Source organism: Scomber japonicus, chromosome 17 (genome assembly GCF_027409825.1).
Source record: "Scomber japonicus isolate fScoJap1 chromosome 17, fScoJap1.pri, whole genome shotgun sequence".
Taxonomy (NCBI): domain Eukaryota; kingdom Metazoa; phylum Chordata; class Actinopteri; order Scombriformes; family Scombridae; genus Scomber; species Scomber japonicus.
This window is the reverse complement of record NC_070594.1, coordinates 6,915,137-6,987,225: the sequence shown is the minus strand read 5'-3', so window position 1 is coordinate 6,987,225 and position 72,089 is coordinate 6,915,137. Positions and strand designations below refer to the sequence as shown.

Sequence of the window (72,089 nt, the reverse complement as noted above, 5' to 3'; positions counted from 1 at the left end):
CCATCAAGTAAAAAAATACCTCAGAGGACATAATTCTGCCAAAACTGGCAACCTGCGCTATGTGGCACCTCATGTAACGACGTCAAGCTTCTCAGAAAATAAGCAGGTCCGGTTTTCTGTCTTTCAGGATTTTTTGACACATGATAATCTCGCCTGGAGTCAAAGTGGGCAGCTGACGTCACAAATCATCCTTAACCTGCCATGAGTTGAGCTTGACGGCTCATCTTGATCACATTTGTACACGTGAACCTGAACGTAACCTCGGGACAGATCTGTGCAAGGCTGAGCAACGTGATCATGTTTTCAATATGAAGAACTGTGTGACAGATGACGGACAGTGACCATGCATATCCCTTAACAAGAGGAAAACAGTTTTATCTTCTGTCCAGAGATGGTGAGGTGACTTAAAGTGTAGATCTGAAGCGTTTCTGAGCTTTAACCTATTTTTATGAACCATATGAACTTTCCTTACAGCCTCTACAGATCCTGGCTCAACCTCTTTTTCCCCCAAACAGGCCTCATGGTAACTGTTTTTCTTGTCAGCTCCGACTAATGACCTAACTGAAATTAATATTCACATAAAGCTGCAACAACTTTTGCTTGAATGTATAATGTGTAACTTCCCTGCATTAAAATGTCTAAAAACAACTTAGGTTATATATTTTTGGTGGAGTTGTGTACTTACATAATCCCAAATGTTTCCAACAATGTTCAAACCCAGAGAAAATCAATCTTTTCAATCAAGGTATTCATTTGTTCTGCAGTCAGTGGCGTCTTATTGCCTTTGCACATCAGCCAGCGTTGTGGTTTTCAACTAGAAGCCGTCATGAATTTATTTTTTACAATACAGTTTTTAGATCTTGGTTGTTTTTAACCCTCCTTTTGTCCTCGAGTCAAGGAAGGAAGAGAGGAAGAAGGATGGGAGGAAGAATAAAGGAAAGGAAAGGAGCGAAGAAGGAAGGGAGGAAAGGAAATAAGGAAGGAAAGGAAAGAAGAAAGGTAGGAGGGAGGGAGGAAAGAAGGAAGGAGGTAGAAAAGAGGAAGGGAGGAAGGAAGAAAAGAAGGACAGGACAGAAGGAAGGTAATGGGGAGGAAAGAAGGAGAAAAGGAGGAAGGAAGGAAGGAATGACAGAAGGAAGGAAGGACGGAAAGAAGGAAGGTAGGAGGGAGGGAGGAAAGAAGGAAGGAGGTAGGGAGAGAGAAAGGAAAAGAGGAAGAGAGGAAGGAAGAAAAGAAGGACAGAGGAAAGAAGGAGACAGGGAGGGAGGGAGGAAGGAAGGAATGAATGACAGAAAGAAGGAGGTAGGAAGGACTGACAGAAGGAAGGAGGGAAGGAAGGTAGGTAAGAAGGAAGGAAAGAAGGAACAGTCGAAACAGACGGGGTCAATTTGACCCGGGAGGACAACCCGAACGTTAACTAAATCTTTCAATTAAATGAAGAATTTGAGTTGTTAGACGTCTAGATCTTATCAGAGAAACGGAGCAAACATTAGCAGCTGTTCCTGAGCCATAAGTCTTTCAACCTTAATTCCTGCGGTTCCTTCTGAGGTTGTAGATCACAGTAAATGACACAAAATGGCGTTGTAACTTCCTAAAACAGCTGGGCACAGTTGTTTTTTAAAGGGTCTTTCACACCGTGGCGTAGTAACTCACCACATCCAGTCATTCCTATGAGGAGAAGGTGTTGATCGTGGCAGTTAGTGGTATGAAGCGGTTGCCGTCCACGTTAACACAAACAGTATGTAAGAGACAAATGTTTCTCATTTAGATGAATGAGAAGGTATGTTTAACCCTCCTGTTGTCCTTGAGTCAAGGGAGGAAGGAAGGAAGGAAGGAAGGGAGTTAGGGGGAGGAAAGAAAGAGAGAAGGAGGGAGGAAGGAAGAGATAGAGGGAGGAAGAAGGAAGGAAGGAAGGACAGAGGAAAGAAGGAAGGTAGGGGGAGGAAAGAAAAAGAGAAGGAGGGAGGAAAGAAGAGATAGAGGGAGGAAAAAAGGAAGGAAGGAAGGAAAGAAGGACAGAGGAGGGAAGGAAGGAGGAAAGAAGGACAGCGGAAAGAAGGAAGGAAGGAGGGACGGACAGAGGAAAGAAGGAAGGGAGGAAGGTATGGGGAGAAAAGAAAAAGAAGAAGGGACAGAAGGAAGGAAGGAACAGTACAGGAACAAACAGGGTCAATTTGACCCGGGAGGACGACAGGAGGGTTAAACCTTCTCTGGAGTTGTCTGTGCTTTCTGGTCTCACAGGTAATCTGGGCCTGGAGACGTCCGGATGACAGATTCCAGTCCCGGACCTTCTAGCTTCACTGTTGATTTTCATTGTGCTTCTCTCCTCTATCCATCCTCTCTCTCCTCCTCTTCCTTTCTCTCCTCTCTTCCCCAACCGGCCGAGGCAGATGTCCGCCCACTTCTGAGTCTGGTTCTGAGGGTTCTTCCTGTTAAAAGGGAGTTTTTTCTCTCCACTGTGTCTCATGTGGGAATGTTGGGTCTCTTTAAGTTAAAACCTGAAGAGTTCGGTTTAGAACCTGCTCTATGTGTAAAGAGCCTTGAGATGACTCTGTTGTGATTTGGCGCTATACAAATAAAGATTGATTGATGATTGAAACCTTTGGCTGCTACAGTACTGTTCATGGTAATGAAGGACTATGCCACCCACTGGAGCGGTGTGGCTCGTTGACGGGCTTTAATAGCTTCAACGACGGAGGTCTCATGGAACAGGCTTCGGAGACACGCAATACTTGTTAGGAAATTAGTGGTTTTTGGTATATTTAAATAAAACTGAGCGTATATATGGAAAACAGGAGCTTAATTTTCAGTCTTGTATGACAGAGGGCAGCACTTAAATCCACTTGACCGCCTTTACCTGCTTTCCGTTCATGTCCACACGTCATCAATGTGAGGTTTATGTAGTCCTCCGTTGGCTGGAGGGTTGACCATGTGGCGACAGCTCAGCCTTGTTTCTCAGATCGCTGCTGATGGACAAAAAACATGGATGTGCAGAGAGAGGTGGAAAATGATCCTTCCACACAGCAGCAGCACCCATGTGTTTTTAAAATTACACAACTGGCATTTTCTAGCTCAGTTTCGTGGCTCCGGTGGTCATGAAGCGGTGGAATTGAAGTTGTAGTTTCTCTCCAGCTGCTTTCAGATTAAAAAGATCAAGACAGACGATGAGAGTGTAAGCATCTTTAAAAGGATGGGAGGAAAGGAAAGGAAAGGAAAGGAAAGAAGGACGGTAGGAGGGAGGAAAGGAGAAAGGAAGAACAGAGGAAAGAAGGAAGGTAATGGGGAGGAAAGAAGGAGGGAGGGAGGAAGGAGAGAAGGAAGGAATGACAGAAGGAAAGAAGAAAGAGAGAAGGACAGATGGAAGGAAGGGAGGGAGGAAAGGAAAGAAGGAAGGTAATGGGGAGGAAAGAAGGAGACAAGGAGGGAGGGGGGAAGGAAGGAAAGAAGAAAGAGAGGAGGGAGGAAGGAAGGAAAGGAAAGAAGGTGGGAGGGAGGAAAGAAGAAAGGAGGTAGGGAGAGAGAAAGGAAGAACAGAGGAAAGAAGGAAGGTAATGGGGAGGAAAGAAGGAAGGAAGGAATGACAGAAGGAAAGAAGAAAGAGAAGGAGGGAGGGAGGAAGGACGGAAGGAAGGAAAGAAGGAACAGTCAAAACAGACAGGGTCAATTTGACCCGGGAGGACGACAGGAAGATTATTTCAATCTTTCAATTAAATGAGAATCTTAGTTGTTAGATGTCTCGATATGCAGAGAGAGAGACAGACATTTCTCAAGGAGGTGGAAAATGATCCTTCCACACAGCAGCACCCATGTGTTTTTAAAATTACACAACTGGCATTTTCTAGCTGAGTTTCGTGGCTCCGGTGGTCATGAAGCTCACTCAGCACATCGACGGGTCTGATCATTCTTAAATTGAAGTTGTAGTTTCTCTCCAGCTGCTTTCAGATTTAAAATGATCAAGACGATGAGAGTAAGCATCTTTAAAAAGAAGGGAGGAAGGCAGGAAGGAAGGGAAAGGAAAGGAAAGGAAAGAAGGAAGGTAGGAGGGAGTGAGGAAAGAAGGTAGGGAGAGAGGAAGGAAGGACAGAGGAAAGGAGGGAGGGAGGGAGGGAGGAAGGAAAGGAAAGGAAGAAGGTAGGAGGGAGGGAGAAAGGAAGAACAGATGAAAGAAGGGAGGTAATGGGGAGGAAAGAAGGAGAGAGGGAGGGAGGAAAGGAAAGGAGGAAGGTAGGAGGGCAGATGAAAGAAGGAACGTAATGGGGAGGAAAGAAGGAGACAAGGAGGGAGGGAAGAAGGAAGGAAAGGAGGAAGGTAGGGAGGAAAGGTAGGAGGGAGGAAGAAAGGAAGAACAGAGATGAGAAGGAAGGTAATAAGGAGGAAAGAAGGAGAGGGAGGAAAGGAAAGGAAAGGAGGAAGGTAGGAGGGAGGGAGAAAGGAAGAACAGAGGAAAGAAGGAAAGTAATGGGGAGGAAAGGAGGAGACAAGGAGGAAGGGAGGAAAGGAAAGGAAAGAAGGAAGGTAGGAGGGAGGGAGAAAGGAAGAAAAGAAGGACAGAGGAAAGAAGGAAGGTAATGGGGAGGAAAGAAGGAGACAAGGAGGGAGGGAGGGAGGAAGGAATGACAAAAGGAAAGAAGGAAGAGAGAAGGAGGCATCTGGCATTTTGCTAGCTGAGTTTCGTGGCTCCGGTGGTCATGAAGCTCACTCAGCACATCGACGGGTCTGATCATTCTTAAATTGAAGTTGTAGTTTCTCTCCAGCTGCTTTCAGATTAAAAAAGATCAAGACAGACGACGAGAATGTAAGCATCTTTTAAAAAAAAAAAAAAAAAAAAAAAAGTGATGAGCTAACCAGATACTTTGAAATGGACACTGCCTATTAACATCACTGCATTAGCATGTCTTCTTCAGTCTGCTCTTATCCTTTTGATGCCCGACGTCTTCGCTAATGTAAATGTGGTAAACTTCATCTACAGCTACACTTTACAGTTTTGAGGTTTTCTTCCTGGAGTGTTTCCATGTGGGGGAGACTTCCTGATTTTCCTCGTCTGTCAGAGAAGGAGTATGTAATGTTTAAGCCACGCTAGCATGTTAGTTAATGGATGGGTTGCCAATGACTTTTGCTGATCCTACAACTTTTTCACATCTAGCCACCGTGAGGGTTGACGTGTTTTGGTTGAAAGATTAAATGAAGCTTAGCAAAAAAACTTCAGACAGGAAGACTATCTTTTTTTTTTTTTTGCATGCTCACGTCTATAGTTTTATTTCTCGTCGCTCTCTCATTCTGATCCATCTCACAGCTCATCATTTCATCGTCATCAATTAAGACATCAACTGGTCACATCACTTGGCCACCGATAGCACACTTTCTTCATATTGCAGCTGTCTTGTTAAATTAGTTTTCTCCGTCTCTTCTTTAGTGCTTTCTTGATGCTGTTTTGCATGACATCACCGCCTCTCCATCACCACCCAGTCTCAGATTCATCAGTGCATTACTTCATCAACCACCAACACTACCAGGGTCTAGACTCCATAGGAGGAGGAGGGGGGGGGTGGGTGGGTTGTCTATCATATGGCTGCGCAGCTGCTCAGGACTGAAGTTCTTTAATTAAAAATCTCCCTGGCTGCAGAATCCAAGCACCAAAGACTTTTAATAAAATACCTAATCATCTGTATAATAAACAACTCTTTTTGATTGATTATCTGCTCTCTCCTGATTGAAATGATTTTATCCAATCCAGGTTAGGTCAGTGGAAGCCTCTCTCTGAACTGGCTCCACTGGAGAAAGACACTAGGGCTAAATTGGCCTAAAAGGTGTCAAAACATGAAGGACACCGACAGAGAAATCATCTTTAATATTTAATAATAGTTTTTTGGATAGGGACAGTGCATATTGATGAACATCGATATTAGACATCTCTGTAAATATGCCGGATTATAGCAAAATGGCTAATTTGCATTTGTAGTCCCTAATGAGTAAAATAAATAGTCAAAGAGACCGCAAATAAATAGATAAGATACAAATAAAAACACACACAGCACAATACAATACACAATCAAGAGGATGTCAGATCCAGACAACGTGGTATGGAGTTCTCCTTAATACACCAATGATGCTTACTGTATGTTAGCAGCTCTAAGCACTGCTGTGGCTAATGCTACCTTTAGACAAATATCAACTCAAAGTCGTGGTGGTGTTTAGCTCAGTGAGTAGAGCACCCGCCCCATGTGTTGAGGAGCACCCGCCCCATGTGTTGAGGAGCACCCGCCCCATGTGTTGAGGCTACAGTCCTCGTCCTGCAGGCGACCCCGGTTTAAATCCTGCACCAAGCGGTCCTATCATGCGTGTCATTCCCCCCTCTCTGCCTCCTGTTTCCTGTCTCTCTCTACTAAACCTGTACATTAAAAAAGGCAAAAAGCCCCAAAAAATATACTTAAATAAAAAAATTAAAAAAAAACTCTTCAGCCACCATTAATTTGAATGGTGTGTGTGTGTGTGTGTGTGTGTGTGTGTGTGTGTGTGTGTGTGTGTGTGTGTGTGTGTGTGTGTGTGTGTGTGTGTGTGTGTGTGTGTGTGTGTGTGTGTGTGTAGCTCAGCAAAACAGTTGAAAAAAGTGGACTCAACTTCTGGCACAATGTGATATCATCCGGTAAGTCACTGCTTTCACCCATCAAGTACATGCAAGCTCACATTCATGGTGGATGAATCTGCTGCGAGTTCCTGTCTGTGAGTATCAAACATCACTGCAGTGTTCTGGTGTCTGATAAATCTTTACATGCATTAATCTGTAGCTCCATCTGACTTCCTGGATTATATTTCATTGTTAACCCTTGTGTCGTTTCCTCCCGGGTCAAATTGACCCCGTCTTATTCTTCCTTCCTTCCTTCCTTCCATCTGTACTTCCTCCATCCCCCTTTCTTTCTTTCCTCTGTCGTTCTTTCCTACCTTTCTTCCTGCCTCCCCCCCCCCCTTCCTCCCTCCCTCCTTTCATTTCCTTCCTTCCTCCTTTCATTTCCTCCCTCCCTCCCTCCCTCCCTCATTTCATTTCCTTTCCTTTCCTTTCCTCGCTTCCTTGACTCGAGGACAACAGGAGGGTTAATCACATTTTATCATTTAGTTCCTGGTTAGTTTGCAGATGCTCTTTTTACATTCAACATAAAAGTACAGATGCTGTCAGGTAAAAATCTTTCTTTAAAAATCAGCTTTTTGGTAAAAATCATTCTAAGACATGATTTTGTTCTTTCTTTCCTCTTTCCCCTCCTTGTATCTCTCTTTTATATGTCTATACCTCTTCCTGTACATCCTTTACTTATTATCTTCTTTTGCTATAATTATTATTACCTTCATATGTTTCTTTCTTTAATCTATCTGTCTGTCTTTCCTCTTTCTGGATTTCCCTGCTTTTCCTTTTACTCATTCCTTCCTGTTTACTCATCCTTTTTCTTTCCTTTCGTGCATTCTTCTTATCCGTCCTCTGATCTGACATAAAATTGAACAGATTTCTTTTAACTATACTACTTTTAACTTTTCTTTTTTTTTTTTTACTTTCACAAAACAAACTACAGGCTGATTACTTTTATCTGGTTACTGCTCTGCGTGATACAAATACTTGAGTAAGACATTTGACTTCTTTTTCAACCTCTTCTTCTTCATGCCCCCAAAAAACTAAAACAACGAAACATGTGTCGGGCTTATTGATACCATTCGCGGGACGGCACTGTTTCAATTACAGTTTTTAAAAGGTCAGACATACCCAATGAAGGGTAATTGGTCTTACAGCATGTTTGTTCAAATGGAGGAGCTCATTCCCACAATGCAATATTTATTTTGCAGAATAATCATTGCCTGAGGTTCATCATTCAGTTTGCACACTGAATAAGACCAAATTTCAGCTTTTGGCAGGAAACAACAGTCAGGAGGTCATGAATCTAAAGTTACCTGAAAGAATATAATTAAAACTGCTTCATATGCAACAATACTGTATGTGAATACTAACAGAATTTGATGTTTATTTATTTAACCTTTACTTAACCAGGAAAAATCTGATTGAGGTTAAAAATCTCTTTTACGAGAGCCTGGCGAAGACTGGCAGCACAAACCACATCACTGATTACTTTGAAAGAACAAATTTGTGTTTATGTCGTTAGATATGGGTATTTTATGAGGGGCATCTGTTTAAAAGCCCCCCAAAAAGCTGGTGCTGTGAAATGCACTGATTATGTCATTACTTTCATGTTCTGTGATGACATTATCGTGTTAATGCCTGATTGTTATAACTCATTTAAACACAAGCACTCTTCTTAAAAAGGTACAATGTGTAAGAGTTGGACGCCTGAGCCAAACAAATAGGGGGCAGCATATCCCCATCTGCCCCAACCCCTTCCCCTGAAACACATCGTACCCCCAGCATTATCACTCACTGACAATAGCGTAAAGCTTCCTGTTGACCGTTAATCTCTGCTATGGTTTTGTCAAAATGCTACAGAGAGAGGCGGTGTTTAGCTCAGTGGGTAGAGCACCCGCCCCATGTGTCGAGGCCACAGTCCTCACTGCAGGCGACCCTGGTTCGAATCTCTTCCCCCTCTCTGCCTCCAGCTTCCTGTCTCTCTCTACTAACCTGTACATTAAAGGCAAAAAGCCCCAAAAATATAATTATATATAAAAAACATTTTCTGCTACAGAGAAATTAGAGACAGTGGTAAATTACAAAAGAGCTCCACAGATCAGAAAGCAACAGATGAACACGCAGATAAGTTACCAGTTATAGTTATATTGATCTAGTTTACCATGATGTGCTCTCAGTTCAATTCAGTTGCTTTTATTGTCCCCTAAGGGGAGACAAGGGAAACTTGACTTGCAGACAGGTTAAAACAGACATAAAAAACAATCACATGTAAAAAAACAAGACAGACAAATCACAGACAACAATCAAGTCTGGCTGATTTAAAACCACTAAAAAGAGAATTTAAGACTGTGAATCAATATTGTGTAAATTTAGCAGGGTTATCACTCTCTATCGAACTCTAAATCTCTGGCCCGAGGGGAGAGTCTCAAAGTTGTAGTGGAGGGGGCGACTTACGCTTATACTCTTGCCAGTTTTCACATAGCTCAGTGCAGCTCAGTGCGGTTCATCAGATCAGCTGACTTGGGCAAACATGACGCTATAGTGACTCACCATCGCCCCTTAAGTACAAAGTGGTATTACAAGGCAGGACAGCATGGATGGACTGGGGCTAGCTCGTTAGCATGCTAACCTCAGTGGATATCTCTGCCACACAATACATAAATACCTTTGACATAACATAACTCAGATTTATCAGGTCACCATTTGGAGGAGCCTAACCCTTAAAGCGATGGTTAGGCGTAATTTCGACCAAGCGTCATATGCACCATGAGGTCTATCTAATCACCACCTCAGCCCTTTTTTTTCATTTGGTCGCAAAACAGTGGAGTTAGGGCCATCAACCGAATGTCTTAGTACAGGCGCTAACAGGACCACCAGTGTATCTGGTAAATGACCCCACTAATAATGCCTGGATCATTATCAAACTTCTACAGTAGTACAAATAAGGTCTTTACTCATAAATCGATGCATTGGAAAGTTTGTAAGTACACCAGGAGTTTATTAAAATATCACTTACCTGATGGCTTTAACATCTCGCAAGATCCCGCACAGATCTCTAGATGTGCTGTGCGTGTAACGGCTGGTGAGTGTGGACCCAGTTGCAGGAAGGGGAAGCGAGGCAGAGGTACAAAGTCCAGTAAGGCAAGCTCTTTAATCCAAAGAGGAGGCAGGTGGTCATACACGAAAAGGCTAGCAGGAATCAGGCCACCAAAACCAGGCAGAAAAGCTAAGGTCAAAAAACAAACCGGTCTTACACAAAGAAACAACAGGAATAATGTGAGAAAGCAAGTACACAGGGTAACAAAGACAATCTGGCAAAGAAGACATGGTGGTGGGGGGCGGGGTTATATAGACACACAGGGAGGCAAGACACAGGTGAAACAAATAGGTAATCAACTAAGGCGGGAAAAAGAACAAAGAGGGGAAGTAAAACTGACAGCACAGGGGAAGACTAGACTTTTCAAAATAAAACAGGAAGTGTACAACACAACATAAAACACAGAGTCTGACAGTGTGGGTTTACAGCTTTAGCAGTAGCAGCAGAGTCCCGTTAGCGCCTGAAACAAACTCCACCCTCAGAAAGCAACATCAATAAAATGCTGATTCATCAATATTGATAATGTACTTTATTAAAGTGACATGGGTTGATATTCTGCAAAATGCATGCTTTTACTTTTACTTTAACTAAAAGTAGCTGATGATACTTCTGTATTGTGTTCACCTTTACTTTCTTACACTGTCTTCTTGTGATTTTATTGTGTTAATAACTCTATGCTCCCATTTTGCAACATTTCCTGAACTGCACTGTACAACTAACGGAGTACTTTTACATGTGATTGAGTATTTTACATTGTGTTACTGAGTGCTTCTTTCACCACTGCATAACTCTAACCCTAACATTGAAAACAACATAAAAGCTAAAGTCTCTCTCTCTTCATATAAATGTGTTTTATGTACAGTAATGATAGTTTAATCATGAAGATGCAGGTGAGCAGCCATTTAAGCTGTTTGACCTTTTTTTTTTTTAGCAGCATTTGGATAAAAGCGTCTGCTAAATTAAATTGGCAGCGTTCACACACAGCTCCAGATATTCAGACCAGCAGCTGCCCAGTACAAGACGCCCTCCACTCAGGACTGTTCCACCAGATCAACTTAGAAACAGTTTCATTTATATACTACTAAAGTGTTGTGCCAAATACCTTTTTTGAAAGGAAACATAATAGCTCTCTGGATGATGTTCACAGGCATGTTTTTCCCATCTGTGCGGCGCTACCTTCTCACACCGCACAGAAGCTGTTGGACAGAGGTTGATCTCACAAAGCTCGGGACGTTCAGACCAGGGTTCGTGTCCTGAGTTCAGCTGCTCGGTGGTTTAGAACGAATATGAGAGAGTAAACATGTCCTCTCTAATGCCTTCAATATTTAACCCTTGTGTCGTCCTCCCGGGTCAAATTGACCCTGTCTGTTCCTTCCTTCCTCCCTTCCTTCTTTCCTTCCTTCCTCCCTTCCATCCTCCCTCCTTTCCTTCTTTCTTCCTCCTTCCATTCTTCCTTCCTCCTTTCCATCCTTCCTTCCTCCTTTCCTTCTTTCTTCTTCCCCCCTTTCTTCCTTCCTTGACTCAGGTCAGATTGACCCTGTCTGTTCCTTCCTTCCTCCCTTCCTTCTTTCCTTCCTTCCTTCCTCCCTCCTTTCCTTCCTCCTTTCCTTCTTTCTTCCTCCTTTCCTTCTTCTTCCCTTCCATCCTTCCTTCCTCCTTTCCTTCTTCTTCCCTTCCATCCTTCCTTCCTCCTTTCCTTCTTTCTTCTTCCCCCCTTTCTTCCTTCCTTGACTCAGGTCAGATTGACCCTGTCTGTTCCTTCCTTCCTCCCTTCCTTCTTTCCTTCCTTCCTTCCTCCCTCCTTTCCTTCTTTCTTCTTCCCTTCCTTCCTTCCTCCCTCCTTTCCTTCCACCTTCCTCCTTTCCATCCTTCCTTCATCCTTTCCTTCTTCTTTCTCCTTTCCTTCTTTCTTCCTCCTTCCATTCTTCCTTCCTCCTTTCCTTCCTTCTTCCCCCCTTTCTTCCCTCCTTCTTTCCTTGACTCGAGGACAACAGGAGGGTTAACAAAGACCACCACCTTATATCCCTAATATTAAAAGACTAGTTTGACATTTTAGAAAATATGCTTATTTGCTCTCTTAATAAGTTACATGAGAAGGTTGACACCACTCTAATGTCGGGCTGGATATCATTAAAAAGATTATTATACTAGTACCAATCCAAGTACCCTTAACCCTCCTGTTGTCTTCCCGGGTCAAATTGACCCAATCTCTTTTGACTGTTCCTTCTTTCTTTAATTTTTCCTTCGTTCTTCCCCTCCTTCCCTCTTTCTTTGCTCCTTCTTTCCTTCCTTCCTTCCTTCCTTCCTCTTTTCCTCCATCCCTCCTTACTTCTTTCTTTCTCCCTTCCTCTTTTCCTCCATCCCTCCTTACTCCTTTCCTTCCTTCCTTCCTTCCTCCTTTCCTTCTACCCTTCCTCATTCCTTCCTTCCTTCCTTCTTTCCTCCCTTCCTTGACCTGAGGACAACAGGAGGGTTAAAGTGATACCGATACCAACTGAGTATTCAATACCCATTATGTAAATAGAAACAAATAGAATCTATCTATCTATCATATTGTCAACGAACCTTGTTTTGAGAGTAGATATAGCTTTGATAGTTTCTTTTGAGTAGTAAGGGTGGACTGCCAGTTTTGTTAATCTTGTTTTCTCTTGTTTAATTAGTTAGGGAAGTAAGTTTTTGTTATTTGTTTTCTTAGGGCATTTTCTTACTTTCTAGATAGGATTGTTTTATTTGTTATTTTGGCCTTAGTCCACCCTGAAGATTAATAACTCAGTCTTATACTTTATTTATATCTGTAGGTTCATTTATATATTTGTGTAAATACATTTCCCTTATATAGACACCAATCTTGCTCATGGCTACTTGGGATTTGGGGAAGATGGGGCCTATTCACGTTGCATCCTAGGCACCTCTAGACTGGGCCATTACAACAATTAATATGAAGATGCAGCCATCGAAGGGTTAGCTTAGTTTAGCATTCAGACTGTGAACAGGAGGACACAGTTTGATAGCTATCTGTATCTAGATGATAACCAAATCCATCCACCTGGCACTACAACAGTTTGGGTTTGACCAGAGAACAAATGGCGGCAGTGACGGAGATTGTGAGCTACCGTAAAATTTGCTGTAAGACTGTTTAATATGTCACTTTATTAAGTGTTAATCCTTCTTCAGGTGAGAAAGGAACCATTTAGATTCTCAAGATGTGGTCAATTTATCCCAATAACATCTATTTGGACATTTGCTCCAATGTTTTCGGAGCTGCTGGCCATCTCCAGTCATCTCAGCTGCTACACATCTGTCCTAATCCCCGGCCACAGACAGACTGGACACATGAGAAACCCTGGTGGGCCGGTCGCTATGTGGGCCTCTTGAACAGCCCATTAAAAAAACCAAGAGCCTCTTTCCCTCTGTTGATCTCACCAAGCATAAAACCTCTTGTTTAAACAGGCTTTTTAACTTTATTTGGAAAAATTAGCCACACGAGGTAAAGAAAAAAATAAAAGGAGGTTATGTCTGTCTCTAACAGAGGGAAGTCTAAACGTTTTGGACGTTTCCACATTCACCCGTATTATCAAAATGAACTGGATCGAAAGATTTATATAAAAGATCCAGATAGCGTGAGGAATATTATCCCAAACGTTCTGTTTAAATAAAGTGGGTGGTCTTAAATTTTTATGTGCCCTTATACTGTCGGTAAACTTCCTATAAAACTCTAAAACTTTCATATGCAAGCTCATATGTGTTGGCCCCGTCCAATATATAAGTAATAATATTCCCCTCACAGATTTTTATGGATTCATTTCAATAGAACAAACAGAAACAAATAATCTTTTAACATTTAATATTTAACTTGTAAAATAGCTATTTAACTGTATTCATGTTGAGATTTTATAGAGAAATATTGTGTTCCTGTCTCTGAAAGTGAGCATAGGACTGTAATTAATGCAACTGGCACTACACTTTATAGTATAGTGACAAATGGCCAAAAAGGGCTTTAGTTTTCTAGATACCCCAACCAGAGGTACAACTAAGGTCTCCCATTAATGAAATGGATTCTTGGATAAAAAATATTTAATTGCCAAGATGGTTAAATTTAAAGATATATAAAGATGTCCAAAACTAAAAAAGCTCTAAAATACAGCTTGTCTGTCTTGAATGGGGGTTAACACACATAAACTGATTAATAACACAAGCTCTGGGGGCTTTGAGAATAGACATGTATGTAGTCAGGATGTTGCTGTGCCTGCTAATATAACTAACACAATGCTTATTATGTATATTCATAAGAAAGAAGACAAAGGCTCTTTTTGTTTTAGGCTCAGTTTTAGTTGGATATTAAAATTATTTTGATAAGCATTTTACTTAACCCTCCTGTTGTCCTCAGGTCAAGGAAGGAAGGAAGGAAGGAAAGGAGTAAGGAGGGAGGAAGGAAAAGGAAGGGAGGAGGGAAGGAAGGAAGGAAAGGAGTAAGGAGGGAGGAAGGAAAAGGAAGGAAAGGAGTAAGGAGGGAGGGAGGAAGGAAGTAATGAGAGAAGGAGGGAAGGAAGGAAGGAAAGGAGTAAGGAGGGAGGGAGGGAGGAAAGAAGGAAGGGAGGAAGGAAGGAAGGAAGGGATGGAGGGAAGAAAGATATGATGGACCGACAGAATGATGGATGGAAGAAAGGGAGGAAGGACAGAAGTAAGGAAAGATGGAAGGAAGGATAAAAGGAACGAAAGGAAGACAGGAAGGAAAGAAAGGGAGGAAGGAAATATGGAAGGAAGGAGGGAGGGATGAAAAGAAGGAAGGAAGGAAAGAAGCAAGGAAGGTGGGCCGGAATGGACCCCTCGGCGGACCGGTTCTGTTTATGTTTGACATCCCTGATCTAAGCATACCTAATCCAACATGTCATACATACACAGTGCAGCCATATATTAGGGTTAGATCTAGTCTATATACATAATGTTCAAACATGAGTGGTACAAAAAGGGTCTTCCCCCAAAATAACCCTAACCCAGCTAAATGTGATACGGGCGACATTACGTTCCCATAATTACATATTTCCAACAGCAAATACACAATTAGTGGCGTGTAAATGTAGTTTCTGGGACATGGGGTTATGCTATTATGATTGTCTCGTAGGTCTTTTTGATCATGAGGTCATGGAGTTCACCACCGTCTTGGCCGTCTGATACTCTCCGTCTGATGTTCGATCAAGTCTCCAGAAAACGGGTCTGTAAAAATGTGCTGATGATAGATCAAACTGTTTGTCCTTGAAATTACTCAGTTATGATTATTATAACTATATAACTGCAACAGCAAATACACACTGCTGGAAACACAATGCTGGCTGCAATATGATGTGAAAATGTTGCAAGATGGTGCAAAAAAAAAAAAAAAAAAAAAGTTCAGAGACTTTGTTTTTTTTTCTCCCACTAAACTATCCAATCTTGGAATATGATATCTGTTGGTAGAAAGTTATGTATGTGTTTAGACTCAGAGAAAGATTGTGGTCTGCAGTGATTTGAAGCGCAACATGTTAGTATTTAACCCTCCTGTTGTCCTCGAGTCAAGGAAGAACGGGAGGAAGAAGGAAGGAAAGGAGGGAGGGAGGGAGGAAGGAAGGTAGGAGGGAGGGAGGAAAGAAGGTAGGAGGGAGGGAGAAAGGAAAAGAGGAAGGGAGGAAGGTAGGGTGAGGAAAGAAAGGGAGAAGGAGGGAGGAAGGAAGGGAGGAAAGAAAGGAAGGAAAGAAGGTAGGAGGGAGGAAAGAAGGACGGAAGGCGGAAAGAAGGTAGGAGGGAGGGAGAAAGGAAAAGAGGAATGGAGGAAGGTAGGGGGAGGAAAGAAAGAGATGGAGGGAGGAAGGAGGAAGGAAGGGAGGAAAGGAGGGAGGAAGGAAGGGAGGAAAGAAGGACAGAAGGAAGGAAGAAAGGGGGTTTAACTGTCCTGTTGTCCTCAGGTCAAGGAAGGGAGGAGGAAGGGTGGAAGGAAAGGACTGAGGAGGAAGGAAGGGAGGAAGAAGAAAAGAAGGGAGGAGGAAGGATGGAAGGAAAGGACTGAGGAGGAAGGAAGGGAGGAAGAAGAAAGGAAAGGAGGAAGGAAGGAAAGGAGGAGGGAATGAAGGAAAGGAGTAAGGAGGAAAAGAGGAAGGAAGGAAAGGAGTATGGAAGGAGGAGGGAGCAAAGAAAGAGGGAAGGAGGGGAAGAACGAAGGAAAAAATAAAAAAAAAAGAAAGGAAGGAAGGAAGGAAGGAAGAAACAGTCAAAACAGACAGGGTCAATTTGACCCGGGAGGACGACAGGAAGGTTTAATAAAACAAACAGCAGTGAGTGGGAGCATTTTTTTTTTCTTTTCATTTTTTTAGCCTTTTTCTACATCATGGGACTATTTTCCTCTTCCAGGCACATCGAATATAATTTACTGCTTTCAGTTTATGTGAGTATCAATACCTGGAGAATCAAACCAAGCGCTGTACTTTCACTTTGCTTTTAAAAATGCCTCTCTGGATTAAAGAGCCGAGCATGAGACGCTCATAATCGATGGAAGCATTTATCTTTTAATACCGCTTCTAGGAAACCGGTAACTAATATTTTGTCACATTGGCAAAAATTTCGGATTCTTCTGATCCTCGTACGTCTGTAGCCGTCCAACTTGCATCGGTGTTGAATCTCCCCGGGCAACAACTGCATTTTGTCTTCAGGCATTATGACACCGAACTCTTCGAGATGAGCTTAATTCAACAGATTTTTTTGGGTTGCCATTCACTTTTTCCACGTTTGTCCATTCGTCTTCACACTCACATGTCCGCCGGTGACACGTGACTTTGAAAATAAACATCCCTGCCTGCTTCTCATTACTCTAATTGGTGATTTAGTAAGTCTATGGCAGCTGACTACATATAAACCCATGCTGGGCTCAGGCTGAATATAAATGCCAGCTCTTCCGCTAATAGGAATTTGGCTTTAACTGTGGCTCTCCAGCAGTTTCCGTTGTCTGGCAGCGAGCAGGGATTGTGACGAATAGGAGAGATAATCGGTTTTGAAGTAATGTCATAAACACAGTTCTGCCTTTCACCGATGCACAGGATCTCTGTAACCTTTGTCCTCTTTAAAAAAAAAAAAAAGGAATGAAGAGTTGAGAGAAGTTTGATGGAAATTGGTGCATTTTTACGATTCAAACCCAGAGTGCGGGTTGTACTTTTGAAAACAGTCAACAAATGCTCAGACACTCGGGTCATATCCTGATGTTTACTTACGTTCTTTCTTTCTTTCTTTTCCTATATTTAACCAAAAGTAAAAGTCTCATTGAGAGTCGGAATGATTTCGCCAAAAAAAGGCATAATAAATAGTGAACTGTGCTCCTGAATCATCTCATACGTGGTCACATAGTTTAGTATTTACAACAACAGTTACATAACAGCGTTTCTCGTACTGCAATGTGTGTCACAGAGAAAACATGATGCTACTTCTGCTAAAAAGAAACTTGGAAAAGAAGCCGAAGAGCCCCATAAACCCGACGTCTCCTTCATAAAACAGCAGAATATTGCGTTATAGCCGACCAGTTCGATGTGTGTAGAGATGTGTGTAGAGATGTGTGTGGTTATTCTGTGGCAGCTTGGTGTCATCGGACCACTAAAACTATTGCATTATAACCTATAAATGATATCTCATGCATATAATACATATTATAGCTTTACTATAATAAACCATCTAAGTGTATACTGGTAAGATATACTGATCAAATGTGTCAAAGGAAACATTTGTCAAGTCAATTATCAAGAAGATCAGAAGCCTTGACTCAGTCACAGTCTGTTCTGCTCTTCTCCTGCTGCTGGTAACTTCATTCACCACACCCCTCCTGCTCTACTCCTGCTAATCAGCCACACCCACCTCATCAGTTAACTCTGTTCACCTGGGCTTCATCAGTAATCACCTGGACTCTCAGCTGCACCTCATCTGTAATCAAGCCAGCGTATACTCTTGTTGTCCACTCACTCATTGCCAGATCCGTCATTTTGCATTTGCTTCATGTCAGATCTTCCAGCACTTAGTCACAGACTGTTTTCCTGGTTTCGACCTTGCTTGTCTTGGACCTCCTCTCCTCGTGTCTACCCCGGTCAACGCACCAGCCTTCTGTCCCTGACCTCGAATATTGCCTGTTCCTGTTTGCCTGTGTCATCAATGAACCTGAGCCCTGCTTGAGTTACCTTGAGGAATAAAATAAAGATAATTTCAAACTGCTCACTGGTGTTCTGTGCTGCAACTGGGTCCTACCACCTCCACCCGTTACATTGACTGTGAATAGAAAGTGAGAATATCTGTGTTTTTATTGAGAAACTGGAATTACTTCTCTACAATTCTGACACATTCCACAGTCATCCAATGGGATAGAAAACAACAACTTGGCTGCTCCTCATGTCATTTAAATCCTGTCCAGAGTATCATTGTTGTATTTTAAAGTGAATCTCTGAAGGAAAAGCTACTCGTGTTTCTCCTACAAACATGTTTTGTGAATATGATCGATTGAATCGTACTAATAATGACATATAGGCCTGTTTGGGGACCAATATGATATGACAGGGAAAAAGCTTGACCTCATAAAAGCTCATCAAATGTGCTGTTGTAATGACAGCTACAGTCAGCTACTGTTATTCTCATTTGAGTCCCATTTTTAGAAAGAAACTTGGCCAACTGTCTCTATTAAGCAGCTCCTGTTTGCAGTGTAACCATGGATGTACAGACAACTGTCACTGGACGACTTTAACACTGAGGAAATGTTATGAAGCCTCTTTATTCTAGTTTTCCAAGTGGATCCATGAAGGCTTATTGGCATCAGAGATAATCAGTGTTTCTTGCCTGTGTGTTCATATTTGACTTGAGTGATACAATGAACAATTTTTAACACATGTGGATGCATCAGCAGACGAAACTCAAGCCTTTTTTTTTATCAGATGCACTCCTGCAGAGACACCACACTTAGATTTCCACAGCTCCTTTGACCGCTGAGCTTTAATGACGGTGCTTTTTGTCTCCTCAGACCTAGAAAAAGTTCCCGAGAGGGCTTCGCGGTAAAGACCACAGTCTATCCGTATGCATCTCAGAGGAGGAAGATGGCTTATAGACTGTCTGCTCTGTCTGTGAATCATCAACATTGACAGGAACCCAAACAGTCTGACCTTTCACCGTTTTCTCCTCGCACCATTTTTCTCTCTGAAGCCGCTGGTGGTTTGATCTTGCTGTAGATCAGGGGTGTCAAACTCCTTTTCATTCAAGGGCCACATACTGCCCAATTTAATCTCACGTGGGACAGATCATTAAAAAAATGGAAGGAAGGAAGGAAGGAAGAAAGGGAGGAAGGAAGGAAGGGAGGAAGGACAGATAGAAGGAAGAAAGGGAGGAAGGAAGGAAGGGAGGAAGGACAGATAGAAGGAAGAAAGGAAGGAAGAGTAGACAGGAATGAAGGAAGGAAGGAAGGAAGGACAGATAGAAGGAAGAAAGGAAGGAAGAGTAGACAGGAATGAAGGAAGGAAGAAAGGAAGGAAGAGTAGACAGGAATGAAGGAAGAAAGGAAGAAAAAGAAGGCATGAAAGAAGGAAGGAAGAAAGGACAGATGGAAGGAAAGAAGGAAGGAAGAAAAAGAAGACAGAAAGGAAGGAAGGGAAGATGTAAGGAAGGGAGGGAGGAATAAGGAAAGTGGGCCGGATCAGACCCCTCGGCGGGCCGGATCTAGCCCACGGGCCGCATGTTTGACATCCCTTGTGTAGATAGTCCTTTCTGAGTTTTATAGCTCAATTCATAAAATCACTGCTCAGCTTTCCTGCTTACATCACTCGCAATCAATCCCAGCACTGTCCGTCCATCAGTCGCTGTGATGCCTGATTTTATGGAAATTGGTGCATTTTTACGATTCAACCCAGAAAATAGTCAACAAATGCTCAGACACTCGGGTCATATCCTGATGTTTACTTACGTTCTTTCTTTCTATTCCTATATTGAACCAAAAGTAAAAGTCTCATTGAGAGTCGGAATGATTTCGCCAAATAAGGCATAATAAATAGTGAACTGTGCTCCTGAATCATCTCATACGTTTTCCTCTCTCTCTGAAGCCACTGGTGGTTTGATCCTGCTGATAGTCCTTTCTGAGTTTTATAGCTCAATTCATAAAATCCTGCTTACAGCTTTCCTGCTTACATCACTCGCAATCAATACCAGCGCTGTCCATCAGTCAGTCGGTGTGATGCCTGACTCCCCCGCCACTTGGCGAGCACCTGCGTTGTACAGAGGAAGCTTTAACAGGTCAGGAAGGTTTGTTCCAGAAACAGATTATAGGCAATAAAATCAGATTTTACATTCCTGATGATATGAACTCATAAAGTATTGTAAAATGTCAACTGCAGGGACATTTTAAGATTCACTGGGGTAATTTTTTTTATTGGACTTTTCCTTATTTACATAGCAGTCCACAATAACAAAGCATTATGTGGAGGTATCTTCCCGAGCTGACACAGACACAGTGCTGCAAATCCAACCAGGAATGTAATAAATATAACAAAATGAAAGAAACTAAAATACAATAACCACAAAAAAATAAGATTATCAGAGCTTGGAAGCCGACCCTGCAAACTCCAGATAGTTAATGTTGTTAGTAACGCATAATATTAGCACAGCGAGATGATCTGGCAGGTCAACCCAAGGGATGAAAAGAGAGATTATTTCCTACTTTGTGAAAGCTGTGCACCATCTTGGCTCCTTATTGTAGTTTTGGTCACTGCCGGGAAGCGGGCGATCACTTACAGGTGCCGCAAACCAGCAGACCGATCATCACCTCCTTCTGCTCACCACTTATTTGCATAAACACTGACAGACTTTAAACAGCTCAGATCCATTCATTACAAACAGGAAGCATGTGACACAGAATACAGAGAGAAGAGAGAAAAGGAGAAGACAGAGAAAAGTACATATATAAGCATAAATACATAAAGATTTATACATGTATGGTGTACATAGATGACCAAATATATGCTGCACATACTGGAAACACACATTAAAAGACCAAATTTATTCAACATGTGGACCTGCATGGGATCCTTTAACTTCAGGTATTTCCTATATATGCATTAAACATCCCTAAAATTATAGATATAACTTAAAGATAGAACATATCATGCACATTTCCTGGTCTATAGTTTTACTCTGGGGCTTTACTGGAATATATTTGCATGATTTACAGTTAAAAAAGAACCTCCTTATTTATCTTATCTTACACTTTATACAGCCCAGGGGGTTTACGTAGCCCCTGAGCTGCACCTATGATACATAATATTCACTTTGGCCCCCAAAAACTGTCAGTATAGCATTGAGCCAAACATGCAGTAAGAACAACACACAGAGCGACTGAGAGCTGCAGCATCTGGAGGTGAAGTCAAGTCAGAGCGTCTCGGTGTGAAGTTTAACCAGCCAAACCAATTTAACTCTATATGTATCACTGTATGTTAACTCTTACATATCTAAACCGAACTCTTCAGGTTTTAACTTTAAAGAGACCCAACATTCCCACATGAGCAACAGTGGCAAGAAAAAACTCCCTTTTAACAGGAAGAACCCTCAGAACCAGACTCAGAGTGGGAGAACATCTGCCTCGACCGGTTGGGGTTGAGAGGAGAGAAAGGAAGGATAGAGGAGAGAGGAAGGAGAGGAAGGAGAGGAGAGAGGAAGAGGAGGAGGAGAGAGAGAGGAAGGAGAGGAGGAGAGAGAGAGAGAGGAGAGAGAGAGGCAGAGGAGGAGAGAGAGAGGAAGGAGAGGAGGAGAGAGAGAGGCAGAGGAGGAGAGAGAGAGGAAGGAGAGGAGAGAGAAGGAGAGGAGGAGAGAGAGAGGCAGAGGAGGAGAGACAAAGGAAGGATAGGAGAGAGAAGTACATTGTAGGTCCGGGACTGGAATCTGTCATCCGGACGTCTCCAGGCCCAGATTACCTGTGAGACCAGAAAGCACAGACAAGAAGTTTAGGTTATTGAATGCATTAGTGGTACATGAATGTTAATGGATATAGATGGATGGATAGAGAGAGGGAGGGAGGAGGAGAGAGGAGCTCAGTGCATCATGGGAGTCCCCTGGCAGTCTAAGCCTATAGCAGCATAAGCGAAGAGCTCTAAGAGCCCTAACTATAAGCTTTATCAATCATACTGTTCAGGGTCAAATTTTACTCAATTTTACATTTCTTTTAGCTGGACTTCTCCCTAAATGTGACTCACAGTATCATAAAAGTTAAAGAAAATGCATCTTTTTTTACTTTTTGTGCAGCCAATATACATTTTTATATATGCAAATGTACAAATTTGACCCGTGTTTATTAAGAAAAATTTAAAATCAGCATTCAGACATGTCATATTCTTCATATTCTATAAAAATGTTCTCCTGGATAATAAAATAGTGATTGTGAATGTATTTTTTCCCCCCATAGATAAATATAATACAACTGTGCCCAGCTGTTTTAGGAAATTACAAAGCCAAAGCCAAAGTCATTTACTGTGATCTACAAGGAAGGAAGGAAGGAAGGAAGGAAGGAAGGAATTAATTCATTAAGGATTAATCAAACATTTATTAATACTGTAACTTGATGGTGAATTTATGAATGTAAATTGGTGTTAAGACTAATTATGAGTCCGAATATGAACGGTATGCAAAGGGTTAAACTTATTCCCTCCTTCACTACTCCATATATAATACTAAATAGTTACTAGTGAGCCTCTAATCAATCTCATCTAGAGTTGTGTGACAGTCATTTTAAATACGGGGAGCATTGCATTGTGGGATAGTAAGCAGAAAGTAGAGTGCACACCATGGACGCTGCTGTTTTTGTTCCACTGTGGAATATTTTAGGTCTCTATATGTAGAGATATTTACACACTCAGCGTAGAGCACTAGAGTGATTTGGGACACATCTCATATCTGTAACTGTAATGTTAGAAGGATTTGGACGAGCCGGCATCACTCTGGGTCTCCACTTTAGTAGATATCAAAGCAGTGTTAAAAAAACAGTGTTAAGTTATGTTTGAATCCATCATGTTAGAGAGACTGTAGTCAAATAACTGCACATCAGTGATAGGAGATTTATTATTTTAATTAGATTAGAAAGTACATACTTGCCCTGCACAGAGTCTACACACAAACAGACTGTCAGACTAAAGAGGATGAATTACTCAGGTCTGATTGTTTTACTGTAATTTATTAACCACATACTCCTACTGTGTGATGTCATACGTGACTTTTAACCTAAAGATCCTTTAACATCTTGACTACTGCAGGTTAGAGCAGTTAGTAAACCCCTCCTGTTGTCCTCGAGTCAAGGAAGGAAGGGAAGAAGAAGGAAGGAAGGGAGGGAGGATGGAAAGGAGGAGGGAAGGAAGGAGGGATGGAAGGAAGGAAAGGAGGGAAGAAGGAAGGAAGAAAAGGAGGAAGGGAGGAAGGAAGGAAGGAAGAAAAGGAGGGAGGAAGGAAGGAAGGAAGGAAAGAAAGGAGGAAAGAAGGAAGGAAGGAAGAAGAGGAGGGAGGGAGGAAGGAAGAAAAGGAGGGAGGAAGGAAAGGAAGGAAGAAAAGGAGGGAGGAAGGGAGGAAGAAAGGAAGGAAAGGAAGGATGGGAGGAAAGAAAAGGAAAGAAGGAAGGGAGGAAAGAAGGAACAGTCAAAACAGATGGAGTCAATTTGACCCGGGAGGACGACAGGAAGGTAAAAGAAGGCCAAAAGTGGTGATACTTCCAGCTTTATCAGCAAGAATAGTATACTGTAGTATATAGTAAGTATATTAATATTATATGTCTGTGAAATGTTTTGCTCCACATTCATAACAACTCTAACCTTTACTTTAGCTGTCTAACGTGACCTGGTAGTTAGTGCAGAGCCAGAGCTTTAGGGGGGTTCAGGTCGGGGGGCAGCAGCAAAGACTAATGAACGAACAGTCATTTGTGAGCATGTGCAAACAATCTAAAGTCCATTCAATCAGGAAATAGAGGTAAGATTGCAAATGAAGCGTTAAGAGCAGGTTGAAGCCCTGGGTTTTGACTTTAAGGCAGCATTTTTACATATGTTGACGTCAAGTTTTTGAATGTACTGTAGCCGGTTTAACATCCAACGTCAGTATAAAACGGTATAAATATGACAGAAAATCACAAAAAGGACCTGACCTTTAATTTTAGGGATTTCTAATAGTAAGTTCACCCCTGAAGTATCAAGATCCTTTAACATCTTGACTACTGCAGATTAGAGCAGTTAGTAAACCCTCCTGTTGTCCTCGAGTCAAGGAAGGAAGGGAAGAAAAGAGAAGGAAGGGAGGATTGAAGGAGGGAATTCCAATTTTTTCGGAAAAACTTCGGAAGATTTAAATAATTTCACTCCTTTATTTAAAAAAAAGGGACTATTTGCAATATTAATCTTATATTTAACATTTGATATATTACGCAAGGATTAACATGAAGCTTGTTTTTATTACCAAAATGATTCATGCAAGGAAGTATTCCCCAAAAATGTGTCAAAATGCTCTTAACTGAAGCAAGAAATCCACTAATAATCCCTAAAATATATTGAAAATCCTCTTGAAACCACAGAGATTTCATTATGAATGCGTAAATAAGTGAATACTGTAACTTTAAATGCATGAGTTAAATCACTAATACTTTAACAGAGATAAATACAGGACTTCTGAGTACTTCTTCCACTAAGAGTATGTGTGCAGCCAGATGTAAAAGTGTAGTGGAAAGTGCACATACTGATGTTTGAATCATTAACCTCAGACTGTGTTATTATGAGTAAGCTGGTGTGAAAGCAGCAGAGAGATGTTTTTTTCCATGACTCCCCCCGGTGATGAGATGAGATGAGAGCTTCCTGTCGGGTCGCAGCAGCAGCAGCAGCGTCCGATCGAGCCAGCTTCCAGTCACATCGGGGCTGTTTGAGCTCGTGACATCGCACCTGGTCTCCCGCCAAAATAAAAGAACTTTCCGTGTGAGGTTTACTGCACGTTTTGTTAGATGTTATCACTTTTTTTTGTGTCTGCGTGCAACAATGGAAACTTTGTTAAAAGGAAAGAAGTGTTAATGTGATGGAATTGGGGCTCATATAGGAACAAAAAAAAAAAAAAAAAAAAGGTGTCTGGAATATTTTGTTTTCTGATAAACTGTCTGAAAAGCACCTGAATGCATTTTAAACAGGAGGAGAGACGAGAGAAGGAAGCTTATTATACAGATGATTGTAATGACTAACAATACAATTGGAGCTAGAGACACTCAGAGGGCAAAGGTCAGCTTGGCGAACCCTCTCCTTCCTCTTCATGTAGAGTTTCACCCCTGCAGGCCCAAATCAATCAGGTATCTTAAATCATTCGTTCCATCTGCCATTAGGTTTTTAAACAAGCAGTAGGTGAGCTTGTTGGGAACGTTACACGGTTAAAGACTCAGGAGCAAGACTCAACTCCTGGTACAAAATCCAAAAGAGTTTAATGAAACAGGTTTGGTACACAGGAAGGCAGTAAGACAGTACGAGGTATAAGAATCAACAAGCAGAAGATGAGGTTGAAAGTCAAAATGGGGTTGTATACGTCAAGAAAAAGCTGAAAAGCTCACAGGAACAGATGAGATACACTAGCAGAGACAAAGGGAAGCAGACAGACTACATACACAAGGGAAGGTGGGATGATTCAACACACGTGACAACAATCAGGCTGGGGAAGGTAATCACACACACACAAGGAAAGGAAGTGAAGATCTGAAACAGGAGACAAAGGTAACTACAAAATAAAACAGGAAATAAAGAATGTGAGAGAGAGAGAGAGAGCGAGAGCGAGAGAGAGAGAGAGATTTGGGCAGAGACGTGATAATGAAGTGACGCCTGGAAAACAGCCCCTTGATGATTTCATCTGTGTCAAACTCATTTTCATTCAAGGGCCACATACAGCCCAATTTGATCTGTACATGAGTGAGTGAGTAAGGAAGGAAGGAAGGAAGGAAGGAAGGAAAGCAGGCCAGATTGGACCTCTCGACGGGCCTGTTCTGGCCCATGGGCCGCATGTTTGACATCCCTGCTGTAAGGTCTTATTTCAAATGCTCTCACTTCCTGCATTTTGTTTCACTACCATCACATCAAACTTTGAAAAAGGACGAGTGATTTTCAACACAATAAAAGTATAAGCAGTGTAATAATTAAGATTTATCATGTAAAAGTACAAGTATGCATGAAAAACATCAAGCAGCGTTTGGTCCCTGCGTTCCTACAAATGATAGATGAGATAGCAGAAACACCTCATTTAAATTTCTGCACCTGAATCATCCTCCATTGCTTCAGCTCCAGGTGATCTGCATCAATCTGATAACACTCAGATGCTTTTCCTGGTGAGCTCGGTGCATTTTAGGAACTCTCTGTCAGTTTGTCTCGTTGTCTGGTTGGACTCACTGTGAATCCTCTCTCTGCTGGATTATCTGACAGCAGAGTAGCTTCCTCGCTTTTACACAACAAGACAAAAAACTATGATGTCACTCAAATATAAAACAACCTAATTATAAGACGATCCCCCTTTTTTCCCCTCTAACAGCTGATTTGGAGAAATTAAAAGAATGTAAACCCCTCATTTATGTTGCTCGTCTATCACTAATCTGTTCACTCACTGTCAGGCAGGATGGTATTTTCCTCTTGTCTGTTTTAACTTTTTGAGCCCTTCATCATCTGTGACGGTAGCAGCTACTAATTATATGTGGAAAATAGAGGCAGGAGGTTTAAATCTTCTTCTTTAAAAGCCTATAATGTTCTGCTCCATACCTCCAGAATACCACAGTCAGGTTTTCAAGCATCTTTCTAGTGTTTTGCACCTCTTAAGGCCCATTTATGCTCAACGTTAAATACGGATACAGATGGAGCTTTCTGTCCATGCTCTGCGTTCATTTCGTCCGTATTTCTGCCATAGACTGTATAGAAGAAATGGACGAAATGGTTTGTGGACTGCTGCTCGGAAGCCAACAGTTTGGAATCTAGGCAGCGCCATCTTGAAAATTTCAGGTGCATGCTGGGAAAAATAAAAACACAGATTCTACTTATGTTACTTACTTATGGGCATGAGACAGGGGCCATGGGCGGAGCAGGGAGGTTGCTATGGATGCGAGGGCTGGATCTCGAGGACATTGGTCAATCAACCTGTCAATCAGGACGTAGCCACGCCCTAATGCATACCCTGCTTTATCATCAAATATAAAATCAGGGAGGCCAAAATTTCACAAATGAACATCATACTGCATTGAAGAAGGCTTTAAACTAGCGATTGAGACCATAAACACATTTTGAAAACGTTTACTGAGGTTAGAAATAAAGTGAGAAGTTGGTGAATTCTCCATTGACTTGTATAGCGACGGTCGCCCCCTGGTGGCCTTTTGATAGAATGCAGTTCTAAGTTACTTCCACGTTGGCCTCATTTCAGAGGACCAGAACTCCCCGCCTGTTCACTACGCGATACGTAGCTCTAAAGAGACACGAAGAAGAAATAACACTGGAGGAGCTTTTTGAGGAAAGGTTTTGCGAGTTGGTTAGAAACTTTAAACATATTGTTTTTGTCTTTTATGCAAGAGGAACATTATCAATATCTCCTCCACAGTCGCCATGTTTGTTTTTGAGTTTGTTGTTGTCATAAACTTTTGACCCTTGCTGCCCCCTGGTGGATAAGCCAGGGGGCAGCAAGGGACGCATGGAAGTTTTTTTGTTTTTTTTAAACAAATGCATTTACAAACTAGTCAGGCAAATATTATATCTGTGTCCAAAATTTAACACGAGCAGACATCGTGTTTCAGAGATAAGAATCATGAATAACATCAAATAAACAAAAATTAAGATATGTGAGTAGAAAACAAAACAAACACATATCAAACACAGCAGGGAAGAGAAAGAAAAAAACAACATACATTAAATCAACCAGGATTAAACAATTGTTACACTACATTAGTCAAATCATTTTTGAACATTGAATAGAGGTCTTCAGCATGTTTGGACTTGATAAACTTTAGGGACTTAATATAAAGATGGAATTCATTTAAAAAGTATGTGAAGATGGGTGGAGCTTTCAGATATTTGGCTTTGTGAATAAAAAATTTGGCTAGTATTAGTAAAAGATTTAAAGGACGCATGGAAGTATGTGAGCAGTGACGGTAACATCATTTGAAACGTCTGTTGAGCATAAATGGGCCCTTAGTCTACTCGATGACAAAGTTATATCTTCACATTATCTAAGCAGTCTCTGTTGAATAGCAGTTTAATATGTGTGTATACTGTAGAGAGTATGTGTGACCATATCCAACAAGATCATTTGTTTTGACACATTAAACTAATGAAATATAACCTTTATACTTTTTAACCTTCTTATTTATTCGAGGAGCGAGTTTCACTGAGAGAAATACACTTCTTCTTCTTTTTTTCTTCTTTTTTTTTTCAGGAACGCCTTGATCATATCCACACAGTTACTCATACACACCTGGAAGCCGTCCAGTACAACCACAGTCAGATCTGCTGGCCACTGAGCAGCTCAAGAGGGAGGGGAGAGCTTTTCACTTCTCCCCCACCCAGATTTATCCAGCGTGTCTGGGGGATTGAATCAACCACTGAAAACTTCTGTTAAAATACCCCCAAAAAAACAAAACACTGTACTCACAAATTGCTTTTACTAGTATCACGAGTGTGCAAAGCGAAGGCAAGATTCAGTGCATACACGCTATGTACCAAACTAAAAAAAATACTACTATAAAAGATGGTTATTTGAATTCCCTCTCACAAGATTTCATACCAGTGACAGCTGAGTTAACCGACAGCAGCCAGTTTGGCAGGTGAAGAAACATCTTCTCTCTTGTTCTCAGCCTTGTAGATGAAAAAGAAACCCTTCCCTCTCGCTGTATTATGTAACTTAACGCACTTTAATCCTTTCCAATACAGTAACTACACTACATAAATCATTAAGTCGCTCTCGTCTCAACCCGCCTGCACGTACTGTAGTATCGGTCCACGTCTTGAGCTGCAGAACTTTGAAAGAAAAGAAGCTCACGAGAGAAAACAAAAAACCCGGAGATCTTGACGTTACAACAATAAACAAATCTGCATGTTAGATCAATTGTGCTCGTGAAAGAAAAGAACCTTGTCTTTTTTTGTCAGAGAAATATACACGGACCGCTACGAGTTCGTAAATGTTTCATATAGTCTCAATGAAAAGGGCAACTTTACATCACCACGACATAAATAGTCAAATAATAAGACCCTTTGATGTGGTTATGGGGAGTTCAAGTGATGCAATGAGAATCAGGATCAGCCAAGTTTTACTCTCAAACTGTGATTTTTTTTTTTTTTAAAGGCTTTGTGGACTGTCTGATACATTTAATACAAATTTAGTTTGAGAGCAGGAAACACTGATAATTGGCTCTTTAGTCATTGGAGCGCTGCCAAAGCAACCAATAAATCCTGGCTCGTCAGGCTTTAATGGAAATTATCGCCATGACTGAACCGCATCTTTAATCAGATCAGCTTTTCTAAAGAAACTACACGTTGCATTACACCATTGTACAGCAGACGGAGGCTTAAAGAGTCTCATTACTGCCTCCTCAAAAGAAGAGTCTCTCTGAAGTCGAACCAGGCCGCAAAAATGATCTGCAGATATCTTATTTTATTGTCGTCGTCTCAGGAGAAAGACAGGTGGATGTTACCTGGTAGTTTTGACAAGGCGAGAGGCGAGAGTATTGAAGCTGAAGCCTTTTTTCGATGACCACATTCTCTATATATTCGCCAGTATCTGACTTTTGTGGTCGTCTGCTTATTTTTAGCCTCAGAAGTCACAGCTTTCAGTAACAGCGTGAGTGACTTGTCTCTTGTTACACACAGAAATATGTGGATGATAGCTGCCACATGTGCTTTTGTAAGAGTCAAGTTTGGGAGAAGTTTTTGCTCACCGCTGCTCCCGGTGGTCAGACACAGTACTGCAGCTTTTATTGTCAGAGTAGGTGAGAAAGGAATATGGCAGAAAACGCTTGAGGCACAAACTCTAATGTCACAGAAGCTGAAGCCATTACAGAAGGACCTTTTTAAAGGACAAGTTCACAATTTTTCAAGTGTCTTAAAACAGCAGTTAGGTGTCTATATGAACAATGAAAGAAGTTTTCCTCCTGTTCATACTGGCTATTAAAAGATCTCCTTCAAATGTGCTTTCAATGTAAAGTGATGGGGGCACTCAAATCTCTTTTACACTACATGTCACATTCACTCATTCACACACTGATGGCAGGTGCTTCCACACAGGGTACCAACCAGGAAACTAACCATTCATACACATTCACACACTGTCGGCATAGCAACAGGAGCAATTTGGGGTTAAGTATCTTTGCCCATTGATATATAGACTGGAGGAGCCGAGAATCAAATTGGTGGACCATCGTGGACGACTGCTCTACCTCCTGAGCCATAGCAGCCATTATTATAACTCCTTAATGTTTCAATCTCTAAATTCAGAGCCTCTAATAAGTGTGTTGGTGGTCATTTTGTAGATTAATGCTCCGTTTAATCAGATTTAAAGACTTAAAGTACCCATGTGGCAGATATTAAAGCCTACTATGAGTATTTATTATGAATTTCTTATGAAGTACATGAATTTCTGCGGTCATGAACTATCTTGGATTCCACCTGGTTTCTTATTAAGTTTAATTGAATTTACCGTCACTCCATTATTGCGTTTATTACTCAATAAAACCACAACTGTTACTGAGAAATTGACCTTTTAATCAGTCACAGATCATTGAATGCCATTATTGGTTGCTTCACACAGATAGCCATCCTTTGACCCACATGCTGCACTGATCAGACACAATTAAATTTGGTCTCGACTCCAAAAAAATATCAAAAACTCCCAAAAACCGGCACGATGACGATGTTGATGATGTGTTACAAAATAATGTCAAAAACAAAAACCTTATCCTCCTCTAAATCTAAATGGGTTAAGAGTCAAAGAACACACACACACACACAACAAACTGAACTTTTCCACTTCGATTCAAACCAAAGAAAACAAACTGTCGGGGGGGAAATCACATTGTGAAAATTGTCAGTGAGAGTTGTTCTGGTCCAGATCTTCTATTCAAACCGCCGTCGCCACCAGACAGTCGAGTAGAGCTGATCTGCAGGACATCGAGGAGGAGGAGGAGGAGGAGGAGCAGGAGGAGGAGGAGAGTGTCTGTCTGACTGCTGGAGTTCAGCACTGAAACACAACACTGCGAGTAAAGAGTCACTCGGGTGTCTGAGGTTACAGATTGTGCCCGAAATACGAGGCCAACACTTACAAACCCCCGTAAATGTCAGTTGGAGTGATCGACGTTAACTTGGCCTGTGTTACAGAAATGATAAACAGGGTCACTTTTTGTGCACCTTCAGCGTCTGTCTCTCTCTCTGTGTTGTTAAATCGCTCAGTCCTGCAGGAACACTTATTTGGTGGCTCCTTCATTACAAACTCTTGCTGTGCAGACGAGCGCTGTCCAAACCCACATACCTTATTATGAAATATAGTGGAGATGCTGAAGTTTCCAAAAATACCAGATATGTCAGACTGAACTTTGAGAAGATGATGAAGAAAGAAAAAAAACACTTAAAGGTGCAGTGCGTAGTATTTAGTGACATCTAAAGGAACAAACTTGGCATAATTATGAATAATAAATATGAATAAGTATGTTTAATTAGTTTATAATCACCTGAGTATAAGGATAGTTGTGTTTTCATTATGTTAGATTGAGCCCTTTATATCTACATATGGAGCAGGTCCTCTTGCACAAATTCTGCCATGTTTCTACAGTAGCCCAGAACGGACAAACCAAACATTGGCTTTAGAGAAGTTTTTATTATTTGTTGCCTTTTTCATGAGTTTCAGAGCCACCATAGATTCTCATACATGCTTAGAAGTAGAGGGTAAGGGTGAGAGGGAGAGGGGTCCACTAGATGCCACTAAATCTGACACATTGGTCCTTTAAGTATCATAAAGCTTAATTTTCTTCTTTTTTGAGGGGGGAGGGGGAACTTGGGACTGTTTGAAACAAGGCTGAGACTGAAACAGAGCAGTTCATTTGCAGGCTGCAAGGCAAGTCAGGGCAAATGTATTTGTATAGCACATTTAAACAACAAGGCAATTCAAAGTGCTTTATTCATTCATTCATTCATTCATTTTCCATACTGCTTACCCTCTAGAGAGGGTCACGCCAGAGGGCTGGAACTAATCCCAGCTGTCATTGGGTGAGAAGCAGGGTTCAACCTTTAAATAAAACACAAAATGCATCAAGACAGGATATAAAAGCAACATATGGCAAACTAAAAAACACATTTAGATACAATAAAAAGTGTTAAATTAGAATTAAAATTAAGCTAAAAACCAAAATAATGAGCTGAAGGATGCTAATTGTCAGCTGTGGATTCATCATCACATTAGATGTATTCTTTTGATCCTTTTAAACAAATTAGAGCAGCTTTAAGGTTTTGAATCCTCCTTCTTTCACTATCATTACATGAGTTTCATCCACTTGTTCACCATCTTTAATTTGCGTGTAGAAAACCTGAGTGGAAATGCAGAAAACGAACGAAAAGGAAGGTTTTTACACTTTGCTGCGGTGGAAAAGTTGTTGCAAAATGCCAAAAAAAAAAAAAGAGCAATGGAAACAGATTTAGCTCTTTAAAACATTAAGTAAATGAAGCATGTAACTTAAACGTGCACTTTAGAAGATGAGAAAAATGCCTCTTTGTATCGTCCTGGAGTGTAGAGATGATAAATGAATGCTTTTGTTTAATATGGAGGACTTTTTTGGATGAAAGGAGTAGAACCGACACGCTCTGCAATGTGTGTGTGTGTGTGGTGTGTGTGTGTGTGTGTGTGTGTGTGTGTGTGAGGAGAAAACACTTGACATTCATCTCGAACACCAGAAAACTGAACTGAAGCTCTCAGTCTTGTGTAACAAGTTCCTGAGCTTTGGCCTCATCTTCTCCTCTTTTTATGGAGCACTGCCTTTTTGAATGTGGCTCAGTTAAATCCACATTCAAACTGCAAAGTAGGCTGTAAAAAAGCAGCTCGGTTTACACACATCAGCTTGTTTCCATATTATTGTGGCCCATTTGAGAGTCTCTTTCTTTCTTTTCTTTTTTTTTCTTTCTTAGAAATGCTCAAATAAAAAAAAATCTGTTGTATAAAATAAGAGTTTACAGTGTGCTCACGGTGCTCAAAAAGTACGATTATCATTTAAAAAAAAAAAATCTGCTGTAGATTCATGACACACCGGTTTTTATTATTTAACATGAATCTAAACCGTCTGTAAATGTCAAGACGTATTACTCGGAGCAGAATAACTGGATCAGCCCTCCTCCTTCTCTGTTTGACAGCGACAGAGCAAAATATACAATCAGCATCCAGTCTGCCTGCTTGTGTGAAACCATCCACTGATTCCATATTTCCCTCATTAGTCTGCAGCGTGCGGGCCAGGTCCATCTGCCTCCCATTAACGGTGGCAGCCGGAGAGGCTCGACTCTCACACAGCCTCAACTTACACAGCTCATGTGAAAGCCTCTATAAAAAGTTTCCCGTTGTTACCTTTATGTCATGGAAATTTGTCGTTTTTTGGTGAAGTTCAAACCAGGATTTTTCTATTTTTTTTTACTTTTTTATTTTTTTTACCTTAAGCAAGCCTGCCACCTACTGGTAGAGTTGGGAACTGTAGAGGAGATGAGGAGGGTTTTTTAAAAGGGTGAAAAATATATATTATAAAGCCAATTTTAGAGAAGAAAACAAACTTTTCAACATGTTAAGATATTGGATGAGACAGTGAACTTTAGTATTCTTCAGTTTCTTTTCAATGCTGCCATGATCTTGTGTGATAAATCAGTTTGTGTCAGTTTTTCCAAAGCTTAACATTTCATTTAAGACACAATTTATTCAAATACACGCTCCAACAAAACCAACAAAAGTGGTATTGAATTCTTCCATGTTTGTCTCTAGGTGGGATATCAGTTGAGTGGTTAAATTAGATGATCGGCTCTTTTGCTCTGAAGCAAATCGATCATATGGTTTCCATGATGAGAGAGGCCATCGCAGTTTGAAGGAAATGTTAAATCTCCTGTTTTGACTGTTGTTCGGTCACTTGTTGTGCAGTGCTGCGCAGATATCTGAAGAAAAAACACTTTAGATGAACAAAAACAGAGCAGCAGTATATTGAGATCGAAGGTTTAGTTATATTGGAAAGTGTTTCTATTATTTTGTCCACCTCATTAATATAGATCAAACTCATTTTCATTCAAAGGTCACATACAGTCTGATTTGATCTCATGTAGGAAGGAAGGAAGGAAGGAAGGAAGGAAGGAAGGAAGGAAGGAAGGAAGGAAGGAACAAAAGAAAAAAGGAAGACAATACATTAAGGAAAGATGGAAGGAAGAGAAGGGAAGACAAGAAGGAAGGAAGGAGGAGAAGGAAGAGAATAGAGGAAGGAAAGAAGGAAGGAACAAAAGAAAAAAGGAAGACAATATATTAAGGAAAGATGGAAGGAAGAGAAGGGAAGACAAGAAGGAAGGAAGGGAAGACAGAAAGGAAAGATGGAAGGTAGAAAATGAAGGAAGGATGGAAGGAAGTGAGAAAGAAAGGCACGAAGGACAAACAGAAGGAAGGAAGAAAGGTAGGAAGGACAGATGGAAGGAAGGAAGGAAGGAAGAAAGGTAGGAAGGACAGATGGAAGGAAGGAAGGAAGGAAGGAAGGAAGAAAGGTAGGAAGGACGGATGGAAGGAAGGAAAAGAGGGAGAAGGAAAGTGGGCCAGATTGGACCTCTCAGCGGACTTCTGGTCCACGGGCCTCATGTTTGACACCCCTGCCATAGATGAAGGTGCTATAATAATAGGAACATTATATAATGTACATTATCACCCACTGAGACCTTAATAACAATCATAAAGTAGAATTATCACCTTTCTGACAACAGAAACAGAATATTTAGATCAACTTTCTAAAAGTAGAAATGATGACAGAGCAGTTTTTATTGGGTTGCATCAGATTTCACAGGTGTTCCTAATAAAGTGTTAAAGATAAAGTTTACTAAGTAACTAATGGGCTCACAGGTTTGCTGAGTCACTCGTTATCCTGGAGAGCTTCACATTTCCCAACATCTTTAACTTTTTAATTAAATAAAACTGTACAATAGTGAACACAATGATAGGGGAGATTTGACATTTCTATCTATTAAAAACACTTTTGAGTCTATTTGTCTTTTTTAATCATCACAGCAGCCACAACTGTTACTTTGACCCTCCTAGTGTCCTCGAGTCAAGGGAGGGAGGGAGGAAGGAAGGAAGGAAGGAAGGAAGGAAGGGAAGGAATGGAGTAAGGAGGAAAAGAGGAAGGAAGGAAATTAGTAAGGAGGGAAGGAAGGAAGGAAGGAAAGAAAGGAGTAAGGAAAGAAGAAAGGAAAGGAGTAAGGAGGAAAAGAGGAAGGAAGTAAGGAGAGAAGGGAGGAAGGAAGGAAAGGAGGAAGAGAGGAAGGAAGGAAGGAAGGAAGGAAGGAAGGAAGGAAGGAAGGAAGAGGGAGAAAAGTAAGAGGGAAGGAGGGGAAGAACGAAGGAAAAAATAAAGAAAAAGGAAGGAAGGAAGGAAAGAAAGAAGGAACAGTCAAAACAGACGGGGTCAATTTGACCCGGGAGGACGACAGGAGGGTTAAACAGTTTTTTTTGCAGTGGTGAACCAGCTGAGACAGGAAGACCAGAGGAATCTTGGCGATAGCGTGGTTAAAAAGAGGATAGAAAAACCCACTGAGACACACTCCTTTTATGTGCTTTCAATCATTTTATTTGTGCAATGAAGCCAAAAAACAAACTTTCCCTTGGAGTGGCAATCCAAACTTAGAAAAACAAAAAAAAAGTGTGAACCTCACACTGTTGGATTATTTTGGACGGGTCGGATCCCACAGTGAGCAGCACAGATGAGGAACCTACCAGGATGCCAGCGCGCTCATCGCTCAGCCCTGTGAGCGTGTATCAGATCCTGTCAGAATATAAACACGACCGCAGAGGCAAAATATTTCCTCCAAAACTGATCCTAACCCCAAACACACTGGCCCCCTTTTCTGTGCATCATCTGTCAGAGAGCGGAGCCGCAGCACATGTACAGTACATTCAGTCGACACATGCACTGCAGGCCAACCCCTCCCATGCTCATGGACATCAAACAGTACAGGAATGTCACAATTACACAGCTTCCATATTTCAAGAGGGCGCTTTGGATGACAGGAAAGGAGTAAGGAAGGAGAAAGGAATGAAAGAAAGAAGGAAGGAAGGAAAGAAGGAAAGGAGTAAGGGGGAAAAGAGGAAGGAAGGAAGGAAGGGAGGAAGGAAGGAAGGAAAGGAGGAAGGAAGGAAGGAAGAAAAAGGAAGGAAAGGAGTAAGAAGGAAAAGAAGAAGGAAGTAAGGAGAGAAGGAAGGAAAGGAGTAAGAAGGAAAAGAGGAAGGAAGTAAGGAGAGAAGGAAGGAAAGGATTAAGAAGGAAAAGAGGAAGGAAGTAAGGATGGAAGAAGGAAGTAAAGGAGTAAGGAGGGAAGGAAGGAATGAAAGAAAGAAGGAAGGAAGGAAAGGAGTAAGGGGGAAAAGAGGAAGGAAGGAAGGAAGGAAGGAAGGAAAGGAGGGAGGAAGGAAGGAAGAAAAAGGAAGGAAAGGAGTAAGAAGGAAAAGAAGAAGGAAGTAAGGAGAGAAGGAAGGAAAGGATTAAGAAGGAAAAGAAGAAGGAAGTAAGGAGAGAAGGAAGGAAAGGAGTAAGGATGGAAGAAGGAAGTAAAGGAGTAAGGAAGGAAGGAAGGAAGGAAGGAAAGGAGGAAAAGAGGAAGGAAGGGAGGAAGGAGGAAAAGAGGAAAGAAGGAAGGAAGGAAGGAAAGGAGTAAGGAGGAAAAGAGGAAGGAAGGACGGAAAGGAGGGAGGAAGGAAGGAAAGGAGTAAGGAGGAAAAGAGGAAGGAAGGAAGGAAAGGAGGGAGGAAGGAAGGAAAGGAAGGCCCATTCTCATGGACATCAAACACAGCTCCGGCACAGCTACCATATTTCAGAGGGCGCTTTGGACGACAGAGATGAGTCACTAGAACGTGCAGATGTTGCCATCTGGGTTCGATCAGCCGCCGAGGCCTCTGGAGCTCCGAGGCTGGACCAGACGAGTTGTTTCTATTGGATAAAAATCTGACAATACTCTCAAAGGCAGGAAAACAGAAAGTGAGGATTCTTTAAGTCTCCAATCAAGAGGAGAAGAAGTGAAAGTGAGGACAGATTTTTATTGTTTATTGACGGCTTTGAGACGCCAAACACCTTTCAAACTCGTTGAGAGAGTTATGCATGATGGAAGAATCTGATGTCTCCAGTCAGAACTTTAACAATCTCTTAATTATGAGCTTTGAAATATACAGAAAACAGACCAAACGAGTGCAGCAGGTGTTTTTACTTCCTGCCTCATCATGACTCTCCTCAGGACTGTGTGAGTGGATGCATGTCCTTCCCTCCCTCCTTCTCTCTTTCTTTCCTCTCCTACCTTCCTTCTTTCCTCCCTTTTTCCTTCCTCCCTTCCTTCCTTCTTTCCTCCCTTCTTTCCTTCCTCGCTTCCTTCCTTCCTCCCATCTTTCCTTCCTTCTTTCCTCCGTCCTTCCTCTCTTGCTTTCCTTCCTTCCTTCCTTCCTTCCTTCCTTCCTTCCTTCCTCCTGTCGTTCCTTCCTCCCTTCCTCCCTTCCTTCCTTCCTCAACAACAGAATCCAACGATCCCCTGACTTTTGCTCTTGCACCACCAGCATTTGTGATTCTGATTGAAATGTCTCAACAGCTGTTTTTGGAAGGATAAGTGTTGATATTTAGCATCTGGGCGCAATCCCACATAAGGAAGCACATGCTCACTACAGCAGTGTGTGAGAGGGGTTGATTGTGTCAGATGAGCCTACCGGTGGAAGCTGGAGGTGGAGGCCAAAAAGTGACAGTTTAGCTTATACAGGTGAACAGTGTTGCTGCAGGTTTGGTAGAAAATGACTGAGCAGCTTCAGTGGTGGAGTGTTTCTGCACCCTAGTGGTCAAACATTACATCCTGCAGCTTCAAAACAAACCTGAAACAAACTATGAAAACCACATTTAATAATTCATTGATAATTGACTGCATCTCAGATATTTGTATCAATCAATCAAACTTTAATTATATAGCAGCTTTAATTAGTGTACACTGTAAGAAATGACCATACGAATAACACCAAAATGCTGTAAAATCATGACATCAAAAACTCCCCTTTCTTCCTTCCTTCTTTCCTCCCTTCATCCTCCCTTCCCTCCTTTCCTTTCTTCACTCCTTCTTCCCTCCCTCCTTACCTTCCTCCCAAAACAACATAGTCCTTTGTAGAAATGACCTAGTGTTGTATGTATGCATTATTCATTAGTCAGGTGGATTTTGAGGGTACTTAGTAATAGAAAGAATTAGTTAAATATCAGTCTTATAATGAGGCTTTTTTTAGTTGAATAATGTTTGTTTGGTATTTGTCAGTGTATTTGAAACAACTGGAAGTAAATCTTACTGAAAGAATTGGTTTAATAACATAATAGTCATGCTAATTTAGCAGAAATCCAATGGTGCATTTACTGGATTAAAATATAAATTTATGCATTTGTTTTCTAGCAACCATAACCGTAAAAACAACAGGATTTTTTTTACAGTGTAGTTCAAAGTGCTTTACAATTAGTTGATTGACAAGCTGATAATGAGACAGAACAAGTGACAAGATAAAGAAAAGAAATTAAAAAAAACAAAGAACAAATTAAAAGACAAAAAATGAGACCAATGCACACAAGAGAAGACAAGTAAATAAATAAAATAATTGAATAAATAAATAAAATAAGAGAGAAAAGAGAAGTGTCCATCAAACTCAACTAATGCAGCTTTTCCAACCAAAGCTAGGTTACTGTACAGTTCACAGCTCCCTAACTCATACAAGTCGTGTTGACTCGTGTACTGGGACAGAAGGTGATCCACAGGCCTTGTGCTGTAGGGGTCAAAGGTCAGCTGTAATGAGGCAGAACGTCTGAGGCCCCTAAAAATCCAGAGGGCAGATAAATGCCACCTGCCCAACAAGACTGGAGCTGCTTCTCACATCAACATGTGGGTCAAATATTCTTGGCCCAGGTTCGCCGTTTCTCTCGACCATTAAGTTCAACCTGTCCATCATCTCAGGAGCTTTGAAGTGACGGAGCCGTGTCGTTAATGTTTATGCCTCCGTCACTTTGATTGTCGCAGGGATTTATTGAGCTCCAGCACCATTACACAGCAAACATGCAGATTTATGGGAGGCCTTTAAGTGTTGCTCTTGTTCCAGTTTAATGTTTTGGATGCTCATCCAGTCAAAGTCACAGTGTGATACACAGCTACGCTTCCTGCTGAGGTTAACGGACACAGAGTAAAGCTTTCATATTGATTGTTTAGTGTTTAGTCTAGAAAATGCTGTGAGACTTCTACTGTCCTCTCACACAGCTGGTTCTCAACCTGGAGGTCACGGCCCCTCCAGGGATCACAGAGAGACTTAAAGACACCAAGCTTCAGCATTTTATTTTTATTACTTTTGAACATGTATGCATAAAGAGACGTGTGTGTGTGTATGTGTGGATTGTTTTCTCTTGCCTATGTAAAGCACTTTGTGACGATATAAATACATTTTACTTACTTTCTTACTCATTTAAAATGGGTTACAGGCAGCAGTGTTGTGCCTGAACGCCTTCAATGAACGATCGTTCATGAACTCGTTCATATTTTGGGTGAACGTGAACTGAACGTACTGTATTTCTGCCTGATGAACGTTATTGTGTACACGTTCATTCTGGCGTTTGTGAACAGCGCTTTCTCATAGTTTAAAGCGATGGTTCGGTGTAATTTCGACCTAGCGTCATATGCACCATGAGGTCTATCTAAACATTCATTTTCATTTGGTCCAAATTAGTGGAGTTAGAGCCATCAGCCGAATGGCTTAGTACAGGCGCTAATGGTCTTCCAGCTGAAAACCCGGCTAAAACACACTGTTCTCTGTTGCTGAGTATGTTCACGTTGTTCACTCTCATGTTCAGGATCTTTGGAGGAAAGAAAGAGAGAAATACGAGAAATCCTGCTACTATAGTTTGTTTATGTTGCTTCTGGAGCTGGAGGAAGATTCCTGAAGCCGACCAATCAGAACAGAGTGGATTCATTAGGAGGCGGGCCTTAAAGAGACAGGAGCTAAAACAGCCTGTTTTAGACGGAGGCTGAACTGAAGAAGCTGCATAAGGGGCCAGTATAACATAAATAAGTTAAACATTTTTAAGTGTAAATCATGCAGAGATAATCCAGTAGAGCCCCAGAATATAGATATAGACCTATGTTTTTAATATTGACTGTCTGACCTACAAAACAAGCCCTTTTTTATGGTATCATAGAATCATCATCATTTCATTAAAATACAAATTAAGAGTTTTAAAACAGTTTCCTTTCATATTTCTTATGTAATGTAATATTTAGTGTAATATCTTTGCAGAGTCAGTGTCAACCTTTACTTATTTTATTATTTGTTGGTTTTGAACCCCCGTCTAAAATTCTCAACCACGTCTCACCACCAAGAAAAACATAGATACACAAACTGCATCAACACAAAATCCCAGAAACAAAGATCTCACAGTAACATTTATTATTTTTCGACAGTGTAGTTACTTATACTGTCCTATCACTTTGTAGCAAACATGATTAATATAGTAGAGACTCCCTGGATGTACATGTATAGTATCATCAATCAATATTCCCATGATACATTGCAAGAAAAGTGTTGAAACGCTGGATTTCAATATAAAAAAAAGATGAAGAAGAAATTACAATCTGACTTTACAAACATGATACAGCGTATGATTTAACGACGTATGAGACAAAATATTTAGTTGAACAGCATCACTCAGTCATTATTCAGTGAGTCACGCCACACATCGGCTGTGTTCACATGCACAACGAATATTTGTGGTTTTACAGATTGATTTCGTAATTAACCGATCAACATGGCTGGTTAAAGAACTGACGTCACTGTCTGGAAAATTCTAACGTTTGGTACAAAAAGTCTATATTAATTAGATTTGAAGCTGAAAAGAGCAAAAAACCAAACCCAAGAAGAATCCCAAAACGAGGACAAACCAAATCGTGTCTTCTTTTCTTTTTGAACATGGAGCGCCTCATTTGAATTGATTTCGACATATGTTTTTTGTTTTCTTGCTTATAATGTTTTATTTTGTTGCTTCTTGTCTTATATCTTATATTCTTTTGTTTTGAAATTAAAAAAAACAAACTGAAACAAAGCCTGAACGAACCAAAGCATAGAAGATTTTTGTTATTTCTACCCACAACATTTAGATATTTTAAAGTTTTGTGATGGTAGAAAGACTCCAAAACAAGCTAACAGACGCTAGCATCCTTTCTATATTGTCAGCTAATAAAGTTATTATAGGTAATCTGTAAGCTAACCATCACCTACTTCAGCTAGTACTATATTTCTCTTTAAGATAAACATAAATGTCTTTGTGAAGCTGTGCAGAAAAATTAGGTTTGCAGAGAAGCTGATGAGCACAACTTTCAGATCTTAACATTAGCATTAGCACTTTATTTTGAAGGCTGCTCTTTCTATGATTTTATATTTAGAAGTGAAAATAAAATTGATTCTGATTCTGAAAGTGTAGATCTGCATGTCAACCAAGCTGGATTCAGTTCTGATCAGGTCTAAAACTGAGACAAAAGCAAACATACTACATACAAGTATAAAAATAGCAACCACAAAAGCATCTCTGAGCGACTTCCATGCACCTTTGCCTACATGCAGCTAGGAGAAGCATCATTTCTATCTTTCTATATCCAGCTGTTTTTGCTCTCTACCAACTTCCTGAGGGAAATATCTGGCTCTTAAGCTGCTAAATGCTCCACTATGTTCACCAGCTAGTCTCTAACTCTATCTGCCTGCTGTTTGGTGCTGAGCAGGAAGTGTACAGAGAGTTTATTAGAACACAGTAAATGTGGCTGAAAACATACACTAAGAGCTAAAAGTGGCTAAAAGGCTCCGCAGAGCTTCAGAAATAGTGATAGTTCTCAGCTAAATTGCAAAAAACGCTGATTAAAATCCACCTGACTCTTAACTGGTTCATTCAAAACTTTCATTGGTTCATTTCAACATTATTGTAATCAAACACTCACTTTCTGAATCTGTCTTTTTTTTCTGAAACACTTGTTTTTTTTAACCTTCCTGTCCTCCTGGGTCAAATTGACCCCGTCTGTTTTGACTGTTCCTTTCCTTTCCTTTCCTTTCCTTGCTTCCTCCATCCCCCTTTCTTCCTTCCTTCTGTCCTTCTTTCCTCCCTCCCTCCTTCTTTCCTTCCTTCCTTCTTTCTTTCCTTCCTTCCTTCCTTCTTTCCCTCCTTCCTTCCTCCCTCCTTTCCTCTTTTCTTTCCTTCTTCCCTTCCTTCCTTCCTTCCTTCCTTGACTCGAGGACAACAGGAGGGTTAATCATCAAGCTCAAACTCCCAACATACTGTTCCTCTTCCTCAATACCAATATGCACGTTTACAGACATAAAACATCTATCAAGTCACACTCTGAATATTAACGCAACAAGTTTACCTTCATATATAAATGTTACACCTTCCACTAAAAGTTAAACCTGACACATGTTTCCATCTAAAGCCGAGATAAGCTAAGGTTGGATCTTATTTACAGGACGAAGGAGAGGATGAGGAGAAGCAGAGCGGCTGGTAAACTGGTCAGCGCCGTGTGTCGTCTGCCGTGTGATGCTAGGTCGAACTCATAAAGGTCCTGAACTCTGCACTGACTGCAGTCATCGCCACAGAAGGAGCAGGTGGACAAGTCCGTCCTCCACTCTGAATTATACGTCCTCGCCGTCCTTCGCCCTGGAAGAGTAAAATATTCAACGTGAGTCTTCCTACGTTTAAGTTCTGTTTGTTCAGTTTCTTCTTTTGGTTTCAGAGTAGGATATGAAAGTAGCAACCAGGGATCTTTCAAGGCTCTCTGATGTTTTAAATAAAGCAGTAACAGATTTTTTTTTGTCCACTTATTTTCATCAGAAACATGTAACAACACTGACATATGATCATGTAACATTTTTGGACATTTTTGGCTTTTCATTTCATAACCCTCTTGATCATTTGAGACTGTGTTCATGCATATGGCATTAAATTCTCCACGGATATATTCTTTTTAAATTTAATTTTTAATTTTATTTCAGTCAATCACTTATAATATGTTATAATAGGTCTATAATACATTTAATAGACAAAAGTATTCCTCTAAAACTCCAAGGGACAAAAATGTCCCCATTAAAACCCATTAAAACTAAAAATGTTTGACCTCCCTGCCAAAATATGACTCTTTCATGCATTCCTGTATTGTGGGATTCAAAACTGCAGGGATTTTTTCACCAGATAACATCATTTAACTGTATTTTGCCTTTGGGGAGAATACAATGTAGTGTATCCTTGTCCTGCTTGCCCTGTATTATGAAGTACAGCAGACCAGTGAAACATGTGGTTGCACCCAAAATGACCTAAATGTTTGTGTGTGTGCAGATACAAGTAGATAATTTGTATTGTCTTGCAGGTCTCCATTTATAAGCATTGATGCTACTTTATGGCAGCTGATTTTACTCTCTACCAACTTCCTGAGGGGAAATATCTGGCTCTTTAGCTGCTAAATGCTCCACTATGTTCACCAGCTAGTCTGCAGATAACTGTGTCTGTAGTGAACAGTGGCTTTTTACAGCTTTTTCTCCCTCCTGAAGCTGCCTGCTGCGACGAAAACAACACTGTAAGAGCACTGAGAGTGAAGCGAAACAGTAAAGTTGCAGCTGGACAGTAAAAAAAAAAGAGCTTAAACTCACTTTAAAGAGAAGAGGAGCTACAGAGTCTCATCACACTGAAAATATTTATTATAGCTACTTGAAAGTCTAAAGTGTGTCAAGTTCTTCTTACTTGGTTCATAATAATCATAAAGGAGAACAGTTGCTTCCTGGACTTTGGCCACTTTATACTCCATCACCAGAGGAATCATGAGGCACATCTCCTCCGTCGTCACCTGGAAACACATTTACATTTCACTTGTTTGTCTGAATTCTCTGTGTGTGACATTAAAAGACATTTATGTTTCAGTGAAGCTCACAGAGTCCAGGTAGAGGATGGCTTTCCCTGGCTGGGTCTCCACTTTCTTCACCTCCCCGTCGATGTGGATGGCGTCCGGCGACAGGCTGAAGCCGCTCAGCAGACCCACCTCCATGATGGCCATGCCCGTCGCATTCAGACCCACCTGCTCTGACAGACTGTGCGACAAAACATGGTGCATTTTATTTATCAGGACAGTAATTTAACCACTTTTTCTCAGTCACACCGGCGCAGAAACAGAAAAGATGAATTCCAATACAAAACAAACTAATATGAAAACTACAACTTTATAACAAACCTCATCTATGTAAGCATTCTTTGAACTTTGACCTGTAACTACCAGAACATAATAACTATAATAATAATTAAGATAACGGGATGGATGGACGGACAACCCCAAAAAATAAGACCACAGCTGCTAATGGCACGATGGCGTAAAAATATTACATATAAATACAAAATTTTGATGTCATGTTGCACAAACTTATAGAGCAAGTAAAGTGATTTCCTTCATATCAGCATTATAATATTTAAATTAAAGGGTATTTACTCGCCTGTTGCTTATTGCTTACAGCTTATTCTATACTTAATGAATGTGCCAGTTTTGTTTTTGTAAAATCAGTTTTTCAAATGGACATTCATTGTTTTTATTGTCTATGATCTTCACTTTATTTATACCTTACGTCTACTATGTTTTACTGTTTGTAAGCTGGCGTAGTGAAAGTGTGACAGATATCACACACATGCTGTGGACCGTTGTTTGCGTCATGCTGTCGGTATGCGAGCGACTGTCAGCGAGCCAACCTGCTCACCTGCTGCAGATGAACAGATGTGCAGAGTTTATTTCTTCGTCAAACAGCTCGACGAACAGATGAAACGCCTCGTGTCCGCCGGCATCTCGTCTCCTCCTCATCATCTCTTCATTCCTGATGTTGTAAAACACGTTCAGCTGAGAGAGGAGAAGAGAAATCAGACATCAGTCGTTACGGATCATGGAGCTTACTCACATTTTGCTTTGGCTTTAATTTGTATTACGTATTCATGATCATACGTCATTTTGTTTTGTTGTCTGAACAACACAGTTTTGTTTTTATGTAACTGAAAACCAGAGGTGGAAAAGTAACTAAGTACATTTATTCAAGTACTATACTAGTATAATTTTGAGGTAATTGAACTTAACTTGAGTATTTCCATTTAATGCTACTTTATACTTCACTCCACTACATTTATTTGACAGCTTTAGTCACTTTTCAGATGAAGATTTGACACAATGGATAATATAACAAGCTTTTAAAATGATAATGATTAAAGATGAAACTAAAAAGCAGTGTGTAGTCAGGCTCATATTTCAGAGTTGTTAACAGCTCCACCAAATAGTGATTTTTCCCTCTAAACTTCTCACATGGTTTCATTTCAATAAATGTTCAAATGATCCAATATTTCAGCAAAAATCAAAAATTAGAGAAAAAGTCCAAAAACTGAAATCATCTCACCAGCCCTCACATTTATCTGCTGACCCTTTGGAGGGGCCCCACCCCTATGTTGGGAACCACAGGACTAAACTAGCTAACTGTATATAAAGTAGTATAAACTAGCTAACTGTATATAAAGTAGTGTAAACTAGCTAACTGTATATAAAGTAGTATAAACTAGCTAACTGTATATAAAGTAGTGTAAACTAGCTAACTGTATATAAAGTAGTGTAAACTAGCTAACTGTATATAAAGTAGTGTAAACTAGCTAACTGTATATAAAGTAGTATAAACTAGCTAACTGTATATAAACTAGCTAACTGTATATAAAGTAGTGTAAACTAGCTAACCGTATATAAAGTAGTATAAACTAGCTAACTGTATATAAAGTAGTGTAAACTAGCTAACTGTATATAAACTAGCTAACTGTATATAAACTAGCTAACTGTATATAAACTAGCTAACTGTATATAAAGTAGTATAAACTAGCTAACTGTATATAAAGTAGTGTAAACTAGCTAACTGTATATAAAGTAGTATAAACTAGCTAACTGTATATAAAGTAGTGTAAACTAGCTAACTGTATATAAAGTAGTGTAAACTAGCTAACTGTATATAAAGTAGTGTAAACTAGCTAACTGTATATAAAGTAGTGTAAACTAGCTAACTGTATATAAAGTAGTATAAACTAGCTAACTGTATATAAAGTAGTATAAACTAGCTCCACCTCCAGCAGCTACAACAGTAACATGTTGCTCTAACACTGATGCTTCACTATTAATAATCTAATGATGTCATATATAATAATATATCACTACTTTTACTGTAATACTGCATACTACATCACTATAATACTGCAGTACTTTTACTGTAATACTGCATACTACACCACTCATAATACTGCAGTACTTTTACTGTAATACTGCATACTACATCACTCATAATACTGCAGTACTTTCTGTAATAATACATAGTACACCATAATATTTTAAACATTTCTCTCCTGCTACCTGAAAGACAGCGAGTCCGTGACCTTCTGCAGTCACGTGAAGCTTCAGATCATCTTTTGGCTCGATCTGAAACACAACAAGGCACCGAGACCTTCCAGATTACTCTGAGATCAGCGAGCTGGTTCAAAACTTTCAGCTCCACATAAAAGTGAGCAGAGAGCAGTTCTCTGTGGAAATAACAATGACAGTGCTTCCTCAGCCACAGTGCAGTCAGTGGTCAGTGTGGGATTACACTTAAACCCAAATCCAAATTTAAACCAGACATTTCCCCAATAAATCTGACTCACTATTAAAAAAGGAGGTTTCTTTTTTTACATACAGTACCAGTCAAACGTTTGGACACACTTTCACATTCACATCAGTCAGAAAGTGTGTCCAAACTTTTGACTGGTACTGTACGTTATATTTTTATTATAATTTTCCCAACAAATATGCATTCCTTTTAATTACATTTGACTTTATGTATTCAAAATATTATGTAATACATAAAATATCATATTTTTTACAGATTAGAATATAAAATATGAATTTTACTTTAATCAGTTTGCTTTATTTTATTAACAAAGCATATTCAGTGTATTACATTATTTTACTATCATTTAAATAATAGAATCATTTTGATTTTGGATGCAACATTTCCCTTTAGGTCAATTTCTATTAAATTTATCTCATAGAGGCTTTCAATATGGTGATCACTTTTATTATTAAAGGGATATGAAATAAATATAGTGTATTTTTTGTTTAAATAAAACAACATTTGATTCGTTTATTTGAGATATGTAAAATCAAACTTGGGACAGCCAGATAATCTCTCACTTTCTGATAAACCTGTGTGTGTGTATATGTGTGTATATGTGTGTGTTTGTGTGTTCTCGGTGTACCTGCTGGCTCTGGTGAAGCAGGTAGTTGTCCTGTTGGATGATAAAGAAAGCGACGTTGGTGGACGAGGGGTCAGAGGTCACCGCGATGGTGAGGTCAACGTCATGAGACCCGCCCAGAGCTGCGAACGTCGACAAAGCCTGCAGAGCCACGACTGTGTCCTGATAGAGGAAAATAACACACACACACACACATACACATACACACACACACACACACGCACACACACACACACACACACACACACACACACACACACACACACACACTTGTTTATCAGACTCAACCTCACGCATCTGCTGTAAAATATTCTGTCACAGTCCTTCGTCTACGTCACGCATTGATTCTTATTTTGAACAGATGTTTACAGATGTGCATTGTTTATGTGCACGAGGGATTTGCCTGACAAAAACCTCTGAAATTTACAGCGTTGCGTTTTCTGGGTTTTTCTCTTGTTGCATCTCTCTGTGTGCTTGCATGCATGCGTGCTGAGGGGTTAATTACTGTTTAGTCACCACATACTCAGACAGCCACAATCTACTTCTGATGTGACTAAAAGCCGCAGTTTATTGCTGTAGTAAGTAACACGGAGGGGACTTTTTTTTCCCCCCCTTCCATTAATGATGTACATGTGCATCCAGGACACAAAGGTGACATGAAGTGAACAGCTGCTGGCAGTAATACAAGGAGAAAACAAAAGAAAACTAACCTCAATTAAACTTGAGGTAAATAATGCAAGATACAAAAAAGACTGTGCAGATGTTTCAATCAAGGCTGGATTGCCCTCAGGGGCCCCTAAAGCCTTACTTCATATCATCTGGGGTCATAATCAAACATTTGTTATAAATTTTCTCACACTGAAGTACAACATGAACTCTGATGGGTCCTCCAGCCTCTATCTTGTGGTCCTGGTCTCTGTGAGGGACTTTAATAGTTTTAATAGTTTATATTGAGCTCATTTGCTGTAAAGTTTTATTTTATCAAACTGAACAAGGGACATGCTGCAGCCAACTATTGTTTCTTTTTATTTTATTATTATCAATAGTTCTGACAGTTTAATAATCCATTGAAGGTTGAGTGCATAAAAAGTCAGAAAGTAATGAAAATGTTTATCATTTTTCCCCTGAAGTTCACATCAACATATTCACATGACTTTGTTGTTTTGTCTGACCAACTCAAATATATTGAGTTTTATATCATGGAAAACCAGGAAAACTAGCAAATAGTCACATTAGAGAAGCTGCTACCAGAGAATGTGGGGCATTGTTGCTTAAATAATTAAACATGTTGCCAATTAATGCTCTGTCAGTTGACTAATCAATTAATCAACTTATTCCTCATCAGTCTTCTCTCCCTTTTTGTTTGGGCTGGACTGAAAAAGCTGTTTTGAGTCGCATCTTTAAAGACTGATTTAAGTTTGATTTAAGTTGCCTTTATCATTTAGACTGTGTTCATTATGTGTGACTAAATCACATGGACACAAAAAAACATCATTGACCCATTTAAATCTTGTTTTTTCATTTCAGTTTTGTTGGATTTGCTCTTATCTGCCTGCCTTTGTTTTTTTTCCTGCATGAGCCTGAATAAATAAGTTCCTCTTCAGCCTTGTTCTGTCTGATCTCTCTGTCTGATGGCTCCAGCTGCTCCGCTCCACCTAACAATAGGAGGTTAATCCCATGATCGTTTCATAAAATGTATTCTGCATGTTTGTTTGGCCTCAAGGATTTCAGACAAATGAGATTTTAACCAGGCACCTCTTTAAAAGCTAACTCTAATCTCTCCAATTAACCCAAACATACAAGAAAGTGGGTATCTAAACCAAATCTGATCCAAAAATGTCCAAATCAGACTAAACTGATTTATTCCTGTTTTAGACTTTTAAGATCTGACCTGAGTGCTTCCGAATCCTCCCTTGTGGTTTCGCTGTTGGCTGAGCCACTTCATGAGTCCGAGGCCCTCAGCGACGCGGCCCAGCTGGTGCAGAGAGAGCAGCACATAGGACGCCATCTCGATGTCTGCAGAGCGAGGCTGCCACGATTCAGAGAGCCCGCCGTCCGGGGACCACCACATCGGCACGCCGTCTACTCACAGAGGAGAGTCAGAGGAGAGAAACCTTTTAACTTCTAACAATGGTTGCGGCTGTTTTCCTGCCCCTTTGCACAATTTTCAGTTTTTCAGTGTTTGTTTTTAATGTCTTCATGATATGGTGTATACTGTTAATGCTGTTTATTTTAATTATTTAACATGGGTTAACTCCTGTTGTTTTTAACCTTCCTGTTGTCCTCGAGTCAAGGAAGGAAGGCAGGAAGAAGGAAGGAAAGGAGGGAGGAAGGAAGGAAGGAAGGGAGGGAGTAAAGGAAGGAAGGAAGGACGGAGGAAATAAAGAAGGAAGGAAGGTAGGCGGGAGGGAGGAAAGAAGGAAGGAAGGGAGGAAGGAAAGGAGGGAGGAAGGAAGAAGGAAGGAAAGGAAGGAAGGAAGGAAGGAAAGGAGGGAGGAAGAAAGAAGGAAGGAAAAGAGGGAAGGAAGGAAGGAAGGAAGGAAAGGAGGGAGGAAAAAAGGAAGGAAGGAAAGAAGGGAGGAAATAAGGAAGGAAGGTAGGAGGGAGGGAGGATGGAAGGAAAGGAGGGAGGAATAAAGGAAGGAAGGAAGGAAGGAAGGAAGGAACAGCCAAAACAGACAGGGTCAATTTGACCCGGGAGGACGACAGGAAGGTTAAAATGCTCTAAATACATTTGACTAGACTGTTTGTATTTGTCTTACTCCATTTTAACTGAATTTTATTTTCAATTTAACACTTTTTAAATGTATTTAAATGTCTTTATTTTGCTATATGTTGCTTTTATATCCTGTCTTGATGTATTTTATGTTTATGTAAAACACTTTGAATTGCCTTGTTGCTATACAATTAAATGTACCTTGCCATGCCTGGCTTGGACTAGTCCAAAATCCACTAAATTAATGAACTATGGAGCTCTTGACGGTAATTTGAAACTGACAAAATGTTCACTTTAATGTTTATCTTTGTCTAAGTGTTTGTTTCTGAGTAATACGTGTTTGTATGTCTCGATACAAAAACTCTTTGAACCTTAAACATTTCTGGGCAAACACGAATAAAATGAAGCAATTGAAGGAAAATTAAAACTCAAATAAAATCAGCAATCATTTGACAAGGGAAACATTTAGCTTTGGCTTTTAGAGATTAAATAAAGGTAAGTAAAGGGAAAAAAAACTACAAAATGGGATTATAGAGGAAGTTATACACTGGAACTATTTCTCGATCATCAGAGGAGACATTGTGAAGTGTAAGGCGGATGAATAAACTGACTGGAGATCTCATAGTGACAACAAACCTCCAGGAAAGCTCTGCTCCTGGCTGCTCTGAAGTAACAAATATTTCCTACATAATAACTCCCCATAAAAGCAGAAACCAGAGGAGATGTTGGCAGGTGTATTTACAGAGCCTCACAAGCTCGAGCTCGTAACTAAACCTCTCAGACTTTGTGCCGGAGCTCTCTTATGAAATTTACAATGTAGTACAAAGTCAAGAGGTTGTGATAAGTAGCAGGAGAAGTGAATGAAGATCAGCATGCTCAGTGGTGTCTGCCTTACACTGAACTACTCTCTAGAGACTCAAAATGTGATCACTGTTAGTAGTTTTTGGAGTCGTTTTTAAATAAAATAAAGTGACCAAACTCTTCACAATAAAGGAACATGTCACCTAATGCAGCTATGTGGTCTACAGCACAGAGGAATAAGATATATCATACTTTGGATTCACACATAATATTTGTTAGTAGATCAGTTCGGCTCCAAACATGAGATTTGTTGACATTAACCCTCCTGTTGTCCTCGAGTCAAGGAAGGAAGGCAGGAAGAAGGAGGGAGTAAAGGAAGGAAGGAAGGAAGGACGGAGGAAATAAAGAAGGAAGGAAGGTAGGCGGGAGGGAGGAAAGAAGGAAGGAAGGGAGGAAGGAAAGGAGGGAGGAAGAAAGAAGGAAGGAAGAACGGAGGAAATAAAGAAGGAAGGATTCTTATGTATTGATTTGATTTGATTGATTTGATCAGGATAGATATGTTTGGTGATAGATAGATAGAGAGAGAGAGGGGGGGTGGATGGATGGATGGATGGATGGATGGATGATAGATAGATAGAGACAGAGAGAGAAAGGGGGGGGGGGGGTAGATAGCTCTACCTCTCATCTCAGCTCGTCCAATCAGCTCGTTGAGTGCCGCGTCGGCGCTGGAGCTGCCGGACAGAGCCAGAGCGAAGGTGAGCAGGCCGAGGCTGTAGTTACTGGAGACGCCCAGAGCCAAGCGGGTCTCCAGGAACATCAGGGCCGCAGACACCTGGCTCTCATAGTGAGCCTGATACACACACACACACACACGCACACACACACACACACACACACACGGAGAGAGAGAACAGGGCAGTGACGTTTTTAGACATCTGTTCAGCTCGATGGCATTTATGAGATCAGATTATAAAAGACGCAGCGCGATGAGGCAACATCTTTGGACACATTAGTTTCTCCAGATTTTCCTATTTATATTTTTACAGACTGCTCATTAAAATGAAACTTTATTGATCCCTGTGGGGTAAACAGATATCCAAGAGAGCGAGAGAGCGAGAGAGAGCCAATGTCAGATAACTCTATTCTGGCTATCAGGGCAACTGTCGGACAATCGGTTCACCATTTTGTTACTAACTGAAATATCTCAACAATTATTTTATGGATTATCATAAAATTTTGTACCAACATTCATGTTCCCTAAACACTGAGTTATATGAATTCTGGTGATATTCTGACTTTTCCTTCAGAGCCATCCATCATCTGGTCAAACATGTCCAATACTTTGCTTTATGACCAAATACCTGCAAAACTACATTTCCATCAAGCTATCAAGCTCACCTAATTAGAAAACATTAACATGCTGACAGCACATAAATAAGACTGTTTATATTTGGACAGTGACACATTTTTGGCTCTCCAGGATATATTACATTAAAGTCTCAGCTTTAATTTGAGTAGTGTAACTTCACATCAGTAATAAACTGTTTGGGAGATGTAGCCCTTTAAGTTTAGGTGCTCAAATATAATTGGACAGATACACATGAGGAGACTTGAATGTACTGAAGCACAGTATGACTTATGACCATAGACTGTATAAAAGAAATGGACGTAACATCCGTGACATCACCCATTGGTTTGTGGACTGCTGCTCGGAAGCCAATAGTTTCGAATCTAGGCAGCGCCATCTTGAAAATTTCAGGTGCATGCTGGGAAAAATAAAAACTAGGATTCTACTTATATGGCCATGGGCGGAGTGGGGAGGTTGCTATCGTTGCGAGGGCTGGATCTCGAGGACATTGGTCAATCAACCTGTCAATCAGGACGTAGCCACGCCCTAATGCATACCCTGCTTTATCGTCAAATATAAAATCAGGGAGGACAAAATTTCACAAATGAACATCATACTGCATTGAAGAAAGCTTTAAACTAGCGATTGAGACCATAAACACATTTTGAAAACGTTTACTGAGGTTAGAAATCAAGTGAGAAGTTGGTGAATTCTCCATTGACTTGTATAGAGACGGTCGCCCCCTGGTGGCCTTTTGATAGAATGCAGTTCTAAGTTACTTCCACGTTGGCTTCATTTCAGAGGACCGGAACTCCCCACCTGCTTATGACTTTATTTTATATTCCAAAATCTACATGAATACACATTATACACTACATTAGAAAAGTAAAAAAGTACGATGTAATATGTTACATTACTTTAAGTAATTGAAATAGTTACGAATTAATTACTTATTATGTTTTAAATAAAGTAACTAGTAATCTGTAACCTTTTACATTTCCAAAGTAACCTTCCAAATTGGCCGGACCAAAACTAAAAAAATAGTTAGTTTTGATCTTTTATGGTATTTCTAACATAAGTAAAATACAGAATATTACCAGCCATAACTTTCAGGTGAACTTTTCCTCCCATCTGTGTTTAATGCCTCTCACCTTGATGTCATTGTCTTCCAGCAGAGCGATGACGACGTAAGCTGTGAGAGAAACGGGGCCGTCCAGGCCTCCTTGTAGCTCTGTGTGGATGACGCGGCCGGGCTCGTCGAACCTCCCATCAGCCCCCTGCTGGACTCCTAACCAGGCCGCCGCTCTGAGGAGCACAGAGGCGTCGATGCTGATGAAAGGACGAGCCTGAAGGAAACACCTCAGCACAAAGGCAGAGAGCCTGCAGAGAGGAGAGACGGACACGGAGACGGCCTGAGATCATTAGTTTGATTTTAAAATGAGAAAATTATTGATTCAGCTGCTGCAAAAAAGTTTGTATTTTAAGTTGTATTTTAGTTTAAGACACCTGATATCAACGAGCAATGTTTCAGAGGGGGAGTTGGAAATAAAACAACAAAACAATATGTGGAAAAATTTAAACAAACAAGATAAAACCAGATATATTATCACTGGTGATCAGGATGGGGAAGGTTACTTTGGAAATGCAATAGATTACAGATTACTAGTTACTCTATTTAAAATGTAATGAGTAATGTAACTATTTCAATTACTTAATCAAAGTAATGTAACTTATTACATTTGATGACTTTTCAAATTTTCTAACCAGTGTTTTCATCTGTTAGGGTAAATGTTCCTCCTTCTGTCCTACCTTCCTTCCTTCCTTCCTTCCTTCCTTCCTAACATCTAAGTCCAGCTGTTAGGGTAAGTGTTCCCATTAAGCACCAAAGTCCAGCTGTGTTTCATGGATACTGACATGATTTATAAGGGAGATCATTTCTTATAAAGCAACATTTATCTCTCATTTAAACATGTATTCATTAGTTCATGTAGATTTTGGAAAATAAAATAAAAATATTTGATGAATAAAGTCAAAAGTCTGGTATGAGCTTAATTGGTACTGTGAGACAATTTAAGCCCATGTGTGCTCCAAATAAGCAGCAATATATGTATTCAGTAACATGTTAAATATTAAAAAAAGGTCTGACTTCAGATGTAACCTCCTTTTGTAATCATCAATATTTTCCAGTAATGGATTACAGTTACATTTAGTTTGTAATTAGATTACATAACGCTGTTACATGTAACTAGTTGCTCTCTAACACTGCTGGTGACAACATACCAGGTGCTTCCAGATGAATCCTGGTCTCCGAACGCACTGAAGGAGCCGTCGACTCGCTGGTAGGAAAGCTCTCGCTCATAACCTGATGAGCAGAGTTTAGTACACCATGCAGGTCATCTCTTCAGTTATTGTTGTTGCATTTGTACAAATATTTTTAACATGAATAATGACGCCAAAACAAAACCATCAACACAGAATTTGAACCCTTCTGTCGTCCTCCCGGGTCAAATTGACCCCGTCCGTTGACTGTTCCTTCTTTCCTCCCTTCCTTCCTTCCTTCTTTCCTTCCTCCTTCCCTCCTTCTCTCTTTCCTTCCTCCCTCCCTCCCTCCCTCCTTTCCTTCCTTATTTTCTCTCTCCTTTCCTTCCTTCCTCTCTCCTTCCTTCTTCTTTCCTCCCTCCTTTCCTTCCTCCTTCTCTCTTTCTTTCCTCCCTCCTTTCTTCTTTCCTCCCTCCTTTCCTTCCTTCCCTCCTTCTCTCTTTCTTTCCTCCCTCCTTTCTTCTTTCCTTCCTCCCTCCTTTCCTTCCTTCTTCCTTCCCTCCTTCCTCCCTCCTTTCCTTCCTTGACTCAAGGACAACAGGAGGGTTAACTAATCATGAGTCTCTTTTCTTTCTTTTTTTCAGAGCTGGATCAGAGTTATGAATCACATCTCTTTAACATATTCATTCACCTTTCATCATATAGTCTGTGGCTGTGTCTGATGTGTGCTGGTCAGCCTGTCCGGTAGCGTTCAAATACTGGAGCACGTAGATGTTTGGTGCAAAGTTGATCATGTTCTGTTCACCGCAGCCATAAGGCATCTGGATGAGAGAGTCCAGGCCGCTGATGGACGGGCCGAGGATGTCCCCTTCATCGCCGTGGAAACAAGACAAATAAGACACGATGAGAACCTCCAGGGAGACGAGTAATGTTTACTGTTAACTGAGCCAACCTAAACAGACACATCGCGTTGCCGGATGGAGAAGCTGTGAATTAAAACGATTCACCGTGACAGTAGGTGAGTGATGAACTCAGGCTTGCTGAGTGTGAGGCCATGTTTCCACAGATCACATGACGAACTGCAACCAGCTGCATCATCAAAACCTTCCCCCCCTCACTGCTGACAGGACACTTAACCTTTAACATCACTAAAACGCTGAATGTTAACTTCTTGAATCGGAACATAAAGGAAAGTATGACCTCAGTTTGTGCAGCATGTTGTTGCACACGTGTGCTCTATGCTGAACTTTTCACAGCACCTTGTTACATGGAAAAGTACCACTTTAACTTTCCTCACAGCTTGCTGTTTGCACATGTGTACTCCATGGACCCTAAAACATAAAGAAACTAGCTCTGGGTATAATAATCCTTGTTGTATGGCACATATGTCTGACATACTGTAGTCCATCTGTTTGACATACAGTCTGTCAAGTCAATATCTCTACAAACCACATATTTGTCAAAATAATCTTTTATTTACATAAATCTGCTCATAATGAATAGCAAACCAGCTTAAAATTAGCTCAAAGTTATATTGGGAGATCATGATCGCGACCTTAATTAGTTGCTTTCATACTAAAATAAAGACAAAGGGGCGGCTGTGGCTCAGGAGGTAGAGCCCGGCTCCTTCAGTCCACATGCCCTTGGGCAAGACACTTAACCCCAAATTGCTCCCGTTGCTGCGCCAACGTATGTATGAATGAGAATGAATGGTTAACTTCCTCCTGATGAGCAGGTTGGCACCCTGCGTGGTAGCCCCTGCCATTAGTGTATGAATGTGTGTGCATGGGTGAGTGAGTTGTAATGTAAAGCGTTTTGAGTGGTCGTAAAGACTAGAAAGGCGCTATATAAGTAGAGTCCATTTACACAGAAAGTACAACAGACCAAACCTCCCAACGCCAACCTGTGATGTTGGGTAATTTTAGAAGTTCACCAGATGTGATTGACTCATGAGTCCCAAAGAAATGGATCCATAAAGATATGTGAACAAGGGTGTCCACATACATTTGGCTGGAATTGACCTATTTAAAAAATCGAATAAAATGCTAATTACCTTTCCATTAAATAACCGATGGAATACTTTTAACTGGATTTATTTAATTCACCATACATGAAATAATCTTGAACTGCCAAACTGAGTAGAAACTGAAGGTAATCAGTTAGTATTTCACTTGATATTGATTATTTGTAATGTCACTGACAGATATTGTACAGTAATGGAATGAATGGACTGATGTGAAATCCATTTTTGGCAATTTCTAAAGTCTAAATTAAAGTTGCATCAGATGAATGCCTGGAAGGCACTGTTGTACTTTTGAATTGTTTTTTGGTCAAATTGACAAAATTATTTGAAATGAAATGGAAACATGAAAAAAAGATTATTTGTTTTTTTATGTTGGTACAACTAATTAAACTAAGTTAAACCAGATTCAATAGTCTTATCTAAAGGCCAGTCGATTCATAATCCATAGCAACAAAGAAGTTTAATCCTGCACTGTTTTTTGTGTATTTTGTGCTCTTTGTACTGTCAGTCCTAATTGAGCTTCAACTGTTTTCTATTGAACTCTGCTGTTCTGTTGTTTTACAGGAATCAGACATCAGGTGCAGTTTGAATCTGTTTCCTGGTATATCGTGACTCAGTTTTCTTCATTGTGTTTACATACCGACAGCCGTCACTGAAGCCCTCTCGCTGCCCTCCACGACATCTGCCGGGAAGGTGAAAGTGACGTTTCTGGAAATGCTCCAGTCTAAAGGTGAAACCTCAAACAGCAGCGAGGTGGAGAACGTCTGCTCGAGGCCTTCAGCCTGCACGACCAACAGCCGTGAAGAATTGACACACAACACACAAACAAAACCTGGTGAGTAATATTTCTGGGAAAAGGCTGAGCTGTAAAACAAGATCAAGATTTCTTAGGTTACAGTGGAGCAGCAGATGAGAGTCGGTTACATTGGAGGAGTTTCCTGTCTGCAATGCTTTGTGTTTGTTTTGGAGTTACAGCAGGTTGACGGATGATCTGATAAACATGGATGACAGGTTCAGCCAAGTTCAACGGGTTTTGTTGAGCCAGACAACGAACCTCTTACTACCAATTGTGGTTCACCGTACGTTTATCTGAACTGCTTCATCACCTTTACTAATATAACCTTGCATACCTCTGGATCACTGTTGCATAGACAACTTTAGCCCTCATCGCAATTGTCCCGTGACATTAGCGATACAGTACTGTTACATCAAGACATTTTGCGTTATTCTAGCACAGGCAAGTCCAAACTGTTCATAAAAGGCCATGTGGCTGCAGATTTTCATTTTAACCAAGCAGGAGCACACCAAACCGTGACTAATTTAATCAGCTGATCTCAGTCTTCAGACAGCTGCTGGGTCAAATCACGGGTGCTTTTGATCAGTTGGAACAAAAACCTGCAGGCACACGGCCTTTTATGGAATAGTTTGGACATGCACGCAAGTCCTCCAAATGAAATGACCAAAATTGACCAAATTCATAAGGTATTTTCTAATCTAGCACCCCTATCGGCAGTAATCTTCAGGACAGCATAATTTGTCTGGTAGAAAACATTGATGGTTTATGATGTGAGAACACTGTGGTTAAGGTCTGGTTAGGTTTACAGAAAGATCATGGTTTGGGATAAATGTGTCACTTTGTAAAGGTTAGAGAAACATGTGGTGTGGGTTAAAGTTACTACTTCCTTAAAGTTAGGTGCCTTTCATCATCATGGCTACAATAATCACCACAGGCTTCAGGCTACAGGATGATCGTAGTTATCCTTATTTTTAAACTGTGCTGACTCACGGTTAGAAACAGGAATGAAACATTGGTCTCCTGTGGCAGAGTCCACTTCTGGGTTAATGCCTCCATCCACCTCTCCTCCTCTGAATGAGGAAATCTGTCTACATATACATACTGTACTGTATGTCATCTGAACTGCATCACTGCTCCAGTTCTCTTTTTTTTGTGTGTAAGTGTATTTATTTTATTGTATTTTTGTCTTGTTTTGTGTTCACTGTATCTTACATGATATTTGTTTATTTTTATTTAATATTTTTAAAAAGAAGTGAAAGAAAGCAGAACATCCAGGGGAGTTAATGGAAATCAATATTTCACTTAACCCTCCTGTTGTCCTCAGGTCAAGGAAGGGAGAAAGGAGGAAGGAAAGGAGGGAGGGAGGGAGGAAAGAAAGGAGGGAGGAAGGAAGGAAGGAAGGAAGGAGGAAGGAAAGGAGGAAGGAAGGAAGGAAGGAAAGAAGTATAGAAGGAGGGGAAGAACAAAGGAAAAATTAAAGAAAGAGGGAGGAAGGAAGGAAGGAAGGAACAGTCAAAAGAGATGGGGTCAATTTGACCCGCGAGGACGACAGGAGGGTTAAAATGCAAATGCACTGGAGCTCCGAACCACCTCTATAAAATCAAGAAGCCACTAGATGATTAATATTACTATAATTTGGTCCAATTTTACAACTCCTCCATTGCAACCTCATTATCTAAAACTCCCTGATAACAACCATGATTTTTGTCCCAGCACCTTGACGAGCACAGTCGTGCTAACAAAGTCAGACGCCAGCATCGACATGGCTTTCACACTGATGGGGATCTCTCCGAGGACCAGCGGCTTTATGGGAACGAGGACGGATGCTCCACCCTGGCTCCTCACAGACACCCGACGAACATTGAGCACAGACAGCTCATCATTGTCCACGGAGACAAACTCAAAGGTCTCACTCTCTCGAACAATCAGCGTGACCTGACAAAAGAGACAACAAAATGAATCCGCCCAGATCACGTTATACAGATACAAAGAGAGTGGGAGGAAACAAAAGAAGCATGTTGTTGTAACCAAATATCATAATTAAAACACAGCAGCTCTCTGAGGGTTTGAAGAGATATTTTATGAATATTTTAATTGTGAAGAATGTAAAGATTAAAGAGGACCTGGGTCATGTCTTTATCATGTAACAGCAGGGTTTACAAAAATGTTAAAACCACTGATGGTACATTAGATTACAACAAACTGACACCTAAAATAAACCCACTGGCCCTGTTTCGTCCTACTAACTACGCCTGTAATCCAACACCTGTTGTTGTCTGCAGCTGGTACACACTGACATATATCACAATCACAGACTCATCTGACTGACATTAATCCAATAGTTTGACCTTATTAACAATGTTAGATTAAGGAGAAAATTAAGCTTTTTTGGTACACTATGTTGATCCAGCCCTGAGAAGAAGCAGAAAAGCACTCACGTCCATGTCCTGTGGGAGGTAGTTGAACAGAATAACCTCCAGCAAAAGCTCTTCTCCTCGGATGATGTAGGCCGGCAAATTCAAAGACAAGAAAAAATCCTGGAAGACTGTGAGCTGCAGGAAAGTCACATGGAAACTGCTAAATACTCTACACACAGACTAACCAGAGGCTAACAAGGCTAATGCCAACAGCAGAAAATAATATCAATACAAATATAAGTTTTTAGCTTGACCCAACAAGTACAACAAATGATAGGATTACATTACCACAAACAATAATGCGAAGAATTTAAAGGGTTAAAAAAACACTTTAAATAGAGTAATAAGATGATAAAAGAATACTGAAAGAACTGAGTATTATTCTGTCATTTAAGGGAAGTCGTTGAAATAATGTGAATACCTCTACAGGTTGCTCTACGATGCCCAGACCCAGGTTCTCAGACATGACAAAGGCAGTGGCTGTCCAGGTTGTGATGCTGTCTGGTACAGTCAGTTTTATCTCTTTTGTGTCTGAATTACTGCAAAAAAAAAATCAAGATAAATACAGTGACAGAAAATAGAATTTAAAAAATGTGCTCAAGAAGACTGAAAACTGCTTGTTTTTGGTTTACTGACATAGTGGTTTAGTATAACTTGGTTTAATGTTCTTTCTCTGGATCTGGACATTACAGCAGTATCAACTCAGGCAAAACTCAAATTATTTAAGAAGGCACACAAACTGTAAGAAAGAGCCCCAGTTAGTGCTTTTCAAAGCAAGGGGGGCAAACCTCCCATGGAAAGCTTGATTCAGCCACAAGTTTCTATCAATGCTGTCTTATCTGGACCTGGCTTAGGATATAATGTAATATCTTAGATTCCCTCGTTATACTGTATAATGCAAGTTTTGGAAATTAATGTTTTAAATGTTTAAATCTTTAATTGTTTGCTGAGCTGGAGAAGTAGAATAAATAACAGTATCATCGGCGTACAGTGTGAGTTTTCAGTTAACCCGTTGTAACTTAAGTACCATACCAGTTCCAACCATAGAGGGCAGTACAACATTGGGTTTCTACGTGCTGTTTAGGTACACTTGAAGTTAATGGTCCAGAATTAATCTTTTTCAATCTCAAGTAAACAATTTTAAGTAATTATTGCACGGGTTGGTGGTTTTTTAAGCTGCTTCACCCTGTGTCGGTATCCATCCAAATCCACGTCTCTGGAAAGTTCCGGCGCTCTCGTGGCTCCTGTTCTTGCTCCTCCTTCGTCTGGTAGAAAACAAAATCTCCCCCTGCTGTGGTGAAGATGATTGTCAGTTATGTTAGCGTCATATAGTCAGAATAATCCAAACACACAAGTTGATTGATTTTTAAATTTAAAACGTACGAAATTCAGGCTTCATCAGGGGATCCAGCATGTGCAAACTGGCATCAGTGAACACCACAAGATTACTCATCTGGGCAAAAACATGGAAGATATGAAACCATAACCTCAACAACCCAAACAGTATAAATGCTATTTGAAATTCAACGAGGACAAAACACAAGTTAGAGTAAATGGTGCGGGATCAAAGAAAGACAGAATTCTACTTGGTCTTAAATTTCTGGAAAACGTGGGTTTAGTCAAAAAGCAAAATGTCTGGGTGTCACCATAGATCATGACTTTGGTTTTAGAAAGCACTTTGACTGTATCAAGTCGGCATTGTTCCACCTAAATAAATATTGCTAAAGCCAGACCAAATATATCTTTATGCCCTTGTCTTCTCTTGTCTATTACAATGCTTGTTTAACTGGACTTCCCAAGAAATCTATAAATAGACTTCAGTTTGTACAAAAACCAGCTGCCAAAGTTTAAATGAAAACAAACAAAACAGAGCACATTGCACCCATTTTTAGCACCATTACACTGTCTTAAAATTGTATTACTAGTTTACAAGGCCTTCAATAGTTTAGCACCTCCATACATGCCTCAGGTGATTGAACACTGAAGCAGTAAAATAATCAGCAGTTAAGGCAAATCAGTTTGGTGATGTAGCCTTTTTTTATTACCTCATAAATATCTGACATACATAAATAAATATCTGATTCCTTTTAAGAAAACATTAAGACATTCCTTTTTATTTTTGCTCAGTAGCCTGTTTTACTAACAGATTTTTTTTCCACAGTAATGGTGGTTTCTGCTCTTATTATTTAGTTACCTTTTATTATTTGTAGGAATCGCTAGTATTTTATTTTACTTCTTCTCCTTTGCCTTTTTTTGATTGTTTTTTGTCTCATTTCAATGTTTCATGCATTTTACACAAGTATAAATGATAAACAAAACAATGGAAATAAGGCCAAGTTGTAATAAATTCAAGCATCCTGCTGTTTTTACTACCTGTAACTACTTACTGGAATAATAATTTGCATGAATACTTTCCTCAGCATAAGTAAAAGCAAATAATTTAATCCAAGTGCTGACAAACTGGTGGTCTGTGTATATCTTTGGTAAATTTAGCACCCAGGCAAACCTATTGAGGATATTTATTCTCATCATTGCTGCATTTGAGATAATATAATTATATGATTGCTCCGTCATAGGGAAAATGGCATAGCAAGTGGTCAGACAGAACTGGAAAAAATGAGTTGAAAATGGTTGAGTAAACAGTAACTTTATACAGCACTTCAAAGACAGAAAAAAAAATCCCTCTCTGGGGAGGCTGACCCTGAAGATGGAGTATGGATCTCCCTTTGTCAATGTGTCAGAGTACATGTCTTCCTTGGAAACACTGTACTTCTCCATCTGTTCCAGTACCTGTGAAAATAACACCAACACCCTGAGATCTGCTACTGTCACAGTACACAAAGACCAACAAAACAGCCTGGGACACAAGAAGGGCGCCTATTGTTCAAAACCTGTTTGGCCAATCTAGGGGGAAAATAATAGTTCATAGTACATCAGATCATAATGAAATGATACTAGGGTGTGGTTGGGTTTCATGGTGTATCGGGTGTGGAAGTGGTAGGAAGGTCTGGCATGAAGCAATATTGCAAATGACGATCTGGCAAAGAGTGAGTGGACAACAAGAGTATATATACTGGCTCTACCAACTCAGTTGAGACTCCTTCATACCTATCTCGATCTTATGTTACATTGAAGTTATGTGATGTATACACCTTTACATTGACAATCACTTTAATAACATATTTGTTGTTTTTGGAACCTTGGGACAGCTCTTTGCATCAACAGTTGGTCTCACCATCTCTGGGGTGATGTCATTGTGTGATGCCATCCACTTTGTTGCCTTGTCAACCACCAGGATCCCGACCAGAGAGCCAGGCTCTGCCACCTTGACCCTCAGAGTGACCTCATCAGCCGGCCTCCTTGTGGGCTCACTCCAACTCAAAGAGACCTGTCAATCACAGGTCACTCAGTCATATATCTTAAAATGTTGTTTAACCCTCCTGTTGTCCTCAGGTCAAGGAAGGACTGAGGAAGGAAGGAAGGAAGGAAGGGAGGAAAGAAGGAAGGAAGGAAGGAATGAGGAAGTAAAGGAATAAGGAGGGAGGGAGGAAATGAGGAAGGAAGGAAGGTGAGAAGGAAGGGAGGAAGGAACAGTTAAAAGAGATGGGATCAATTTGACCCGGGAGGACGACAGGAGGGTTAACTGTTCAAAATCTAGCCATCAAAACAGTGGCATGACAAAGAATTCGGACTGTGTTTTTCCAACAGCTGTGCGGATAAATAAACATCTGAAACTTGAGAGAAGTCGTCGAGTGGCCCCTTCTGTCTGCTGAGCTTAAGCCAGAATAGAGGAGTTACACTGCTGTACTCTGGTGTTACTACCTTGATAACACTGTACTGTACTTACAATAGCCAGAATAACAATACCAGGCCAACTAAAATATGAATGTGTTTTTTAAAAATTAACAAGTCAAAACCAATGAAGCCAATAAATCACCTGGTTTTGTAAAGCTTGGGTTATGGGCAGCCTGATTACGTCATTGACAATCTCTCCATTTGGAAGCACACAGTAGACGATGATACAGGCAAGAGGAGCCCAGGTGGTTTCTGGGACCAGCGTTAGATCACCAGAGCTTTTCCCAGCAGAAACGATCTGACCTCTGGACTTTACCTTCACGCACAGAAAACAGATGTAAGCCTTTACTGAAATTGATGTTGAAAATTGTTTATTTATATTTACAAATTTCATAAAACATGGTACTTTTCCAAATGTAGTTTACAGTTTGCTATGCAGTATGTAAATGAGACAACATAAATAGTTTGAAATAGTACAAATAGCAGTGTAAAAATAAAATAAAATGTAAATGTAGTCTAACCAATATAGAAAAATCTGATTTATCCACAATTACACTTAGAAGTAACTGTAAATTGCATAAGAAGCATTGGAAGAAACAACAAATATGTACATTAATTAAATGCAATATATTGGCACTTACTATGTAGTGAATCTCAGCCATTGGGAAATTCCTCTCAATGTGCAGCACAAGGGATGAACCAACCTAAAAGAAGAGAACACACAATATGGTGAAAGGTTATTTCAGTGTACGTACATCACTGATTTCCACAAACCTCATAGACAGGACTTTCTGGCACAGATTGTACTTAGTTTCTTATGTTTCCTCATGATTACCTCTGGGGGTTCGGAGGGTTTCTGAATCTGTAGATAGGAGTGACTGGGTGATGTGTAGCTTCTATAGAGCTGTAGAGTGTTTTGGCTATCCTCAAATGAAGCCTGAAAACAACATAACAAAGTAGAAATGTAAGTGCAGAGTCCAAACCTTCTTTGGCATCTGCTAGCGGGTGAAGATCCTCTTTTCTTTTCTTCTACGTGGATCAGTTTCAGATTGCTGACTATTTTAAAAACTCAGTAACATTAACCATTAGGGTATGTTGGTTTCCAGAGCACAAGCTTATATCAGTCATTTTATAAAAAGCCTTGATTTGGCCTGATATCAGTTGGCCTGGGACATCCAGAAATGTGGGAACATTTGCATTTTCTTTATCTCTATGCAGACAATACACTGCTTTATATTATAATGTATCTCATCAAGAATAAGACCCAAATATAAAACATCAAATATAATCACTGTGTTGAGATGTATTATTATGGTGCACAACACTTTATTTTGCTGTTTTTGCAATTAAAATGACAATTTTACTACTTTTTTAAAAAATTGCAGAGAGAATTTTTTTTGTTTGCAATAAAAAAAAGTACTTGTTTTAAAGTGTTACCTACATCAATAGTGAGTGTGGCAGTGTCATCCATGATCTGGATTGAGAGCGGTATTACCCCATCTGGGGTGAGAGGAAACTCCATGTCTTGTGCTGGTATCCCTTCTGGAGTGGGATGCATAATATCCGAAGAATCTGATGAGTTTTGTCTACGTGGGCCCATTTCTTCCATCTGGTCCATTTTCCAATTCCAAGGACTTTTCTTTTGCTGCACCACTGACACTTTAACAGTCTGTTGTAGATCCTCCAGAGACAACGGCTGATTGTTGTATGTGCATATTTTCAGCTACAAAATGAGGAAACATGCCTTTAGAGTGAATGCTTTATACACTGTGTTGGCCCTGGTTTTTTTTGTGTCACTCTATTTATTATTAAAGTCACTCTGAATGTGAAACTGACAGTTCAATTGCTGCTGACACCTTGAATTAAAAAGGTTTCTCCTCTACCTAACCCCGTTTTAATCATTCCTCCTGTTCATACCGACCATTAGAAGATCCCTTCATTATGCACTTTCAATTTAAGTGGTGGGGGACAAAAACCAGAGTCCTTGTCTGTGCAAAAATATATTTAAAAGTTTATCCAAGATAATAAGAAGCTTCAGTTATCCAAATTAGTCAAATATTTTGAAGTTAGAGTATTTTTAGTGTTAATTTCCTTGTTTTGTTATGATTTTGCTACTGTGGCTCTACAGGAAACACCAATGAGACAACAGAAGATACTCACTTTATTTGCCTAATTCAGACTGCTGTAGCATAATACGATTTTAGGATTAACTTTTGATTACATTTTTACTCACAACGAGGACTGTGGATTTCAGACAATCACTTCCATGGTAAGTCCATTTGGAGTGGATCTTTTAATAGTCAGTATGAACAAGAGAAATTATTACAGCAAGGAAAACCTCTTTCGGTGTTCATATGGGCATCTGAATGATGTTTTAAAAGAAACTTGGAAAATGTGAACCTGTTCTTTAATGGATGACCTGCTTGGAATTAGCTGTATAGCATCCTCGTGAGGAGTCTAAATCACTTGTAGTGCCATCTTCTACCTTAAACACTGTGAGCTGAATTATATCATATGTGATTTTTCGAAAATGTTGTCATTTAACATCCCTGGAGGGCCGATTATGTAAGTATGTAGTAAACTGATTTTCTATAACACTGGTAAATGTATTATGTATGTTTGTGATTGTAGGAGCTCAGTATTCTGTTTGTTTTTGTATTGGAGGAGCTCATTGACGTTAATTGTCTGCATATTTTTCTGAGTGAAAGCTGATAGCCTTTATATGTGCAGTGCTGTTTATATCAGTTCTGCCTGAAGTTAGTCTGAGGACCAAGAATCATGTTATTACATTGAGTTCAAGTGATGGTCAGTATGTGGGATTCTTTGGTTTTCTTTTCATGGCAAAGAGTGAAGGAAAGTGTTACTCAGCATAGAATTTTATTTGACATTACCTGTTGTTTGTTTGATTATTTATAGTGAACACTGATTTTTGAAAACATCAATGAAATTTGCCCTGGTCAGCGAATATTACATCTGATATACCAACACATCCAAAACATTAAACATGGTAAATACGTTTTAATAAGAGAGAAGCATTTTCGATGTGCATCAGAATACTTTGTTGACTATAAAATCAAACAATGGAAAACCATCATGAACAAATTAGGGTAAATCTATAAAAGATGTTGCTCGTGTTACCTTGGCATTGAAGTTCAAAGAGGGCCTTAGTTCTTTGGGATAGCCATCAAAGGAAAGTTTATATCTATGTTTTGCTAAAGAAACCGTTGTTGTACTGTTATACGTGAGACCTGGAAGATGAGAAGCATTCATAGTGAAGTCAAAAACACACATATCTGATTAATATTCAACCTCCACTGCACTGTAAACATTATTTAATTATAATAATATAATATATTTATAAATTAAATAAGAGAACACAACTTGAAGTCTGATGGCTGACTAGCGTCTCCCAGAGGCTGCAGTGATCATTACACCTGCAGTAGGACATTTTGGACAGAAATAACTTCTCCTTACAGCCTTAACAGTAGCGCTAAAATTAAGTTTATCCAGATGGTGGCGTTACAGAAAAGGTCCTATTATCATTAAAATCAAGGAATGTGAGCAGTAGATTTAAGTGCAATCTGCCTGTTAGATTCACAAATTCCTCGTGCACACATGGAAATCAGGGCCAAGATGCAAACAAATTTATTATAATTTATTACCTGGAAACCATGAATATCTGCAATAAATTTCATAGCAGTCTGGCCAATAGTTGTCCAGACATCACTGTCTTTAAGCTCTTAAATTATTTGGATTTTTTTCAATATTGTATTTATTCAGTTAAATGTTCAGTTATATTTTCTGTAAACTGCATTTATTGTTTCCAAGCTTTTTCCAACCTGCCAGGAATACAGTTCAATTTGCGGAATAATGAATTCTTGTTTATTAAAGTTATGGCCAAAAAAAAGTAATATCAATATACTGAAGCTAAAAAGTACTACAACCAGCCTATAAAATATCCACCAAATGTTCTTTTTAGTATTGTAGAATGTAAACAGTGTCTTCTATGGTAGTTACAGCCTTGGATAAAGCAAACCCATAATATGAATTACAGTGGTTAATAAACTCTAATTGTCAACCATAAATCAACTTTATTGCGGAACAAATAATGTGCTGCACTGAATACTTTTATATTCATCAATACAAAGGCCCATAAATAAGTGTAGCCAGGAGGTGATGTTATGAAGATAAAAACTGATTACCTGTTAGATGTTCAGTCACATGAGCCACGATCGTTAGAAATTCACCATCCATGAGTTCATCATAGAAGAGCATGTCTAGAGCTCTTTTGTTCATTGGATGATAGCTGGGAATGTCAAACATGAAGTCTGCTGTGCCGTCAATCTAAATCAAAGCAACACTAATGTCATTAAGGATATTTTACAATGATATGTTAACCTTTTGATTATATTTTTTATAGTGGCTAGTTACCGGATGCCAATGTGATTTTCAAAATTATTATTGTGTCTCACCAACAGTACAAAAAGTAACTCATCTGTATTGATTTAAAATGTAACCAGATATAAACAGCACATATTTTGCACTTGATAAATTACTTAAATAATTGATCTACTAATCTTATACACATACATAACATATAATTGGGCAAAACTTTAACAAAAACACGATAACACAGTTGTTCTTTAGTTTATCTAGTGACTTTTAATCTCTAGATAATGTGTATACATCAATGTTACCTGAATTAATTTTGGTGTGTAAACAATAATCATATAATAATCTGTCTGTTTGCCTCCAAATGAGAAGCTTTAACTGGGTCTACACACCTCTTTGTTTTCATCGTAAACGTCTTCAATACCATGAAAACGATGCAGAACCGTTATATTGACGAATCCCTGAACAGGTTTCCCATACATGTACCTGAGGTTGAAAACACAATAATTGAATTGCATTGTATATGTAACAAAGTGTGTGTAAAAAGCAGTATGTTAATAGGTCCTCACTTTGCTTTTACGGAGCCCCACAAAGTGTCTTCACGGTAAATGACATCCGGAGCTTCAATCACAACCTCAAACTTCGGCAGAACTGCAAACAAACATAGAAAGCATCGAATTTTAGAGCTGCTGCACTGAAGTCCTTTTAGAAATTTACAGTGTAGTACAAAGTCAAGAGGTCGTTATGTGTAGTGAAACAGAACCACGTTCCTGCACATGCTAGGTGGTGTTTGCTTTACACAGAACAACTCTCTGAAAACACTGACGATCACTGTTATTAGTCTTTGGAACCATTTCTAATCAAACTAAAATGACCAAAGTCATAATGAAGGCTCATTGATGTGTTTTCAATAGTTTTTGAGCAATAACAGAGATCTACAGCACAGAGGAATAAGATATCAGGCTTCGGATACACACACAACACTTGTAAGCAGGATAAATCCATTGTTGGTTTGGCTATGTGTAAGATTTATTGACACTAAGAAAAATATGGAAAATTACTGGCCTATCCTTTAAATGTTGATATTTTCAAATTATGTTTAGAAGCAAGAAAGAAAAGCTTATTTCTACATACAATTATTTGGCTTTCATTGCATCAATAAAAAAAGGAGTAAACGTCATAGAAAACATACATACCATAATGTGCCACATTGAAATGTGTCCTACTAGAGGAGCCCTGTAACGCAACAACAAAGCCTCTTAATTAAGATAACAAAATGATTAGTTCCTCTAGTGCTAAGACTTTAAATAGAAAAGCAGTCCTTTATTTTTTTATGAACCCAAAACTTTTGTTTTCTGGTTTATTTGAAGTATTACAACCACCAGGTGACACTAGTATCACTGCAGATGTTGCAGATGTTCACTCTTGTTAAGGGACTGTATGAAAACCTTCCCTTTGATTTCCCCCCTAATATTTCAAATAATACATTCATGGCAAACAAAAAAATACACTCTATTTCTATAATATTTGCAATTAATTGTTATTACCTCCAAAAACTGACTCAGGAGCAACACTTCCCTGTAGATGTGATGATGCAGCCTCATTGTATGAAATGCCATTAAAAATATTCAACAAAGCTGTGCATTTCATTCTCACTGTTATCTTTCATGTCAAGCAAAGTCATGATTTACTTTCAGGTTTCTGAATGCCAGCTCGTGTGAATTCCAGGTTGAGTCTTTCAGCAAAGAACAAACTGAGTTGGAAATCATAAATTTGACATCTGACTTGAGGCCAAGTTTCAAACCTGCAGCGCTGATAGAGAATAAGCCATCTATTTTCCTTGGATGTACTCCTTTTAAAACAAATGTAGTGTGTAATGTATTTCAAACACTCTGAAAATGTCTTTATCTCGACAAGGCAGTTAGTTTAGTTAAATAATCTGTTACAGTGTATCACTTACATGTTGTAATGATAGTTTATCCGACTTTCATCTCAGTTCCATCCAAGAAACCTGCAGTTTGGTTTATACAGACCTTATAAAAGCCTTGTAAAGTGCACTTAGTGGACTGAGTGACACGTTGCATACTTACATTGACTGTAGTAAGAATGGTCCATTCACCCAGAGGAGGGTTCTCAGACAGCTGAAACTCTTTGGACACGACTCCAAGGACGCCATCCAGAGACAACCACTGTCTGACCAGGTTTCCCCTCGGATCCTGGATCAGGGAGAGAAATTATAATCTTCCACTTTCTGTTAGCCATGAACATAATCAAAGTGCGGTGATTGGAAATTTCTTGACAAAATACACCCTTTTGGAACATATCTTCCATGTGGAACTAATCTTAGAAACCTAAATCCTTGTTGTGCAATCCTGTTTCCATTTCTACTGTATCTGAGAAACCAGGTAGATCAACAAAAACTGAAGCACAGTATTGGTAGTCAGACTGTAAATCGTAAGTTAAAACAGTCTTTTAAAGAAAACAAGACAAAAACAGCACCTTCCCAAATTCCGTCAATACTTGGACTGACTGCTAATGATGAAATGTAAGGAAGCCTGATGTCAGACTCACGGTGATGACAATGTCCACCGGGCTGAGGTAGGGTTTCCCATCGGGGTGAATGGACACCGCTCTGATTTTCACCAGCTGTCCAGGTAGATAGTTCAGCTTGTCTGTCTGGATGAAGGTAGAGAGGCCTTTGGGGTTGAAGTACAGCTGCGTGGAGTTGGAGAAAACCTCAATGCTACCCACGTGACCTTTGACCTCCAGGTTGTAGGGTTTCCTGTAGCTTGACTTGCCTTCGTGAATCTGCAGGGGAAGGACATAAAGACTAATGACAATGGAATTTAAACTGCAGATACATTTTGGACTTACTCCACTAATCATTGTTATCTAACCCTAACCCTAACCCTAACCCTAACCACCAAGAATCCTTCCAATTCCCCCAATTCCCAGCCCCGGCATTGCTTACAGGTGGCAAAGTCAGCATCTTAGTTGAACCTTTAAAACAGAAAATTTGTCATATCAGTGTTGAATCATTTTAAATCAGAAGACAAACTTTTGTTGATGCAAAAAAAAAAAAAAAACAACACAAAAAGGGTTTTACCTCCTTCCACTGCAGCTGAGGCCGAGGACACAATCTGCTTGTCATGAACAATGTGAGCAGACACAGTGACCAGAGAGGCGGTCAGGATGGTGACTGATAGTGATGTTGGGACTCCAGGTCGAAGATTTATGGGAGCCAGCAGCAGGTAGGAGGGCTGAGGGTCGGGACTGAAAGACCAAATCAGCATGGAGGGTTAAACATGAGGAGGAAAACTAGAGTCTGTGGCTGTAAAACATACATTTTCTATCTATCTATCTATCTATCTATCTATCTATCTATCTATCTATCTATCTATCTATCTATCTATCTATCTATCTATCTATGTACAGTATGTTGCTGTAAAAAAAAACAATGAAAACTAATTTTTCAATGCTGTGAGCATCACAAACTCAAGTTCGTATTAAAATATGGTGTTAATTTTATATTAAACCCTCACTTTGAAGATATTCAAGGATGTTAAAATCACAAATGAGCCTCAATTTTGATATTAATTGATTCTCATACAGACAGTCTACCTGCACCTTTGTGGTTACCTGTGTGTGGTGTTCTGGGCGGCGGTGAGAACGATCAGACCGAAGAGTCCCCACACCTGGAGACGCTCCATTTGTGTGAATGAACCTCACTGCACAGATTTGCGCTCAGAGCTGGAGGCAGGTGATGTCAGTGGCGGTCTTCATATCTGCAGACAGTGACCACACCTCTTCATACAATATCACCTGATTAACTGAGCCAGTGTCAGTTTACCTGGTTTTCCCCCTCAGGGAGGCTTCAGTTAGGAGCTGAGATGGGTGTTTCCATACTGAGGATATTTACACTGCTATTAAATATGTTCCTCCCAAAGAAAAACAGATTCATGATGTCTGAACAGTCTTTCTTTATTAGTTAAGTCTTTGTTAGGTAAGCGTCACTAATGCTGAGATGACTCACAACCCCTGCATGGAGCTGGAAAAGGATGTTAAAAGTTTCATGAAAACTGCAGCTGGCCATTGGTGGAAAGCAACTAAGTACATTTACTCAAGTACAATTTTGAGGTACTTGTACTTTGCTTGAGTATTTCCATTTGATGCTACTTTATACTTCCACTCCACTGACAGCTTTAGTTACTTTTCAGATGAAGATTTGACACAATGGATAATATAACAAGCTTTTAAAATAC

General features: G+C 40.0%; 1 protein-coding gene across 1 annotated transcript; it reads right to left on the bottom strand.

Moving 5' to 3' along the window:
* Nucleotides 1-36,518: 36,518 nt before the first annotated feature.
* On the bottom strand, nucleotides 36,519-71,537 carry cd109 (CD109 molecule; the record flags this gene model as incomplete). The annotated part of the gene is made up of 34 exons (XM_053337463.1): nucleotides 71,467-71,537; nucleotides 70,934-71,100; nucleotides 70,799-70,827; nucleotides 70,399-70,635; nucleotides 69,918-70,043; nucleotides 69,024-69,063; nucleotides 68,397-68,478; nucleotides 68,220-68,313; nucleotides 67,638-67,779; nucleotides 66,574-66,683; nucleotides 64,877-65,158; nucleotides 64,271-64,372; nucleotides 64,077-64,139; nucleotides 63,578-63,751; nucleotides 62,876-63,028; nucleotides 62,341-62,430; nucleotides 61,024-61,093; nucleotides 60,826-60,931; nucleotides 60,062-60,179; nucleotides 59,662-59,775; nucleotides 58,940-59,158; nucleotides 57,068-57,209; nucleotides 55,096-55,272; nucleotides 54,426-54,507; nucleotides 53,297-53,525; nucleotides 51,476-51,647; nucleotides 49,172-49,362; nucleotides 47,284-47,442; nucleotides 46,403-46,468; nucleotides 44,733-44,869; nucleotides 43,922-44,078; nucleotides 43,735-43,837; nucleotides 42,522-42,657; nucleotides 36,519-36,546 (listed from the first exon to the last, which is right to left on the bottom strand). Coding segments are annotated over exons 1-34 (4,368 nt in total), but the record flags the coding sequence as incomplete, so codon positions are not given.
* Between the last annotated feature and the right edge of the window lie 552 nt (nucleotides 71,538-72,089).